This window comes from Eptatretus burgeri, chromosome 2 (genome assembly GCF_056783735.1).
Source record: "Eptatretus burgeri isolate ZD-2024b chromosome 2, Ebu_testis_v1, whole genome shotgun sequence".
NCBI classification, from domain to species: Eukaryota; Metazoa; Chordata; class Myxini; order Myxiniformes; family Myxinidae; genus Eptatretus; species Eptatretus burgeri.
The window spans coordinates 41,098,163-41,161,290 of NC_140962.1; the positions used below are offsets into that span (position 1 = coordinate 41,098,163).

General features: G+C 44.1%; 2 protein-coding genes and 1 long non-coding RNA gene across 5 annotated transcripts; 1 reads left to right on the plus strand and 2 right to left on the minus strand.

The window, feature by feature from the left end:
* Positions 1–6,884: 6,884 nt before the first annotated feature.
* On the minus strand, positions 6,885–9,329 carry LOC147031883 (uncharacterized). The gene is made up of 3 exons (XM_085850159.1): positions 9,292–9,329; positions 8,086–8,722; positions 6,885–8,033 (listed from the first exon to the last, which is right to left on the minus strand). The coding sequence occupies exons 1-3, from the start codon at positions 9,327–9,329 to the stop codon at positions 6,885–6,887; spliced, it is 1,824 nt and encodes a 607-aa protein (XP_085706285.1).
* Positions 9,330–24,483: 15,154 nt separating this feature from the next.
* LOC147031884 (uncharacterized) lies at positions 24,484–36,222 on the minus strand. 2 transcript variants are annotated; one of them, XR_015054778.1, is made up of 4 exons: positions 35,785–36,222; positions 33,582–33,646; positions 31,870–31,949; positions 24,484–25,647 (listed from the first exon to the last, which is right to left on the minus strand). It is a non-coding gene; the product is annotated as an uncharacterized LOC147031884 (long non-coding RNA). The 2 variants fall into 2 exon arrangements; XR_015054776.1 differs by lacking the exon at positions 31,870–31,949.
* On the plus strand, positions 25,465–48,920 carry LOC147031885 (uncharacterized). Of its 2 annotated transcripts, XM_085868589.1 has the most exons (4): positions 25,465–25,636; positions 25,951–26,050; positions 31,854–31,959; positions 46,726–48,920. In XM_085868589.1, the coding sequence occupies exons 1-4, from the start codon at positions 25,465–25,467 to the stop codon at positions 46,798–46,800; spliced, it is 453 nt and encodes a 150-aa protein (XP_085724715.1). In that variant the 3' UTR covers positions 46,801–48,920. The 2 variants fall into 2 exon arrangements, 1 of the variants encoding a protein (XP_085724715.1); XR_015054773.1 differs by lacking the exons at positions 31,854–31,959; positions 46,726–48,920 and adding an exon at positions 27,169–30,684 and having other exon boundaries at positions 25,495–25,636.
* The last annotated feature ends 14,208 nt before the right edge of the window (positions 48,921–63,128 follow it).

Below are 63,128 nucleotides of genomic sequence, written 5' to 3' on the forward strand. Positions count from 1 at the left end.
AGAAAGTTTTGTCCAGCATCAACCTCTCTGCTCGAGCTTCTCTTCTGTGTGCTCTCGTCAGTCTGTCATCCTTTGGCCACCTGCCATCTGCTAAAAGTCACTCCCATTCACAAGAAGGGTGGAAAAACAAACCCTCTCAATGACAGGGCAGCAAGCTTCTTCCCATAATGTGCAAGTGACATCACATTGTCCATCATCTTCACAAACATCAGATCTTTGAAATTTAAAAACAGCCCCATCTCTGATCAACACTTTGGAGAATGCCCCAGCCACTCAACTCTGAACATGCTATTACTTACTTTCAGCAATTGTCGGACACCTTCAACCTCAAGAGATCAGGACCATCTCCCTGAACATATCGGCATTTGACAGTGTGGTATCCTGCTTTGCTTGACAATCTCACTGCCTGTGGCATACAAGGCCGCCTTGATAGCTTTCTAGCTTTCTGACTTCCTCAACTCGCCTTGTCAAGTCATTGCTGTCAATGGAACCCTTTCCTCGGAGTGAAGGTGAGAGTGATCGTTCATTTTAATAATCATTTATAAGGCCTTAATCTCTCAATCCCACTGAGCTGTCACTGTCACTTCCTGAATGCATCACCTGCACAGAGAGCAGAGTGCAATCATGGCGGAGAGATATCAACACCAAACAGCTGTCTCATCAGTCGGTGAAAACCGCTGTAAACTAAAGTTAATCAATGAAAGTTTCCTTTACCACATGGAAAACTCCATTCCGACCGAAAGGAAGAGATGCTGCACATCGCTTCTGAAAGGGGTCCCACAGCATGGTAATACAGGAAGAATCTCTCAATGAACGCCGTGTGTTTCACACTTGTGAACACATTACCACCTCAAAAACATCACATGGTACAAATGCAGATATGATGGATGGGAAACACAGTGACCCTGAAACCCGTCTGCATTCTTAACTTTCGTCCTTGTGATGTTTTTGAGGTGGTTCGGTGTTCACAAGTGTGAAACACAATGTTCACCACAGATTCTTCAGACAATTAACGGTGAAAGCACAGGAATTAGAAAAGAGACTTACCTCATTCATGGCAGCCTGGTGTTGGCGCAGTGGTTCGGGCAGCGGCTTGGGATCCAAGAGGTCCTGAGTTCAAGCCCCGTTGGGCCACTGAATTTATACACCAGGGGGTTGACTCAGCCTGTCATCCTTCCGAGGTCGGCGAAATGAGTACCAGAAAAAACTGGGCCGGTGTATACCCTGGTTAAGATAGGTGTACCATATCCCTGTGTCGTAAGAGGCGACCAGGGTTGCGTCAGGAAGGGCATCCGGCGTAAAACATGTGCCAAATCACTATGCGGATCATACGGATGATCCGCTGTGGCGACCCCTTACGGGAGCAGCCGAAAGAAGAAGAAGAAGAGGGGTTGACTCAGCCTGTCATCCTTCCGAGGTTGGTGAAATGAGCACCAGTTCCAGTGTGTGTACTTGAAGAGGGGCACTGCATCAGCGACACAGTCGCACTTCAAGAAATGATAGCTACCCTGGCAGCGAAGCTGCCATACGACCGCCACCACCACAGCAGTCCCCAAGTTTAGTTATCTCGATAAGTATGTGTTTATAGTTCGGGTCCCCTACCTGTGTCCAATGGGAATTACATGTGTGCACTGCGAAGTTTCTTTGAGAACAAATCTCCTTCACTTCACTTCGCACACCGACGCCATTGCCCAGGTGCGTTCGACCACGTACGTGGGCGGACATTTTCATCGCCTCAGCTCCGACTCCACCCCTTGTCCAATCACGCACAGAAAGCGACTTTCCAACGACAATCCGGCCAATGAGAGTTGAGATGGCCACAGAGGGCGACTTACCCACGACACCCCGGCCAATGAGGGTGGAGACCACCTCAGATGGCGATTTTCTCACCTCGGACAAGAAAGATATAAAGGAACGCCAGGCTGGGGAGGTTGGTCGTCTTGGGGGTCGCGGGTCTTGGTGCTGGCTGGTTCGTCTGGTCCGAGGTCATCGTCGTCTCTGATCTTCTCCTTGGTCTTGGTTCATTGGTGCGTGGCCAGTTGGAGAGCGCTGGTCCTGGTGCTTGGCGCTGTTTGAAAGCTGTGGGTTTGAGTCCCGCCACGTGACCAGATCGTCGTACACCGCACGTGGCGGACAGGTGCAAGCTAGACCCTGGCCTTCGGCTCGCTTTTCTTTCCGAGCTGGAGGCCTCAATAAAGGCCGGCCGGCCCAGTTCTTGTGAGTGTGTGTGTGTGGGTGTGTGTGTGTGTGTGTGTGTGTGTGAGTGTGTGTGTGTGTGTGTGCACGTGTGTGTGTGTGGCGCCAGTCCGTTAAGTACAATTGTTTAAGAATAGAATTGTTAGAATACCTGCATTGCTTTTAGTCGGTTTCACTCTGCTCTCTGTGTCCCCCCTCCCGTATAAATAAACCCCTTTTAAATGTACCAGCTCGTTTTCTGTGCTTTCTTTCATTGGCCTAGCATGGAGCATATCGAGAAGTAGAAAGGCCGTTTGGGCCGGTAATTGTTCATTTGAGTCCGACGGACTCTGGTAATTCCACTCAGTTATACTGGACTGAGGTCGCGAGTGACCCGGTTCGACAGAGCCCGTCAAGGGTGTGGTTTTTCTTGGTACTTGGACGACGTGGGGACTTAGGTAAAATGAAATTTGGCAATTAACTCGACCCCACGCCGTCGAAATATTGGCGACCACGGTCCGCAAAGGGACCCGTGACCTTTCGGACTTATCCGAGAGTCACGACCTAAATTCCGGGTGTTCGGTGGAAACGACTCCACTGCTCCACCTCGTGGTTGTTTATCGCCACCGAACCCCGGCCCACAACAATACTGGGTGGTTTGCCATTGCCTTCTGAACAGTAGTTTGGGCAGGAATTTTTAATTTGTTCAGGCTCGCCCACTCTCGGTGAAGAACACCTTGGGAATATTTAACTTCCATCAACTTATGTCAGAAGACTAGACGCCCTTCACATCCATCAAAGGAACGACTCACACATTGATGATTTACCCAGTCTGTTAAACACCAGGATGACATTTTAGAGGTGGACTGACATTCAAACCCATGTTCGACAGCTTCGATGCGAGTGTGGGTACCTCTTGGCCACCCTGTCAGCCCTGTTTGATGACTCGTGTCAGGGGAAAAACATCTTTGCCAACAAAAGTCTCAGGACTGTTAAATGTCCCCGTTATTCTAAAATAGACTTCTATAAGATTCATATGATGATACAAAATGGCAAATTGTCCAAGGTGGAATGATCCATCAACAAAATATTTTAAATGTTGATGAGGTTGAAAGGTAAATATTGCAAATGCCAGTTTTGTTCCTTCTTGTCATGTGAATGAAGTAACTGCATATCATGTGAAGAAATTTGCCATTCCCCTTCATGGGTTTTCTCTTTCTGCCTTTTGAGGTCATCTCTTCGAGCATGACCTAATAATATGGGTGTAGATGTCCTTCGATCCATCCGTCCGTCCGTCCGTTGCGAAAATGACGATTTTCAAAATCTATCTCCTCCTACATTTCTCAAGCGATCTTGAATTTGATTGTGGCATATGAATCTATGGGACAATGTCTAAATTTGGTCGGGCCGGATTGTCGATATTCGCTTTCGTTTTCGTGTCACGTGACTTCAAAGTTGGCAAAAAATGCGAAAATGACGATTTTCAAAATCTATCTCCTCCCACATTTCTCAAGCGATCGTGAATTTGATTGTGGCATATAAATCTATGCGACAATATCTAAATTTTGTCAGGTCGGATTTTTGATATTCGCTTTCGTTTTCGTGTCACGTGACTTCAAAGTTTGCAAAAACTGCCCTACCTTCAGGAGGCTATATATTTTCTCGCAGAGATGACCGTTTCTCCCGTACGGGGGTAATTTTTTATATTTCCAAATTGTGTTTTTACCGTTGGTCCCCAAAAATGTTATTTCTACTGCTTCTCATAATTCCTGTGGGTGAGGTTCTTGGTTGGTGGTGGAAGGAACATTCTGGAAGGTAAGAGTGGAACGTTGGAGCATGAAGCTACGGCCTGTCGTAATAATTCCTTGTCATGTCACAAACAAGACGTGAAAAGTTGCAATTATAAGAATTGTAGTTCGGTGAACAATGAAACCTTAATAAAAATTATTTACATTTTATTTTCCAGCCATAATAAATCATCACAACAGCACACAAATCAGGTAAACACGTATTCATCAGCTTGGCCGACATGATGGATATTTCTTTTCTTTCACCTGCCTGTGTGCAGTAAACTTAAATTGAATGATTGTTTGCATGTGGAGCCACACATTGATTATGTGACCAGAGGATGGGTGGATGTCTGACCAATGTATACACAGTGCATCGTACGGATATAAAAGACGAAGTATGGTGTTGTGGCGGATGGATGTCACGTAGATATACAAATCATTTTAACTTTAAATCACCCACACTTAAAATCTTTTTTGTCATTTATCCTCAATTTATTTTTCCTATTTTCAACTGTTTCTTGACAACAATTGTCAATTTTCGTTTTTCAGAGGGGCAGGACGTTAAAATGAGCTCCGTCCATCCGATGGACCGAACATCTGTCCATGGACTTTTGAGTACGTGATATTTCTAAAAGTGTTGAACGTTTTGCTTTAATATTGGAGATATCTATTCATCATGACATTAACTCCACCTGATTAGATTTGCTGAATTATGTTGCCATGACAACCATCTCATTTACTTGGCTTGTGTACCCGATAGTTTGAAAACACGTTCAAGATTTAGCTTTCATATCACACAGATATATTCTTCATACCACCCAAAAGATGGAGGACCGAGAGACTGAGAGGGGGCTGAGATGTCCTTGTTGAAACTTAAATTTTGTAACCTCATGACATATTTTTAAATCCCGCAGGTACAACAAGACATAAAATTTGGAGAGTAAGGTAAACGAGGGAGTGGGGAATGCAAGTGTTTTGAGGGTGGACACGGTCGACTCATCAATTTGAATCGGTATGTTTTGGAGATCAAATTAATTGAGAATTAATTATGAGTTGGCAAGAATTACAGGGTGTTCAAGATGAGATTTCACCATTTCTAAGCAGAAAATAATTTCATTTAAAACAGCCATGAATCAGCACTTATTTATTTATATTATTTTACTTATTTATCTTCTCACATGTCATGTAAAGCCAGAAAGGGCCTTTTGTCACATTTCCGGAGAAATGAACAACTTTTTCATGAACACAACCCCCAAGTTATTCAGTTGTGTGAGTATTGTAATCGGCTCTGTCTGTCCGTCCATCATGCTCTATCTTCCTCAAGGGTTGGGCAGAAATTCACCAAACTTGTTTGTTGGGATCATCATTTGGCAAGAAGAGCAGTGTCATTTTGGCCCCACTCCCGAGGGCGGTCAAAAGGTCAAATTCCAAAACATGCAATTTCGGGCACATTTTAACTTTGCTTTTGGTGTGAAGCATGGGGTTTTGCGATGGCGCATCATCGACTTTGCTTGAGGTATTCATTCTAATTATTAAATTCTCTACACTCAGGATCATTGAGTTCTCATCATGATATTCTTGAACAAACGAGTGACAGATTGACAAACATGGGCACAAAAAGGATCCAAGTGATGAAATAAATTCCATCGAGTGTTTATCATACCTTAGTTCTGGAGACTGTTCACTTGAAAAAGCTGGAATCAGCCAACTGTAAGAGCCTGGTGTATATTTTTGCGTTTCTGGAACGCTTACATGGTGGAGTGATGAGAGCGTTGCTGCCAAACATGGCATCTTCCTCTCCAGCGGGTATCATTATGACTTCTTCCTCTGCACACACATCAATAAAAGGAAGTTAAATCCACTCAAGAGCATTGTCATCATTATCTGCATCATTATCCTGCCTTCCAACACAATCCTGGAATGAATATCTATCAGATATTCTTTCCATCAGATATCTCTCTCTATCGCTCTGTGCTTCTCCCTCTTCCTCATTTTCTACATTTCAGTTCATGTTTTATTTCACTTTTCCCTGCAATTTCACATCTTCATTTTCTTCGTCACCAACTACCACTGTGTCACCTCACAAGGGAATTGAAGCAATTTGGTCTCTCATTCAAATGTTTCATACAGAGCCCACAAATCCCCACTAACTGTACAAATTAAAATAACAAAACCTCATCTGATGATGTCGAAGTGAACCATGATGGACTGCTTCTTGGAAGGCAACTCGAGTCACCTGTCGCTGATTGAAAGTGGGATTGTAAAAATTTTATTTTTCAAACAATTAATTTTAATGAACATCCAGGTGTTCACAATGACGTCTTTATGGATACATTACCACTCGTACCAGACTTCCAGCAATTGTAAGATTTGTTTGGTGCTTGTTTGGCTTCGAGTGAAGCAAAATATTAGTTTGTTCTCAACACTTCAGAAGCACACACACAATGGGACACAATGGAGGAGAAGAACATGTAATTTAGACAATGTTTGGAATTTGTTACGTAAGGTAAGATTCTTGGTAACTTACGATCCAACCGGGAGGATGGTTTCCTGTACGAGGGTGGTGGAGGAGGGAACGAGTGTCTCTTCTGAGGGGTCTTTGGAAAAACAATAAAAATATGAAAGAATAAATACATTGATATGTTCATCATTTTGATAACTTGTTCAGGATATGGCACAGAAAGAAATGCACTGACAGAACAGGTAACCAATGGAAAGGTGAATTAGGTGATCTCAGCCATTAAAGGGGAGTTGAAATTCTTGTGATTTAGCCTGTGTGGGGAAGACCATGCCAATAAGTTACCTTTCCCACCAAAAATATAATAACAATTATCGCCACAATTAAGTATATTCTTCTCCATCAATGTAAGTATTCATAGTGATGTCTATAAAAGACGAAGTGCAAAATGCATTTCAACTTCAGGTGTTCATCTTGGGGTTCGCTGTATTTGTACTCAGTATGTTCACCCCAACTTCTCCGAAGTACTGAAGAATGCTTACCTGTTGAAGGTGTTGAATATGGTTTGGGCTGTCACCACCATGCTGCTTCTGCTGCTGTTGCTGTGGCCTGTAATCGCGGCGAGGCTTTTGTTCCTCCTGGAACTCCTCTACAACGCGACGTGTCTGTAACCGCTGTTCCTCACAGCGTGACTTCTGTTGATGATGTGTCAAGCCAACACCACTGGGTTTCCATTCAATTTGCACACCTTTCTTTGCTGCCTGCCTCTGCTTCTTCATTTCTTTTTTGAAGCAGACTTTTTCTTTTTTTTTGAACAGCTCTTCATCTTGCTGCTTCAGCTGTTCCTTCTGTTTCCAACACTGAGACCCCTCATCGCCATTCTCATTCTGTTGTTGCTGTCGACCTAATTTCCAATCACCAATCATTTCCTCGTGCACACCACCACTTGCTTTTGCCTCCTCTTTGGCATCATCAAATTTCTCAATTACTCTCTGCTTTTCCTCTTCAATTAGTCTCTGCTTTTCCTCTTCTATTCGTCTCTGCTTTTCCTCATCTCTTTGTCTCTGCTTTTCCTCTTCTATTCGTCTCTGCTTTTCCTCATCTCTTTGTTTCTGCTTTTCCTCATCTATTCGTCTCTGCTTTTCCTCATCTCTGTGTTTCTGCTTTTCCTCTTCTATTCGTCTCTGCTTTTCCTCATCTCTGTGTTTCTGCTTTTCCTCATCTATTCGTCTCTGCTTTTCCTCTTCTATTCGTCTCTGCTTTTCCTCATCTCTTTGTTTCTGCTTTTCCTCATCTCTTTGTTTCTGCTTTTCCTCTTCTATTCGTCTCTGCTTTTCCTCTTCTATTCGTCTCTGCTTTTCCTCTTCCATTCGCCTCTGTTCCTTTGCCTCACTTTTCGAAACCTCCTTTTCCCGAGTACACACATCGTTTCCCCTTTTCCAAAGCTCTTGCTCCAGTTGATGTGCCTCATTCTCTCTTCCTAAGAACTCCTTGTCTTTTTGTTTCTTTCTCTCTAAAAATTCCTCTTGCTGCTCACGCTCCAATTGTTCTCGTTGGTGCAGCACTCTCTCCATTTTCCCGACATACTTTTCTTGTTCTCTCATCACTTCCTCTTGTTGGTGTGTTTTAAACTCTATATTTTAACCCAAGTTTTTTCATCACCTTCCGTTTTTCGAAGCGTGCCCGCTGTTCCCGCACCATTCCCTCCCTTTTGGAAATCTCTTTCTCCAATTTATCAACCATGTGCTTATTCTTGAGAATCTCTTTCTCTTTTCTTTCGATCTCAAGCCAACGGCGTGTATGGTCCTGATATACTGATTCCCTCCAATGTACAAATTCCGCTCGTTCTCTCTGCTCTTCCTCTTGGATCTCCCTCCACTCATCCTCCATTCTTTTCTTTACCTCTTCATCATGCTTTTTATTCCGCTCCTCCTCAACTGTTTTCCTCATTTCCTCTTCCTTGGTTTTCCTCTGCTGTTGTTCCTCTCTTTCCTTCTGCTTTTCTTTCTCTTTTACCCATTCCTCTTCCTCGTATCTCTGTTGTACATCTTTTTCCTGCACTGCTTGCTCTCTGAGCTGAACTGACCTCTCTCTTTCGTTCAACTCTTTTTCTATTTGGTGCAATTTTTCACCCTTTTCCTGCAATTTCTCTTTCTCCTTCAGCCACAACTTTTCTCGTTCCTTTTCCTTTTGCAACTGTTGTTGAGCTAACTCTGCTTCCAGTTTTTGAGCCTCCTCGAGTAACGGCTGCTCTTTCTTTCCCGTTTTGTTCAGAAAATGTTTCCGGCCACATTTAAAACTGCAAGAAACAAACACAAACCATATCAGCATTGTTAATAACAGTAGACTTTAACCGAAACTCTTTGAACAAAGGTTGTAGTGTTAAACATTGAATTAAATCAGGAGAACAGGCACTCAGTGGAGCGCGTACCTCCGCCGGGCTGAACAGTTTATGTTTTGTATCCCACTGATGGGCCGTATCTGGATTGGGATCTGAACCAACAGCTAATTGGCTTGTTCTTGTTTTTTATGAGTTGTGTTTCATTCTTATTTTTTCTTTCTTTCTTTTTTCCAGAGGAGGGTGCATGGGTTTTGGTAAAAACACATAACATCAACCACATAACACCCCTTGCAAAGAAGCCCACCAACAGCACTCCGGACACATGCACACAATCACCCATCCATGCTGAAGCTTCCTAAAATTCCTGCCAATATCTATACACCCCTCCATCTCCATAACTTCCAGGTACCTATCTAATTCCAATTTAAACTTATCTACTATTTCTGCTGCCACTTCCTTTCCAGAAATACCATTCCACGCATTAACTACTCTCGAAGTAAAAGTCCCCTGCCTTGCTACCGTCTTACCTCTCTTCTTCACTCTCAGGAATGAACCCTGGTCCCATCACTGTCTTGTCTGCTCAACATTCTTCTGCACTTATCATGTTTAAACCCTTCCTTATCTGAAACATCTCGATCATATCTCCTCGAAACCACCTCCTTTTTAGTGTATAATGCCCTGTCTCCTTCAGCTGCTCCTCATCGCTGAGTCTAGGTCGGCCCGGAATCATCTCGTAACCCTGTGCTGAACCCCTTTTTATGACAGCGACGTCATTCCAAAGTTGTGGTGACCAAAACGTCACACAATGTTCTTGTTGTGGCCCTCACTAAATTCTGATGCAATGTTGACACCACCTGTTTTGATTGATAAATGATCCCCCTCTGAATACAACCTAAAACCCTATTTGCTTTACCCACATATAGCTGCCTGGCACTGTGCTGCCTGCTTACCTCCTGTATCTATTACCACCCCGACACCCTTCTCCTGTGTGACACGCTCCAAAATTAGCCCTTGCTTCCTGTAATCTCTATTTTCAATGTTCTTCCCCATCCCCAACATCTTACACTTGCTCAGGTTAAATTCCATCTGCCAATCTTTTGCTCAATGTATGCACGTATCAATACTTTCCTCAATCTGATCACCACCCCCTCTGCTATACACTTTATCCCCAAGCTTTGTGTCATCTGAAAATTTGGAAAGCATACTCTTCATCCCACGATCCGAATGGTGAATATAAACAATGAATAATGATGGTCCAAGTACTGATCCCTGAGATAGCCCACGACTTACATCTTCCCAGCAAGACATCCTCTCACTCACAGCCACTCTTTGTTTTCTATCACGAAGCCAGTTTGTAATCCAATTAGCTACCTGACCAGCCACTCCACAAGCCCTCACTTTGGCTAACAACTTCCAATGTGGAACCTTATCAAATGCCTTCTTAAAAAGTCTAGATATACTGTCCACTGCCTTTCCATCATCCACCCAATCAGACACTGCTACCGCGAACTCTAAAAGATTTGTGAGACAGGAACTATCTTTGGTAAACCCATGCTGACTTCCTTTAATTCTTTTGTTTTTATTAAAACTCGTGCGTGGCCGTAGGTGAGTGCCAGTATGTGCAGCCCTCTCTTGCCCCCTCTCTCTCTCGCCTCCCCCTTTCTTGCCCCCCACTCTCATCCCCCCTCTCTCGCTCCCTCTCTCTAGCCCTCTCTCTACCCCCTCTCTTGCCCCCATCTCTCCCCCCTTGTCTCGCCCTTCCTCTTCCCCCTCCTCTCTCGCCCCTCTCTCTCGCCCCCACTCTCATCCCGCCTCTCCCATCCAAACCCCTCTCTCGCAGTTATTGGTCGACAGATAAATGGTCGTACCTTGGGAACCGCTCGTCTGATTAATATCAAACCTCGAAAAGGCACATCCACGGGTCCCTAGCAATATTCCTGGCAAGTTTCAATCAGATCGGACCGTCAATCGTACAAAAAAAATAATAATAAATAAATAAATAAATAAACATTAATTGTGACGTTATTCGTGATGTCATAGCACTGTGGCTTGTCATTGGTCGACACAAATGGCCATAACTTGGAAACAGCTTATCCAATTAATATCAAACCTTGAAAAGGCGCATCCGCGGGTCCCCAGCAATATTCCTGGCAAGTTTCAATCAGATTGGACCGTCAATCGTGTAAAAAAAACAAAAAAAAAAACATTAATTGTGATGTCATTTCTGATGTCATAGCACCGTGTCTTGTCATTGGTCGACAGATAAATGGCCGTAACATGGCAACTGCTTGTCCGATTAACATCAAACCTCGAAAATGCACATCTGCGGGGCCCCGGCAATATTCCTGGCAAGTTTCAATCAGATCAGACTGGCGGTTGTCAAGAAACGACGGTCACACACACACACACACACACACACACACACACACACACACACACACACACACACACACACACACACACACACACACACACACACACACACACACACACACACATTACTGGAATTATAGATAGATAATTACTCATCTGGTCCCTTATTCCCTGCTGAATGTCTCCAACTCCGGAGTAACACATTGGAAGAAGCATGAGTGTGTGTGTTTGTGTGTGTTTGTGTGTGTTTGTGTGTGTGTGTGTGTGTGTGTGTGTGTGTGTGTGTGTGTGTGTGTCTGTGTGTGTCTGTGTGTGTGTGTATGGAGTGAGGGAGAGAGAGGAAGAGAGGTGAGTGGAGGAGAGAGAGAGAGAGAGAGAGAGAGAGAGAGAGAGAGAGAGAGAGAGAGAGAGAGAGAGAGAGAGAGAGAGAGAGAGAGAGAGAGAGAGAGAGAGAGAGAGAGAGAGAGAGAGCGAGTGGAGACGGGTAGAGAGGTTCGGTGGGGGAGTGGACAGAAGGGGGTTCGTGGGAGAGAGAAGGGAAGAGGGAGGGGAGGTGTACGTGTGGCATCTGTGGGCTGCCATTACGGTATCAGTAATAATTTGTTGGCAGTACATGCACATGTATGCCTGGTGTTGGCTTCATGATTCGGGTGGTGGGCTTGGGATCCTGAGTTCAAATCCCACTTGGCTGTTGAATTAATACCAGGTGGGTTGACTCTGCCTGTCATCCTTCTGAAGTCGTAAAAATGAGTGCCAGCTTTCTGGTATCCTGTGTCGGAGTGGCGACCCATCTAGGATTATGCCCAAGAGCCAAGGAAACTGCTTTCGCAGCACAAATGCTCTGCACAGAGTATGGTCCCAATGGATGGATGGATGTAGACACATGTGAAGCAACCTTTTACACAATGAATAACATAGAAAGAAAATGAGGAACAAATTTACAAATTAACATTTGAACTGTCTCACAAGGATTGCAATGGTGGATGACAAATGCTGTACTGTTTGAAGAGGGTCATGGAGCATCAGGCACTCCTCTGCTCATCCAGCTTTCAAAGTAAGTTGTGAAATATAACTTATTGTGTTCTTAATTTTATTGTTGTAACCTTATCTGTATTATTTTGATCAAAACACATACATACACATATTTGTGCTTGTATACCTTGAGGAGATGGCTTCATAGTACAATTTTTGGTTTCTAATAATTAAGCCGACATTGTTTTGTTGCACATGCAGACTTCTATTGAGTTCACCTGACTGTTATATCACGTGATTACATGAAGGATTGCATTACTTTGTTTTGCACGTGGTATGGTGGCTCTCACACCTTATGTCCACTCGGTGAAAGTGGCCCCTCTCTAAAAAATAGTGAAGATCACTGCTTCAGATCCTTTGTCGTTTCGACTGTCTCTATTCTATAACCTTTCAGACACACCACACAAACACCGATACTCTTCTTGTAAAACATAAACTACACTTTTTCAGCAAGTGATGCACAAGCTCGACCCCCTCCCCCCCAAAGGGTGAGTACACTGCTCGTTATTTGTGAAAACGAAATGTAAATTTGTTTTAAATTCCTGAGCTATCTTGTCCCCTTGGAGAAAGCAATTATATTTTTGATGAAACCGTCACTTGTCTTCCTTACCAGTGAACGGGGTTTTTCTTTCTGTTATTCTTCCTCCTGTTGATCCAGTATGATGGTTTGAATGATGTTACCACCACAAATAAGAAGATAGCAATTGCAATGATCAGGACATCGCAAACTCTGGAAGTGAACTCTGCTTCCTCCAGAGCATCATGCTGGAAAATCTATGGACATGGAAAAGGGCAGGGACAGGAGAAATGTTTTTTACATTTGAAACTAGAAGGGCACTTGGAAGAACGCATACCGCCACCACGCAATGCTTGATCCGTGAGAACATATCAGGCCCAAAATACATTTTTGAATAAGAAAAAGGGCAATCGGAGGTTGCAGACCCTCACCAGGACTTCTTTTCAGTGGTGTATTTTTAAAAAAATAAGTTTTTGGGAAAATATGGCTGCCAACCATGTGACCAATGACATCACATGTGTGAACCTTTTGTTCCTCATGGACAGGTGGTCATACGTGTAAAGTTACACCTCGATTTGTTCAGCCACTTCAGAGAAGAAGATTTTTGAAGGTGATTGTTTTCTCAAACAACATGGCTGCCAAATCACGTGACCGATGATGTAATAATTTTTTTTCTGTGGACAAGACGACCCTCAAAAATGTTCATACTAATCGGATGCGGCATTCTACATTTGCAATTATGACATCATAACGAGGGCACAAACGACCTCATAAAAAAAATCAAACTCATTCCCCATGAGGAGTGCTTGCGATGTGTGGCTTCAATTTTTTTCCTTCATGCGCTTTCAGAGATACAGAGGTCTTAATATAAGTTTTTCAGTTTTTCCAATATGGCTGCCACACTACGTGACTTATGACGTCATACTTATCATTATCATTAAAACATTCCACATGAGTAGTTACACCAATGGTAAAAATTTCGTCCACAATCCGTCCACAATCCGTCCACAACTTTTTGAGATATATCGTGCTATCTCTCCATTATAATACCAAGCTTGCACACTAAAAACTCGGCTCGCCGTCACACGATCCCTATGAAATTGCTGTGGCACTTTGCGGACATGCCGACAATGTTTGGGAAGTCTTGGCGTTCCATAGTACCACTTGCATTTTGCACAATGCGTATTTTTGTCATTCCCCGTGTACGGTCTGTCATCTGCTCCCAGCTATGTTGTACTGCTATCCCGTGCATGTGCACGGGTATCGCTGGTATGTTTGGTTGTTTGGTGAAGATTGTTTGGCCCTATCTCTCAATGGTGAAGAATCACTTAAAAGTTCTAGGAGTTGGATCCGGATCCGGATCCGGATCTTCACCAGAATCTAATCAGTTCGTCCTTGTCACACACCGAACCTGTCCACAACTTTTTGAGATATCCTGCACACAAACAGACAGACAGACAAACAAAGAGACAGAGAAGGGTGAAAAAATCACCTCCTTTACCTTTGGTGGTGGAGGTCATTTAACTAAACAATATTTTTGCAATTATTTTTCAAAATCCAAAACCTCGTGACAAAGAACAACATGTTCGTGAAATTTGTTTTGAGTCCAAACACAATGGGTCATCGAATGTACGAGAATTTATCATTTGTTTAAGACAAGGGTTTAGACTTTAGACCCAACTTTTCAAGGTGCATTTCATCATCATCATCATCATCATCATCATCATCATCATCATCATCATCATCATCATCATCATCACGTTTATAGTCCTCTGCAGGATGAAGGTTTTGTTGAACCCACACTGGGTATATCGGTCTCGTGAGAATGATTTGCCAAACAGTTTTTCTGGAGGGTTTGGGAAGAAATTTGTGATTTGTTCAGAATGCTGGAGATAACTCGCCTCCTCTTTGTGAGAAAGACCGTGGGATCTTTAACGTCCACCAACGAGTAAAGGACCGTGAAGATTCCTCCATCGACACGACCATGAAGTGAACCCGAAACATAAACATCCTCACGGCAATGAGGGATCGCAACCATTTAAAGGATCGAGAAGGAAGATTAAATATGGGATTCAACCTGTGCACCAACACACACCGTCCTACTCCTTTTTCAAGGCTACTCCAGGAATCTCAGATTTCCACAAAAAATCTGGAAGCGAATTGCCTTTGCACGAATTACGATTGCCATTGGACAAGACAGGCAACTTAATTTGGTCTCTGAAAGGATGGGACAGGAAGCGGGCTGTCTAATTATGAGGCACTATCCTGGCTGTGGTATACAAGGATGGCAGTTTTAAGAGTCGGATTCGATTACAGTGGTATCAAACTCAGGTCAGTCAAAATAAAAATGTCCTAAACAGCTTCCTTGTAAAACCACAAAACACATCCGGTTCACCCAACTTGGGAAAAGTACCAACGTGTGCCATTTTGTGTGAACCTTTCCCGAGGGTCTCTTCCAATCCTCACTAACGTACCGGGGTGATCTATAGATTCCACTACCGAGGACCAGCAAGACCACGATGATAACCCACGTCATCTCTGGTCGCTGGCGCGCGCCAAGCATCAAACTGGGGAACTGGTAATTTAACGATTTATTCTTCACGAGAGCGGGCCCGTAGGTGCGTGCCTGTAGGTGCGTGCCTGTCGGTGAGTGCCCGAAGGTGAGTGCCAGTATGCGCAGCCCTCTCTCGTCCCCTCTCTCTCACCCCCTCTCTCGCCCCCCACTCTCATCCCCCCTCTCTCGCCCCCTCTCTCTCGCCCCCCACTCTCATCCCCCTCTCTCGCCCGCCTCTCTCGCCCACCTCTCTCGCCCCCCACTCTCATCCCCCCTCTCGCCCCCTCTCTCTCGCCCCCACTCTCATCCCCCCTCTCTCGCCCCCTCTCTCTCGCCCCCTCTCTCCCCCTCTCTCTCCCCCTCTCTTGTCCCCCATCTCTCCCCCATAGTCTCGCCCTTCCTCTCTACCCCCTCCTCTCTCGCCCCCACTCTCATCCCCCCCTCTCCCGTCCCCCTCTCTCGCAGATATTGATCGACAGATAAATGGCCGTAACTTGGGAACCGCTCGACGTTTAATGTCAAACGTTGAAAAGGCACATCAGCGGGTCCCCAGCAATATTCCTGGCAAGTTTCAATCAGATCGGACCGTCAATCGTGCAAAAAAAAAAAAATTGTGACGTCATTCGTGATGTCATAGCACCGTGTCTTGTCATTGGTCAACAGATAAATGGCTGTCACTTGGGAACCGCTTGTCCGATTAATATCAAACCTTGAAAAGGCACATCCACGGGTCCGCAGCAATATTCCTGGCAAGTTTCAATCAGATCGGACCGTAAATTGTGCAAAATAAATGAATAAATAAGCATTAATTGTGACGTCATTCGTGACGTCATAGCACCGTGTCTTGTCATTGGTCGACAGATAAATGGCCGTAACTTGGGAACTGCTCGTCCGATTGACATCAACCATCGAAAACTCACATCTGCGGGGCTCCGGCAATATTCCTGGCAAGTTTCAATTAGATTGGACCGGCGGTTGCCGAGAAACGGCGGTCGCAGACAAACAGACAGACAGATACACACACACACACACACAAACACACACACACACACACACAGATTGCTGGAATTATAGATAGATTGTTCGACTGTGTCGATTGTCATCATGCACTGTGACCACGCTCCATCATGATGACAGGTTCTTAAATAATTATTAAAATGTTAAGAGTTTATCTCTAAATCCAGGAAAGTGCAAAATAGTTTTAATTTAACAATTAAGGAAATTTACGAAAGAATAAATAAAATTTTCTTTTCCATCACCACCACTCCCACCACCACTCCCACCACCGTTTCCATCACAACAAAAAATATCACCATCAACAACCCCTCCACCACCATTACAACTCCCATTGTCACCCTGAACACCACTTCCATCACGTGGGGTAATCGATGTAAATTATTTCTCCAAACTTGCCCACTCGGTGATAGAAGACGTCATTTGTATTTTCCCTTCTCCATCGGTATCCCGTGTGGAATCCCGTGCGGACACGGACAACTCGCTGTGTTACAAACTCTCAATACAATACCTGTTCGCTTTAACATCAAAGCACAAACAACTACTTGATGAACAACTGATAAACGAACTCCTTTGTTGTTGTGAACCTTCCCGAGTCCGTGATCTCTTACAATCCCCTCTTACCTGCCGTGGAGATCGCCAAGTTCCACCAAGGACGAACAACACGAAGATCACGATGTAGAACAACATCTCTGCTCCACGTCGATCCTCCAACTGACGCTTCAACGACGTCTCTTCCTTACGTATTTCCTGTTGATGGAATTGTCATTGTGACGATGAACACCCACTGTGACGTCACAATGGTTCGGTGTGTGCCGAGTTCGAATTGAACCAGATCTGGATACAGATTGGATTATTTATTTTAATTTTTCGCTGATTCGTCACCATTCAGAGATGGGGTCAATATGATGTATGGCACGATATCACAAAAACTTATGGATGGACTATGACCGGTGACGTCATGCTAAATGTTGAGATTCCAGATCGTGCAACATGTCGACTGTGACGTCATCGACAGATTTTTTTTTTATTCCATGACATCAGATATGAACATGACACTTACCGTTTGAGTTCCAAAATGAGTGATAAATGAGATCCGCACATTTTTTCATTTAAAGAAAACCCTAAATAACACTCACGTCACACTCACCCAACGTCACAATGAAGAATCCCCTTTCAGGATCAGTTTCCCTCAGATAACCGTGTTTGGAGAAAACGACATTTTCACAATGATTGTGGCATGGTGAACTCGGTGATTAACTTCCTCAATTGTTCCAGGGTATTCGAACTGTGTTATAATACAATGTATAATGATTGTATAATGCATGGAGAAACGTCACAGGATGTGATGTCACATGTGAGCGGATCGCGATGACCTTCGATTGAACCGGATGTTATTGTACTTGTACATAAGGACATCACGTGATGTTGTAAAATGTTTATTTTTGTTTTTGTTTTATTTATATTCTCAGTGTGTTCCGTGAAACTCTGTTAATTAACCCGGAAAGTTATTCGTTTGAACCGATGAACGAGTGATGCATTGTGGGTCCATCAATCACGGAGACCACGTGACCGGCTCACGGCGCCATCTTTGAGGTTCGTCGATGTCTGGTTTGAGTTGTTGTGTTTGATGTGCTGTGTCACGTGATTGGGTTTTCGTATATCCTGCCTCGCCCGCTAGGGGTGGGAAGAGTGTGCTTCTGGTCGCGCAATAAAGCGGAGTTGATGGTGGCCCGCCTGCTTCTTGCGTCCCACCGCACCTGGTACACTCTAGTTGGCTGACGAGGATGGTTGAATACAGACTTATGCCCGTTTTCCGACGGGAACGACTTCGAATTGTTTTCGGAGCAATTGGAATGTTATTTCCACGCGAACGATGTGGTCGACGAGATCAAGCAAAAGTCGATCTTGCTCGCTTCGCTTTCGCCGGAGCATTATCGGCTGCTGGGTGATTTAGCGGCACCGAACAGGCCCCGGGATGACGGCCTGGCGTTTCGGGACATTGTGGAGAAAATGAAAGCTCACGTGGCGCCGGAGAAGTCGTTGCAGCTCGCTCGATTCCAGTTCGATCGCCTCTCGAAAGGGGCAGAGGAACGCGTCGCTGAGTTCGTGGCGCGGATTAAGCGTTCTTCCGTGGCCTGCAAGTTCACGGCGGGGGAGCGGCCAGCTCGGCTCAGAGATCGTTTTGTTGCTGGTTTATGAGATGCGAAAATGGTTTCAGCGGTTTTACGGCTGAAGGATGAAGCCATTACATTCGATTCGGCGGTCAGCACGGCTACAGCGGTCGAGCAGACTCGCGGGGATGTTCGAGCCATCACCGGCCACGCGGGGTGGCGAGCACCCCGGGACGCGCGCACGAACTTCGATGCGGGTCGGACGTCGCCACGCGGCCGCGTGCGGAGAGGTGACCCCGCGGACATGCTTGGGATGTGGAGGTCGACACCTGCGCCGTGCATGCCCGTGTAAAGGCAACGTGTGTTTGAATTGTCACAAGGTGGGTCATTTGGCGTGTGTGTGCCGTGGGGCGTCGGCCGCCGTTAAGGTCATGGACGGCGAGGTGCGAGGCGACTCGGGGCGGAACCGGCGGCCGTTGTTGAGCCTCTTTTCAATTGGCCCGGCGGCGGCGCGCCCGATGACGGTGGAAGTCGAAGTGAACGAAACGCCGATCACGTTCCAGGTCGATACGGGAGCAGCGGTGTCGCTCATAGGCGAGCAGACCGCGCGTAGACTCAACGGCTTGAGGCTTATCAGGTCAAACCTCACGCTGTTCACGTACACCCGCGAGAAGATAACGCCAGTCGGGATGGCAGACGTGTCTGTGCGGTACCAAGGCCAGGTCGCCACGCTTCGGGTGTACGTCGTACGGGGGAGGGGGCCGTCTCTCCTCGGCCGAGATTGGATGACCCGCATCAGGCTAGACTGGGCCGCAATTCACCTTGTGCAACCCGTGCCGAGCCAGTGGGAGGATCAGTTGGAGAAGATTCTTCAAAGACATCAAGGGTTGTTTAGCGACGACCTTGGAAAACTCAAGGGCATGGAGGCGAAACTCTTCTTGAAGGAGGGGGTGGTTCCTCGGTTTTGTAAACCGCGTCCGGTGCCGTATGCCCTGCGGGACAAGGTCAAGGGTGAACTGGATAGGCTGGAGGCCTGTGGAGTGATCGAACGGGTGTCGTGCTCGGATTGGGCCACCCCAGTTGTCACGGTGCTGAAACAGAATGGAGACGTCCGATTGTGCGGGGACTTCAAATCCACGGTTAACCCGGGGCTCAGCGTGGAGCAATATCCACTGCCGTCAATCGATGAGATATATACGCGATTGGCGGGGAGTCGATACTTCACGAAGCTAGACCTGCGTGATGCATATTTTCACCTGCCGATGGATCCCGGGAGTAGCGAGCTTTTAACAATCAACACGTGTCAAGGACTCTATCGATATACCCGACTCTGTTTTGGGATTGCTTCGGCCCCAGCTTCGTGGCAGAAAGCCATGGATCAGGCTTGCATTGGCCTGCCCGCTCAGACCTACCTGGACGATGTGCTCATTGCGGGGAAAACGGCGGACGAGCATCTTGCGAACATTGCCCGAGTGCTGACAAAGCCAGAAGCGTGCGGCCTGCGCTTAAACAGGGACAAGTGCGCGTTCTTCAAGCAGCGCTTGGAATACCTCGGGCACATCATCACGCCGGAGGGGCTGTTGAAAGGTCCTCGGAAGGTGGAGGCGATTCAGCGCATGCCACCGCCTCGCGACAAGACGCAGCTGCGCTCGTTCATTGGCATGGCCCAGTATTACCAAAGGTTCGTGCGCGGGCTCAGCTCACAACTTGCGCCGTTAACGCGGTTGCTCAAGAAGTACGAGCGCTGGGCTTGGGGGCCTGCACACTAGGCGTCGTTCGACCGCGTCAAGCGGCTGCTCACAGAGGATACGGTCCTCGTGCACTACGAGCCTGCGCGTCCACTCCTATTGGCATGCGACAGCTCTGCATATGGCATCGGGGCAGTGCTCTCCCACAGGATGGACGATGGTTCCGAGCGGCCTGTTTGTTTTGCATCCCGGACCCTGTCCACAGCAGAGCGCGGATATGCCCAGATTGAGCGTGAGGCTCTCAGCCTCGTCTGGGGTGTGCGGAGGTTTCATCAATATCTGCTGGGGCGGCATTTCACCTTGCAGACGGATCACAAACCGCTTCAATTCATCCTGAGACCCGAACGCGGGGTGCCGGTGGTAGCAGCCGCGCGAATACAGCGGTGGTGTCTGTTTCTGGGTGCTTACGATTATGATATTCAGTTCCGAAGCACTGAGAAGCATGCTAACTGCGACGGGCTCTCACGCTTGCCGTGTGCGGAGGGTCCAGCTGCGTCTGAGTTGGTCGACCGGGTCGATGTGTTCGCGCTGGACCAGGTCCAAAGCGGGCCCGTCACGGCCAGGCAGGTCGCGGTGGAATCGGCTCGTGATCCGGTGCTTGCCCGTGTCGTCCAGGCGATTTCTACGGGGAATTGGAGCGATCTGACTTCGACACCGGCATTTCAACCTTTCATGTCACGCGCAGCGGAGCTGTCGTTGGTCCAACGGTGCGTAATGTGGGGAATGAAGACCGTGATTCCACAGAGGTTCAGGCAGCGGTGTTTGGAAGAACTGCATGTCAGTCACCTTGGCATCGTGAAGACCAAGAATCTTGCTCGTAGCCTGTTGTGGTGGCCGGTGTTGGACAAAGACATTGAGCAGTTGGTTAAGCATTGCGCCACGTGCCAAACAGATGCTGATAACCCGCGTCGAGCTTCGGGTCTCTGGCCTGTGCCAGACCGAGCTTGGCAGAGGGTCCATGTAGATTTTGCGGGACCGGTTAATGGCAAGATGTTTTTGATTGTGATTGATGCATTCTCTAAATGGCCGGAGGTTGTAGTAATGCAGCATACTTCAGCAAACATTACAGTAGAGAAGCTGCGGACGATCTTTGCTAATAAGGGGTTGCCGGAGATCCTGGTCTCTGATAATGGTCCGCAGTTCATCGCGGGTGTATTTGATGAGTTTATGCGCCAGAATGGTATTCGACATCTAAGGTCCGCACCGTATCACCCTGAGACGAATGGCCAAGCTGAGTCGTTTGTCAAGATGTTGAAGCGGGCTTTGCGCAGGGGGGGTGTTGCACCTGTGCAGACGGTGGTCGATGTCTTTTTGCTCCATTACAGGAACGCAGTTCATCCTGTCACGGGTGATTCGCCGGCCATTCGTCTCTATGGACGTGCTTTGCGGTCCAGGCTGGATTTGCTACGACCTGGAGGGTCGGGGAGTGGGGCGATGTCGCGTCCGACGCGGCTGCGCAGCTTCGAGGTGGGGCAGCGGGTAATGGTGCGCGATTATTTCCACGGTTCCAAATGGGTGCCGGCGGTGGTCTCTGTGGTGCTGGGGCCGGCGGATTGCATGGTGCGGACTGATTGTGGGGATTTGTGGAAGCGGCACGTGGACCAGATGCATGATCGCTGTTCAGCGTCACCCCCCCACACCTCCCCGAGCCGAACGATGCGGGACCCCCACCGGTAGTATCGCCGGCACCTGACGTTGTATCGCCGGGGCTGGCTGGGCCGGCGCCAAGGGGGGCTTCGCCTGATGCCGTCCTACCCGGGGACGTCGAGCAGGCTGGGCAGTCGGGGGTAGCTGGTGTTGCGGAAAGTGCGAGTCCGGCGAGGGTGTCACCTCGACCGAGCCGGGAGGCGTCTGAGCCTGGGCTGTCTGGCGGCGCTGCCAGTCCGAGGCGGGTCAGGGTGCGGCCGCGGTACTTGGAGGATTATCAGTGTTGATGGGTTTCCGATGGTCATGTTGTGATTATCCGTTCATAATGTGACGGGTCATTTTACGAGGGGAGGAGTGTGCTGTGTCACATGATTGGGTTTTCGTATATCATGCCTCGCCCGCTAGGGGTGGGAAGAGTGTGCTTCTGGTCGCGCAATAAAGCGGAGTAGATGGTGGCCCGCGTGCTTCTTGCGTCCCACCGCACCTGGTACACTCTAGAAGGAAGAACTGATTTTATTTTGGTGAAAAGATCTGGATTCAAATTATTATTACTGGTGAGAGATCATACATACGATCTTCGTGTGCGTGTGTGTGCGTGTGTGCGTGCGTGCGTGCTTGCGTGCGTGCATGTGCCCGCGCGCGTAATGCCAATCACGCCTAAACAACTGGGCTAATTGCCACCAAACTTGACACATGGGAACAGAGGAAACTTGATTTTATTTTTATATTGACCATTAATAATGATTATATCGCCAAATTAAAATCTAAATTATATTGTGCTGGTTTGGGGATGTGGCCTCGACGTCAACGGCTCTCATTGGTTTAAATGCGCACATTATGTCACACCTTGCATCATTACATCCCATCTAACCCTAACTTCCCAGAAGTTTAATTATTACCCTCGTCGAAGGAGAAGTTATTGCATTTGGGTGCATTTGTTTGCTTGTTTGTTTGTCCGCACAGAACTTTCGTGTTTTTCTTTGCAACTGCTTTTGGATTGAGATGAAATTTTCACCATCGGAGCGACTACTCCTGTATAATATTTCATTGATAATTATGACTTCATCAGTCACGTGGTGTGGCAGCCACGTTGGAAAAATGGAAATACTTTGGACCTCTGTATCTCTGAAACTAAACTGCCCATGGGGCTCCACAGTCCAAAACTGCCCATGGGGCTCCACATGCCAAAACTGCCCATGGGCCTCCACAGTCATAAATCCGGCGATGCTAAAACGGCAACACAAGGTAAGTGGAGCACGAGGGCAAATGCCTCAATGATTAAAACAAAAACAAACATGGTGGGTGCAATGTGTCGCACACCATCGTGTGAACCTTCATCACAGCACACTTCTCATACAGTGTTCACATTTAGGGTGGGTTTGTCCCTTTGACCGTATTACATGTTGGGCAATCTTCCTGGGTCTTTCCAATTTCTTAATTTTCTCTTTTGACATATTTCCAAAATGTCATCCTGGAATGAATTATCTGGAGAATTAATAGATGTTGTGGCGGTAGATGCAGCCATTCTCAGACTAAGCTCATCGGTTACCACCATTGAATGAAACATTATATTATGAACCCCTGTTATATCAACAAAATTAAAAATAATTAACACCACAGTTATTTGATATTTTTTTCACAACTTTATGCACGATTTCTGAGAAGAAAAAAATCACCACCACCACCACCACTCGATGGCGTTATGGTTGGAGTTTCCGCTCTGAGTATGGGAAGTCAGTGATTCGAACCTTGGCCAAGTCAAACCAGAGATTTAAAAATGATGCATGCTGTTTCCTTGATTGACCCTCAGTATTTAAAAGGATAGAGAAGGGAAAACCAACTCTGGGTTGGGAATGTGCAGGCTTCCATAGGCCTAATGGTTATGGTTTCCTTCTGCGTTGAAGTTCCTCGTAATGGAACTTGTATTATAATAACAACAGCTCACTGAAGGTATTTATTTGAATCTCGAAATTCTGTACAAGGCGTCACATCATAAATTATACACAAAGCTTCGACCATTGGAATCTCCCACGATGAGGCTGAGTCTGTTGCCTGTTGGCCGATCACTTTGGTCTGCCAGCAGGTCTGTGGTCTCTCTCCTTTCTGGTCTTCCACCCTCTACTCTGTCCTATCTGTGCTTTGTTTACCCCAAGTATCCACAGGGCACACGTGGTCCACCAACAACCCTCTTGTACTTCGAGTAAAACTCCCAAGACCCAGAACCACTGCTCACCTCCACTCATTCCTTCCTCTTTTTTTCCCCCACTTTTGGAACAAACTTCCACATTCTCTTCAATCTCGTTCTTCCTTCCAGATCTTCAAGAAAGCTGTTCACGAGCATCTAAAATCTGAAATCACCCCCCATCCAAAATCATGATCATTTTTACATCCGTTAAAAAACCCCCCACCATTCTCCCAAACTTTGCTTCTGTATCCATATTGACCATCCCTTGCGTTCTGCCCTTTCCCTCATCGTTACCCGCATACCTTGTTGTCCGCCTCCATCTATTTTCTCCCTCTGCCATGCTGTTCCTCCCCCACCCATCCTCCCAACTATTCTCTCTCTCTCCACTGATCCCTTTGTTATGGTGTGTCCTGATCCGATCCGTGTTCTTGCTCTTCCATGAGCCTTGACTGTGTATTTCTATATATATATATGTAAAAAAACATCACATCATAACATTATTGATAATTAAAAATCGATATGATCATACACTTGATGACTTTATTCGAAGATAAATTTATTGATGTTACATGATTCAAGGAATAATCATTATCACTTCACCCTGGAACAAACTCCAGGAAAGATATACAGTGTTATTTGTTTGAATTGTTAGAATATAAGACATCAGATGAATTCGGGAATTAAATTGTAAAATATGTGATTTTAGCCAACATCGCATATCAGTTATGAAAGTAGAACACAAGCTGGACATGTTTTACATGGAAACAAACACAATTGTACTGTTTGGATCCTTATTTCCTATCATGAAGTGAACACCTTAACGTGACCCGGGGATCGTGTTCTTCCGAACAATGGCCAGAAGGTATAGAAGAGGAATGGCTGCGAGCAAGTGAGCGATCGAGAGGAGGATCCGCTGGACCACAATGAGCAGGCACGACGTCTTGGAAACTTCTGGACTGGGCGTGGCTCTCTCCAACTGCACTTTTGTGCTTGTGTTCAGAAACCTGGTTGGGCTTTCCATCGTCGTGACTTCGAAAGGATTGTTAGACATGATGGTGGTTTTGATGGGATTGTTAGATGTGATGGTGGTTGTGAAGGGATTGTTGGACATGATGGTGGTTTTGAGGTTAGTTCTGGATGAACAGCCAGAGATGGAGTTCTCATTTATTTCTCTGACAATTTTACCTGAACCTGCACACTTCACACTGTCTGGATCTGCGATATTTGGTGTCCTTTTATGAAACGTGTCCCCTTGTTCAAAACACCATCCATATCACATGGATACCTCTCCCCACGTCCCTCTCCTTATCTCTCCCACAACCTCCCTGTGCTCAGACCATGAAACGCCGTGTGGTGGATGCTGCTCAGCTTGTTGTTATATAACTGAAGTATGATTGTGCCTGCAGGCAATTTGCGCGGAACATTCGTCAAACCTAAACTCCGGCAGTCCACGTCATCATTTCGACAGCTACATTGACTCGGACAGGCATTAGAGCTTGGAGCCTGAGAGATAAGAATGATGATCAAGATGAGCGGAGACACCACTGTCAGAATGTTCGTTGGAGCACCACCTTGTGACGTCATTTTTGCCTTGGCCCCAAACGGTTATGGCATATGTCGGTTCGTTTCCCGGTTTCCTCCTCTGCAAAGTTTCTTCACAATCACGTGCTTCCTCGTAGGGATTTCAGGTACGTTGGCTCTGGAGTGAAATAACGAGAAATGGGAAAATAAGATTTCAATACATTAATCATTGGACATTATAAAGTGGTAAACATGATAAAGTTGTAAAAATAACTATATGATGATTATTATTATTATTATATTAATATGCGAAGCCATATTTTGTGGACGTATCTTCTCCGAGACTGCTGAACGGATTGTAGCCATTTTCGGCATGCGGGTGCTCTGTGGTCTAATGTACAGCATGGGCTATGTGAGATCACGCCAGACGGATAGGTTTGGGAATTTTTGGCGATTTTCTAATTTTTACATTCGTTTGCAGGGCAACGTGTGACGTCACCGCTGAGAGGCGTAATGCCGCTCCGAGAAAACAGCGTCTGCAATGTAAAACCCTCTTCTGCACATGCTGACTACCTCAGAAGGTGCATTTGACACAAAACATGTAACAAGAAACATTGTGTATAAAGAAATTCTATAAATCACATTGTGAACACTGGATATATTGACCTCCTAACGAACCTTCACTTTAGAAACTTCGCGCTCCGCGTGGGTTTGGCTGGTTGTTATTATTTTGCCATATTTCTCGTGGGACCTCGTATCATATAGTAATACATACACTGTGAGCACACGTCCGTCCTATCGTGCCCGAAACAAACGCTGACAGCCGACAGAACTCGGTACGTTTCTACAATGAAGGTTATGGAGGATTTCCATGATCACAACTAAGAACTTCCACTTTAAATATTTCCACATGAAGGGCCTGTGTGAAGTAATCAGCCCGAAAAAAAGTAATTATGAATTCAAATAAAAGGGATTGTTCGTTTTTAAAGCGAAAAGGTTTTTTTTTTTTTAACCTTTTTATTCAATTCTAAATTAAATTAAAACAAAAAGAAAACAGAAAATGAAACTATTTTGTTATCTCCGGAAATTCACTCTCACTCCTCATTCCATCAAAGCATGTCCATAAGAACCAAGTATTGTTGAGACACATTTGGGTCAAATGGTCTCGAGATCACAAAATGGTGAAAAACAACAACAGAACAAACAAGTCAAGATTACATCTGAGAGGAACTTGGAACTCTGAGTTTACTTTAAACCACAAACGAACTAAAACACACAAAGGGTCACGTGATCTGGAATTTACACAAATCATGAATGTGTTTCAATCTTGGACTGCACAATTCACTAAAGGGATTAAATTGGTTACATGTACTGAGTGTAATTAGTGTAACTCTCTTTAAACACAATTATAGTTTTAATAATATTTCAACCGATATGGAAGGATGAAAAATTATTCTGATGAATCAATATTAATGAGATATTGGTGATGATAAAAGTGTTTTAATGCATTCATGTTATTTTATTGGAAAGCCATTTTTAAACGTTTGTTTTTCTTTATTGAATAAGATTATCGAAGAGGTTTCTTGTGAAATATGTTTGATCAAACAAGAGGAGGTAATGAACTGTCAGGGAATGAGATGTGATGTGCTGATGTATTTATATATAGCCTGTTTCATTTTCTGGGGTGGTGCTGTGTCAGTGATGCAGTGCCCCTGGTTATAAACACAATGGTACTCATTTTGCCAACCTTGGAAGGATGACAGGCTGAGTGAACCCGACTTGGTGTTAATTCAATGCTCACCAGGCTTGAACTCAAGACCTGCAGATCTCAAACAAAGCACCTCAACCGTCCAGCCAACACCAGGTCTGTGCTGATCGAGATCTCCATTTAATTTCATTCATATCAGGAAACCCCATCCCAAGTGATACAATGTGTGAAGGTATTTGCCAAGGGTTGTGTGAAAACCACTTTGTTTGAGGAATAAATCCATGACCTTGAACCGTTTACTGTATTCAAAGTTACAAAGGGGTGGTGCACCCTGGTAACGGCACAGTCGGCAAACGGGCTGTCATTTTGGGATGCCATCAGCAATAAGAAGAAGAAGAGGAAGAAGAAGAAGAAGAAGAAACCTACAAATATTGTGAACACCCTCAGAATTTTAGATTGTTTCACAATGTGATGTCGGAATGTCAGATCTGAACATAGAAGAACATTTTCCATTTCGGGTTACTCATGTTCCAGCTGAATCAAAATGTGAAACCCCAAAAACTTGCTCAAATTTTTGTTTAAAATGAAGTCATTCAAAGTCACCAAACAAGCCAAGCTAATATGAACCATTTACAACAAACAAGAACATCCTTTACAAACAAAACTATTATTTATACAAGACTGAAGTTATGGAATTCACTTTAAATTGAGCCTGAGGGAAACTATCAGTGTTAAAAGCTTGGAGCACAATCTCAAAAGTTTATTATGAGAGAAGTGGAAAACAAACTGATGTAGTGATCACTGGTAATCAATGAGTATTGAGTGGTATTGTGATGATAATGTAAATTACTGTATTACATACCAGCTGATTCAACCTCTTATACCCCTGCTCCCATTTGCCTTTCTTTGTTTGTTTAGCTCGATGTGTCCATCTCCTCATTATTCTAACTAGAATCACCCACGATGACGGACAGACGGACGAATGCAGGCACACCAAGACAGAGCTCCTTTTTAGGTCATCTCTACCGAGATGACCTAATTAAGCCGGACCAAGTGTCCGTTCGTCCGTCCGTCCATCAACAATTTTTCTTTCCGATCTTGATGAAACTTAGTATGTGGGTAGAGGTCGATGAGTGTTGCACAACGATATAACTTTTGTCCGGGTTCCAGGTCAGGGTCAAGGTCACGAGGTCACGTAAGTTATAAAATCGCCATTTTCAAAACCTATCTGGTCTGCCATTCTACAAGATATTCGACAACTGTTTGTTGATTATGATAGTAAAAAATATTATCTTGTATCTAACTGGACAGATTTTTGAATTTCCATCCCGTTTGGCCGCCACGTAACCTAGAAGATGGTCAAAAACACCTCCCCGTACAAAGAAAACTTTTTACTTCCTATCTTGATGAAATTTGGTATGTGGTTAGAGGTCGATGAGTGATACCCAACGACATATTTTTCCCAGATTTGAGGTCAGGGTCAAGGTCACGAGGTCACGAAAGTTGTGAAAGTCGCCATTTTCAAAACCTATCCAGTCTGTCATTTTAGTTGATATCTGGCAACGGTTCATCGATTATGACAGTAAAACACATTATAGAGATGACCGTCACCCCCACACGGAGGTAATTTTTTATATTTGATTATTTGAAGGTATCTTAATAAGCACAATTTTTTTTTTATTTCTGCCTCTTCATGTTTCTAATCACAATCGATTGTCATAGGGACCTGAAATTTTCCAAGCATGACTCTGTATGATGTTCCTCCACTGTTCTCATAATTCAGGTTCCTCCACTGTTCTTATCATATGATGTCTGTTTCTCATGCGTTGTGTTTGATTGATAGAAGAGTATAAAAGAGAACGGCACGAGGTAGAGCACATACCTCTGCCAGGCTGAACAGTTTATGTTTTGTATCCCACCGATAAATATCCATCAAATTTTGTCATAATCCCTGTACAACCTTTTGAAATATGCTGTGTATCGTTTTTTGGTCCTATCTCTCAATGGTTTCGAATCACTTGAAAAATTAAAAAAATTCTCTGATCTGAATACCATTGCAGATCTTCACCAAAACTGAATCAATTCGTCCTAGTCACATACCCAAACCTGACCACCAGGTTTCAACCGAACTTTTTGAGATATCCTGATATGTATCTGTCTGCTCACAGAACAAACAGACAGGGGTGAAAACACCAGCACATTTTATAAATTGAACTGAACTGCACTGAACTGAACAAATGGGTGAAACCCTCAAATTATGGAGGATGTTGTAATGAGTTATGGTAATGTATAAGTAAATGTTTTTATGATAAGCACATATGATTTGACAACAGGATCTTGACATATGTGTCCTGTATGTACATTATGCATCGAGTTATCGGAACATTTTATCATCATTCGTGTTGTGTCAAAAGGGTGGAAACATCTGTTAAATGTCACGACTTAAGGTTTCTAGATCGGTTTATCGACGTATCCACCAGCCCAAACGCATGGGTTATACACAAGGAGTGATGAGTGTACAATGCTATGACCTGGTGTTAAACAATTAACAAAAACGAATGTCTTAAAAGTTTGAAAAAATATATAATAAAAAAGTTTTAAATAAACTTCTGACATCATTTTAAAAGGAATCAAGTTTTTTGTTCTGCATCTTAATTAGGCCGCAAAGTTTTTCATCAACCTGTCTTGAAGTGTGTGTGTGTGTGTGTGTGTGTGTGTGTGTGTGTGTGTGTGTGTGTGTGTGTGTGTGTGTGTGTGTGTGTGTGTGTGTGTGTGTGTGTGTGTGTGATGTCCAAAATAGTTTACCTGTATGAATAAAATTACTTTCTATCTATGGTTTGGATTTCTGTCAGAACCTTAATGCACGTGCGTGCATGAGGGTTTGAGCTCCTCTTTGCTGCAAAGTCAAAAAATGTTAACAAATTAGAAGTTTACATTGAAGGTCATGGTTGAAGAAAAACACTGCAGGTGGTTTGTCCCAACAAGGTAAGTGTATACCATTGCTCACATAACAAGTAAATCCCACTGTCCATCCCATCTACGGTCATCACAACACACAAAAACTCAATTTGTATCATTCGAAAGAGGAAATATTTGTTTTCTGTCCATTGTACTTCAATACCATGTACATTTTAAATATTATCTGCGGAAACAACAAAATAGGACATGATTCATGTGATAAATAGAACATTCGTTAAATTAAATAAATACATGACAATCGGTACAGCAGACAGGTGTGATGCATGCACCTGTTTCTCTCTCCACCATATCCTTGCATATGTATTGTTTGCATATCTATTGTTTCTGGATCTTTTGTGTATTTATCTCAACTAATAAAAATGCATCAGAATGCAAACATTAATGATGTCGTGTCAATTTCAAGTACAATCGAGTAGATTGATTGATGTTTCTGTGAAAACAGTGGACGTTTCTGAGAGAAAGATAAAGACTTCAAATTTGTGTTTTTAAAAGTTTGCAAAAACCACAGCACATTGGTTCACATTTATCCCCGAAAATACACACACCAACTTTACCATGGATCAGGTTAACAACTTTGATTGAAGGTAATTAAATTATTAATAAAACAACTTTTTAGGTTAATCCGTGATTTGATCAAGAGTTTTGGGGGATTCTATTTTAAACCCAAAATGATTAACATGCAGGATCAGAAGGATCACCTGGTGTGATTAATTGGTGAAAAAAACTATTTATTTGATGGTTTTACTGTATTTCCAAAGTAACAGGTGTATGATGAACAAGGTGTGGATTCCGTAGGGATTATTATTCACAAGAAACAAGGATTCGTTAAATCTGCCGAAGGTACCTGCAAGCAGAGCAATCCAATAAGGTCCGAGTTACTTTGGGTTTTCATTGAATATTACAGGTACACGAGGATCTTCAGTAAGTTGATAGCCACACACAGGAATATAAAAACAATCAAAGGTGAATGATCGGTTCAAAGTTCAAACTTGTATTGAAAAGCATGAACAATATCGTTAACGCTGTTCACTGGTTATCTGTATCAAGCCAAACAGTCGTCATGTTATCACCACCATTTGAGATTTAAAACTATCAGTGTATCCAATATCACTCATTCCTCCAAAAATACTCTTGTGGATTAAATCGATCTAACCATCACAATCAAGAGATTTAGTTGTGAACATTAAAACTTTAAAGTGTTGTGTTTGTTCAAAACCAAGGTTTTCTATTTTTGTAGATTTGCTAAATGGAATGAAATGTCACACCGGTTCAAAGTGAAGCCAAGAGATATTTAATTTAAATTAAATATATTAATCATATTCTCCATCCCAAACATTCGCTCCTCAAAGTCCCCATCAACACCCCCACCCCCTTCCATCACCAAACTTCTTCCCCTAATCCCCCATAGCCAAAGTCTATCCCTGATTTGTTCCCTCTTCTTGACAATTTCTCAAAGTAATATGTTAGAGGAATCTCAATCGATGCAACCATCATATCTTTGTTTTTGTTGTAAAATCCAGGTCAACTGTTTGTCAGTGCACCCCTCCCCGAGTGTTGAGTGTTGATTACGCTCTCCTTTATCTTACTTCTCTGAGCCTTAAACTTCGTAATGAGCAATGTTCTCCATTTGTCCTTGCTTTTCTCAATCCTGTACATCATGCTTACCAAGAAACTGTCTTGCCTATGCTTCGTCCCAGCTACCTTATCCGTTACCTTTTTCCCTCCACCGTGGAGATCTTCAGATCACCAACTGCTTGTACCGCAACTCAAGCATGGAACCACGCACTTATCCACTGCCGCAAGGTGCGCACACACACACACACACACACACACACACACACACACACACACACACACACACACACACACACACACACACACACACACACACACACACATACACACACACACACTCCATTTAGTCAGCTGAAGCTCCACCCACAGGAATTTACACTCCACCCATTAGCAACGGGGTTCACCATGAACTCCTCACCCTCTCTACCAACAATGTTTTCAATTCCAACACAAACGGGACATGAGTGGAGGAACTCAAACGACACTCGTTAGAGCACATACCTCTGACAGGCTGAACAATTTACATTTTGTATCCCACTGAACACGAATTGAGACATGAATAGGAAGACGACTCTTTCATTTTAACACATTTCGCTCAGAATTCGTCCTGATCATACATGCGCAGAGAATGGGAAGATAATATTTTTACTCTGTCCGCCTGGACTAGCGGTCAGCCAAAATTGAAAATCATTCCAAACAGAAACTTCCTGTTTTTAATGATGTCATAATGGACACATACAATAGGCACGAATAACTTATGTAATGTGTTGGATAGGTGATGTATCAGATGCTGTGGAAAATGGTGGTAAAACCCAGAATTAATTAATTTATTTTACTTTTACAATCTTATTTTATTGAAATTGAGTTATAAACTTGAAGACTGTAAACCACAAATCACCTACTTTATATTTCCAAAAACCTCCAGTTTTGTAATACTTCAATGTAAATAAAGGTTTTATGGGGTGGAGTTTAAGGTGGTGTTCAGGATAGCTTATGCTGCTTCTGGACTACTTCAATGTCACGAAACTTTCGGATTTTTTTTAATGATCGTTAAAATCATTATTATTTTCTTTAAATTTAAGTGAAATTTAAGTAAACTGCACGGGTTATCGTGTGCTATGAACTCGAATATTGTACACACAAATGTGTTTATATTTGCCACATATGATTTGGAAACAGGATCTTGACATATGTGTCTTGTATTTACATTATGCGTCGAGTTATTGGAACATTTTATCAACATTCGTGTTGTGTCAAAAGAGTAGAAACATCTGTTTAATGTCACGACTTAGGGTTTCTGTATCAGGTCAATCATCGAATCCTTGACCACCCCAAACATGTGGGCTTCTGCTGATTGTGTTTATTAAACTTACAGAAATAATGTTATGCATCAGGGGTGATGAGTATACAATGCTATGGTCTGATGTTAAACAATTAACAAAAATGAATCTCTTCAGACAGATTTTTGAAAACTTTTTTAAAAAACAGTTAAAAATATATTTTGATGTCATTTTAAAAGGGATCACATTTTTTGTTCTGCATCATTATTAGACCAGAGGAGTCTTGCATCAACTTGCCTTGAACTGTGTGTGTGTGTGTGTGTGTGTGTGTGTGTGTGTGTGTGTGTGTGTGTGTGTGTGTGTGTGTGTGTGTGTGTGTGTGTGTGTGTGTGTGTGTGTGTGTGTGTGTGTGTGTGTGTGTGTGTGTGTGTGTGTGTGTGACATGTACACAATAGTTTACTTTTAGAAGTAAAATTCCTTCGCATTTGTATTGATTGCATGTGCTACACATCATCGGTTTCATCGTCGATAACATTGAGGGATAAATGGAAGAACAAGAAGAGAATATACCATCTATGGTGCGGCTTTCTGCCGGAACGTTGATGCACATGCATGAGGGTTTGAGTTCCTCTTTGCTGCAAAGTCAGAAAATATTTATAACTTTTAAGTTAACAAGAAAGGTCAGTGTTGAAGAAAAACACTGCAAGTGGTTTGTCCCAGTAAGGTAAATGTATATTGTTGCACACATACGTCGTGGCCAAAAGTATTGGCACCCTTACCACTTTTTTCAAAGAATGCACCATTTCTTTCAGAAAATTGTTGAAATTATAAAAAATATTTTGGTGTCCACAAATGTATTTATTTGCTTTGCAGTGGAGGAAAACAAACAAAGCTCAAATATTACTAAATCTGAGTTTATTCCACACAGAAAGCCTAAAATGGCATGAACAATATTATTGGCACCTTTTATAAGTTGTTAGAAATAATTAGATTTCAAGCAGGTGATTCTCCTTTATGTTGGAATTGAACTCACCTGTGGTGAGTTTCAGGTGCCTGCAATATAAAAATCACTCATTCAACCAGTTTGCATTGAGAAGAGGAGCCATTCTGCTGTTTTGTGTCACTGTGTGTACTGCAATGAGCATGGAGAAAAGAAAGAAAACCAGAGAATTGTCTGAGGAGGGCAGACACAAGATTGTAGCCAAGCATGGACAATCTCAACGCGACAAGTCCATATCTAGAGACATTGATATGATGTTCCTGTGTCCACCATACGCAATGTTATCAGGAAGTTTAAGGCCCACTGCACTGAAGCCAACCTCCCCGGACGTTGACCGCAAGAGAAAACTTGATCGAAGATTGCAGCAAAGATTTGTTCGAATGGTGGAGAAAGCACCTCATTCAACTGCCAAACAGATTCACGTTGACCTTCAGACACAAGGTATGACAGTTTCAACTCGCACCATCCATCGCCAACTCAATGAAAGGGAGTTCTATGGAATGAGACCCAGGAAGACCCCACTGCTGAGAGAGAGAGAGAGAGAGAGAGAGAGAGAGAGACAGACAGACAGACAGACAGACAGACAGACAGACAGACAGACAGACAGACAGACAGACAGACAGACAGACAGACAGACAGACAGACAGACAGAGACATACATAAGAAAGCCTGACTGGAGTTTGCCAAAACACACCTGAACAAGCCAAAATCCTTCTGGGAGAACGTCCTGTGGACAGATGATACCAAATTAGAGCTTTTTGGTAAAGCACATCATCTCTATGTTTACAGAAAACAAAATGAAACCTTCAAAGAATAGAACACCTTCCCTACAGTCAAACGTGGAGGAGGTTCAGTGATGTTTTGGGGTTGTTGTGCTGTCTCGAGCACTGGGTGCCTTGAATGTGTGCATGGCATCATGAAATCAGGAGATCTGAAAACAGCAGTTGGGAGAAGGCACCCTTCAAATCTGGGAGAACTGCAGTAGTTTGCACAAGAAGAGTGGTCCAAACTGCCAGTAAAGAGGTGTAGGAAGCTCATTCATGGCTACAGGAAGTGCTTGACTGCAGTTAAGTCTAAAGGCTGTGCTCCCAAATATATTGTCAAGGGTGTCAATAATTTTGTCAATGCCATTTCTTTTTATTTTCTGATTTAAAAGGATATATGAAGTTCAGAATCAAAAACAAAGGTTCTGTAATATTAACAGTGAATTAAAGAATTGAGACCAAATATTTTTTGTCAATTTCAACTAATTTTTAGAGAAAATTGTGAGTTCTTTAAAAAAAAAAGTGGAAGGGTGCCAATATTTTTGGCCACAACTCACAAGTAAATCCCACTATCTATACAATTTGCAGTCATCACAACACACAAATACTCCATTTGTATCATTCACAAGAGGAAATATTTGTTTTCTGTCCATAGTACTTCAATACAATGTGAATTTTAAATATTGGCTGTGGAAACAACAAAATAGAACATGATTCATGTGATAAATAGAACATTCGTTAAGTTTACAAACGTTAAATTTAGTCTAAATACATCATACCATCACAATCAAGAGTTTTAGTTGTGAACATTAAAACTTTAAAGTGATGTGTTTGTTCCACACCAAGGTTTCTATTCTAGTAGATTCAATAAATAGAATGAAATTTTGCACCGGTTCAAAGTGAAGCCAAGAGATATTTAATTTAAATTAAATAAATTAATCATATTCTCAATCCTATACATTCACTCCTCAAAGTCCCCATAAACACCCCAAACCCCTCCATCACCCACCTTCTTCCCCGAATCCCCCAGAGCCCAAGCTGTTAGTTGCCGAGTTGTTCCCCATTCATGATCATTTCTCAATGTAAGACGTGAGAGGAATCTCGATCGATGTAACCATCATATCTTTGTTTGTGTTGTAAAACGCAGGTCAACTGCTTGTCAGTGCACCCCGACCCGAGTACTCATCACTCTCCCTTTATCTTACTTCTCTGAGACTTAAACTTCGGAAGGAACAATGTTCTCTATCTGTTCTTGCTTTTCTCAATCCTGCACATCATGTTTACCAGGAAACTGTCTCGCCTACGCCTCGTCCCAGCTTCCTTATCCGTTACCTTTTTCCCTCCACCGTGGAGATCTTAAGATCCACCAACTGCTTGTACAGCAACACAAGCAGTGAACCACATGCTTATCCACTGCCACAAGCTCTCCACAAACAATGTTTATAATTTCGACACCAACAGGAGTTGTGAAAATGACAGATACCAAGAAAATTTCACAAGTATCGCTGATTGGAAGAACAGGGTCAGTGTATATACATATACAGTACATATATATATATATATATATATATATATATATATATATATATATATATATATATATATATATATATATATATATATATATATATATATATATATATATATATTATATACACATACATGTTGAAGATAATAAAATAGGTGCAATACCCCTGGGCGCTCACCTGGTCGAATAATGATACTGAGGAAGAAAGTCAACATGTGACGGAATCAGCGAAATGTATCAATGAACCACCGTTATGGCCCCCATTTTTTATTAGCTCGCCTGTTCGAAGAACAGAGAGCGATGGCGATACCCCCGGCGTTAGCATGAGCGTGAAAATGTTAAAGTTTTTGGTGCAAGTTATTTCCTTTCTAATGTTTTTATCTACCACACTATTTTTTACTGATTACAATATACAAATACATATATTGCTTTAAAATTATTTGGATCAGACTTCACTGCAATGCTTTATAAAAAATATTATTAGACTAGTCTTTTAAAAACGATAAATGTAGAAACAGGCGAGCATTGGGTGGCTTTGACACCAACTCTTTTTTTTTTGCCGTGAACAAACTTTGGTGCATCATGGGTGATGAAGGTTGTGTCACTTCAACAGAATTGTGTATTTAGTTTCTGAGAAGAAAGAAAATACCTATTTTGGGGGGCAACCCACCCACCCTTGCCCCGAGAGACCTCCTTGGACCTCTTTTTTTTGTATACCTTGTCGAGGCTCGTATGAAAGCTAACACACAACGCATAGCAAGGGAGGCATGAGACAAGAGGGGCGGGAGTGGGAAGGACAAAACAGTGGGGAACAGAGACATTAGGAGATCTGTGGAAGGGAGAGGGATAGGGTGGGGAATGGGTATACAAGATGGACATTGCAGGGACTTTCAGGGAGGAAAGCAGGGAATTTGAAGGTGCGTTTGGGGTGGATTAATGGGGGTAGAAAACATCGAGGATTTGGATGGGGGACGATAAGAGGTGGTGGTGACCAGCTGTTTTGAAGTCCTGGAGGGAACAATGAGATTGAATAGAGTGAGGGAGTTTATTCCAAAGGTGGGGAAAAAAAGAGGAATGAAAGAGTAAAGGTGAGCAGTGATTCGTGATTTTGGTAGTTTTACCAGAAGGGGGTTGTTGGTGGACCTTGAGCGCCCTGCGGAAATATGGTGGGGACAAATCGCAGACATAGCAGGGGAGCGAGACCGGAGAGGAGACAGTTGAAGACAGAAAGACCACCGACCTGCCTGCGGTGAGAAAGTGAGGCCCAAAGACTCAGCTTCATCACGGGAGATGCCAATGATCCGAAATGCCTTGGTTTCCACAGCGTGAAGCCGAGAAAGGTGGGAGGCAGGAGCACCAGCCCAGAGGGGAGAGCAGTACTCCATCAGGCTGTGGACGAAAACTTTGTATGTGGTCAGGAGCTCATGTGGGCCGAGGAAGGACTTTGCATGACGGAGGATTCCCAGTCGGCGACTGGCTTTGGAGACCAGGTTGGAAATGTGGCTTTCCCAGGAACGATCATGGCAGATAGTGAGACGCAGAAGCTTGAAAGAAAGGACTTCTTCCAGAGGATTGTTGAGAAAGTTGATTGTTGAGATAGGAGTGTTTTCCAAACAGTCCTTTTGGAGAGACACAGTGAGAGTGTGAGATTTGTCCGGATTGAAAGACATGTTCCATGTGTTGGACCAGTTCATGATTTTACCTTGATCTGCAGTGAGCCTGGAAGCTGCTGGTTGCCGGTCTGAGGGATGACAGATGGTACGGCTGAGGGTGCAGTCATCAGCAAAGAGATAAAGAGGATTTTCCAGAGAGTCGGAGAGATCAATGATGAAAACCAGAAAATAACAGGGCCCAGAACGCTGCCTTGAGGAACTCCAGCCTGAACAGGAAGAGGGGATGAAAGAACTCTATTTAGGGCCACACGTTGGCTGCGACAGGAGAGGAAATCTGCGAGCCAAGAGTGGAGATGGCCTTGGATACCATATGATGAGAGTTTGGTGAGCAGGGCAGGGTGCCAGACCGTGTCAAAAGCACACGATCTGTCTAGGCATATGGCTCTGATTTCATGTCCGGCATTGAGGACCTCCATCCATCGTTGGGAGAGCAGAAGCAGCATATCCAAGGTAGAGTGACCTGGTTTGTATCCAAATTGATGATCAGAAATCAGGCCATTGGAGAAGAGGAAGGATTTAATGTCTGAAGCGATGATGGATTTCATAACCTTGCTGATGATTGGGAGAAGGCTGATTGGTCTGTAGTTGCAAGGATCTGTTTTTGCACCTTTTTATGCAGTGCAGTAATGTTTGCTGATTTCCAAGCAGATGACATGACCTTGAGCAAATGAGAGGGTGAATAGAACAGGAAAAGGGTGAGCAAGAGCAGAGGAGCAGGTTTTGAGGACATGTGGGCTGATGCCATCTGGACCGGTTGCAGAATGTGAGTTGAGGTTTGACAGCAAGCTCTCCACCTTGTCAGGAGAAAAGGACACAGAGTCCAGGGGCAGTTGTGTGCGACTGGGTAAGGTGGGTACAGAAAGCGATGGGTTTTGGACACAAGATTTCGATGCAAACACCGAGTTTAGGCATCCAGCCTTTTCACGTGCGGGATCAGCAGTGCGGCCATTTGAGGTAAGGGAGGGGATGGAGGGGACAAACACCAGAAACAGATTTGATCAGGTGCCCCCAGGATTTGGAGGAGGGAGAGATGTTTGAGAGTTCAGACTTGAGCTGAGAAAGATGTTGTTTTCTGGCTCTCCTAAGGGTAGATACACACTTCTTCCGAGCTATGTGGAAGGAACTGATATTACCTTCAGTAGGGTTTGCTTTCCATGAGGCAAAGGCAAGTTTCTTTTCAGGACAACTGCCTCGCCACAAGCTTCAGTGAACCATGGGTGGGAGGAAGGGTAGGACAACTGAAGACGAGAGGGGATAAATCTGTGCATGAGGGAGAGCAAGTTTCTTTAAAAGAATTCCCAGGATGAGTTGATGTTGGAGAAAGTGGTGATGGGAGACCAGTCTCGAAGTTTGATGGCTGCTTGGAGACCCCGCCAGTCGGCTTGAGTGAAATGCCAGACTCGACGGTGCTGAGGTGGTTCTTTGATAACAGCCAGAGAGATGTCCACTTTGACAAGCATGTGGTCAGACGAACCGATTGGAGCAGAGGAAGAACAGCAGATATTTTCAGGGAAATTTGTCAAAATCAGATCCAGAAGAGATGGAGTACCATTGGTTGAGATCCGGGTCGGGAAATTGACTGATTGAGTCAGTCCCAATGAGTCGCAGAAAGCTTTTGCTGAAGTGCCATGACAGGTTAGAGAGGTACCCACACCTAGCCAACTGGCATGATGACAATTGAAGTCACCACATATGAGGAAGAGAGAGTTTGGATGAGAAGATAGAAGTTGGTCCATGTTTTCGGATAGTGAGGTGTAAATGGAGTCATCACTGTTTCGTGGACGGTACAATACACATATAAACATGAGGTGGGAGTGGAGGGGAAGCCATAGCCAGAGGTATTCCTGGGGGTGTTTGGGAGTGAGGGCAGTGCATGGAGAGTGAGGAATGGAGTCTTTGATGAAGAGAGCAACTCCTCTGCCAGGACAAGGCTCAGGTCTGTCATACCAGAGGAGGGAATAACCAGGGAGAGATACTTGGGAGTTTGAGACGTCTTGAGGGAGGAAAGTTTCTGTTTGGCAGATTATGTCTGGTTTGTCAGTGGCAACCTGTATGGAAAGATCTGTAAGGTTTGAGCAAAGGCCCTGGATATTTGATATTAACAGTGTGGACGAAGATGGAGGGGAGGAGGCTTTGTGCGCAGGGGATGGGAGAGGAGGGTTGGACAAGGTAGTAGGGGGGAGGTAAGGAGAGTTGTTGAAAGAGTGTGGGGGATTGTAGAATAGCGAGGGGAGGGGGCCGGATGAGGAGGAGAAAAGGCTCTGTGGTGCTGGGGGAGAGGGGGGGCAAGAGAGGGCAGAAGGCAGTTGAGGATTTGAGTTGGTGGAGTGATGATATGGAGGTAAGAGGGCAGGGGAAGGAGGCAAATTTGTGGATGAGAGGGGGGGCAACTTTGAGAATGGTGAGTGAGGGGTGTGAATGTTGGGAGAAGTTGAGTGGGGAGAGGTGAGGGGGAGTTTTTGAGAAAGGTGAGAGGGAAGCTTGGAGGGAGAAGAGTGTGATGGTTCCTTTGAGAGGGAGGGGTGAGTTGGCACTAAAGTTAGAAAAAAAGAATGGTTGATGGAAAGTGAACACTCATAGCAAACTGGGGGGGGGGGGTTATTTTTAGGTCAGAGATGCGATTAAAGACATTTATTGATGGATGCAATAAAGGCGAATTCAGAGAATGGAGAGGAGAAACGCTGTAACAGTTGGATTTTTTTTGGCAAGGTATGAATGAAAGGTCGAATTGAGAGCAGTCTGTTGAAATAGAAGAGGAATAGTGCATTATGATACAGTGAAGAGTACCACACACATGAAAGAGGAAGATTAAGCATTATAAGAGATCGTTTTTATTATTATTATTATTGTTTCAGAGAATTTTCATAAGATTAGGTAATGGAAATGTAGAAAAAAATCGTGAGGTGAATTTGGATTGCTAAACGCAGGGGGTGGAAACAGATCACGTGGTTACGTGAGGAGCATGTGGCTGTGGGAGGTGTATTGTCAAAAGTGAATTTATTTATTTTAAATAAGGATTGCGTAACATTCGGAAAGGGAAGGTTGAAGTTAAATTGTGGAGGTGTATGGTGAATTTGGAACTGTAAACGCAGAGTGAAGCTGCTGGGTCGATGAAACGTATCAGGAAGGGGGTGGAGAGAGACACGTGGTTCCAGGAGGTGTTTCAATCGTAAGGATACAATGAAGATTATTAATTTTTTGATGTATTTTTGAAGAATAGGTAAGATTTGGGAATGGAAGGTAAAAGGAAGAAATCGTGAAGGTAATGGTGACAGTGGGTCAGCTCAAGTAGAATAAAGATGGTGTGCCAGCAGGAGGAAGAAGAAAAAGAAGAAGAAGGTTCGGGACTCGTGAATATGCAAGGAGAAAGGTAGTGTTTTTTGTTGTTTTTTGTTTTGGATTTAAAACAAGAAACAGAGTGTTTAGTTGGGAGGGATGGGGGACATTGGAGAAGTGGGGAACATAGGAATTGAAGGTAACAGGGAGAGAATATAAATAAGGATGATCGTACACCAAGAGGGGAAGGATGGGTCGGCCTCAAGGAACCTGGTAAGACAAGGTCGACGAAAACTCACAAAATAGCACGATGTTTGAAACAAAACCGAACCAGGAACACACAGTAACATGTAGGTGAGAAAATAAACACTTAAAACGGCACAGATAACGACAGGAGCCCTGAGAAACTCTGCCGTCGCTCCAAACTTAAAACCGGAAGTCCTACTTAAATTCTTCAGGATTAGAGACTGTTTTTTTAAGTAGCAAGAACAAACTTTAGTACATCACTGGTGATGAAAGTTGTGGTCAAGTTTCATCAGAAATGAGTGTGTAGTTTCTGAGAAGAAAGCAAATTTTATTTTGGGGAGCAATCCCTCTGTGGAACCCTGAGGCCACAATTTTTTTCATGGTGTGAACAAACTTTGGCACATCATGGGTGGTGAAGGTTGTGGTCAAGTTTCATCAAAATTGTGTGTGTTGTTTTGGAGAAGTTGCAAGTGTTTATGGATGGACAGACGGACGAACGGCGTGCGATCCCATAAGCTCCCTGGAACTACATTCCAGGTGAGCTAAGAAATTTTGATTTCAAGTTAAATTAATCGTGATAAATTCTTAAAGATTAGACTATGCAATTGAACCAAACAAAAATAAAATAAAAACCAATGTCACCCTGTCTTGCCAAAAGGTGACCATGTGTGACTTCTTTAAGGTCACACTGAGGTGAACAGAGCTGCTATCCACCAGGAGCGACTCCTTGAGGAATATTTGCCTACGAGAGATTCCGATGAGAATCGTTCTACAGAGTAACCATGAAAAATATGCGTTTGCCTCATAACGTCACCAAATGACGTCATAATGTCTCAAGCTTGACATATCTAGAAAGCACTCATCAAGGGTTTTCATATGAGGTATTATATTACACGATATGGTACCTAAGATTTCAAAATTTGACCTTGGGGTCAAAATATTTCGACCTTAGGTGCTAACCATGAAGGTCGAGGCCAATCGCCACCAAAAACTAATCAGCTGAGCGCCAGACCATATACTACATTCCCATAAAGTTTGGAGATGATTCGATTAAAATTACTCAAAAAAATAATGGTTTCGGCGACCTCCATGATTTACCGCAAAGTGACCTTGACCTTTGACCTTGACCTTAACCTTTATGTGTGCTGAAGGGTATTGTAATAATACTACGATATGTGTACCCACAAGAGTTTCCGATGAGAATTGTGCTCTACAGAGTGATATAAAGGTGAAAAATCCAATGATTACAGACAAACAAACAAAAAATCTAAACAAGTAACAGATCTTGCAAAAACGAAGTTTTGCAAGATAATCATGGAAATATGCAAAGTACTCAAGGGGGATTGAGAGTGGTTAAAGGAGAATAAAATAACAAAAGGAAATCAGGCCCAATATGCAAAGTTTCAGAGGGGAAGAACACTGGCAGCGAGAGTCTGTAAATGTCGAGGAAAAGTTTAATTTGTGCAGCCAAAGCTTCCTGGAAAACAGTTGGGGTGATAACATTCCAAAGGCATAGACACTGGAAGAAAAGCTCTGAGGGCAAAGACTGTGCAAAGTGGTTTCATGGATTCAGGTTGTAGAGCCCTGAGGGCAATAAATGCAAGAAGGAAGAAAAAAAAAGCAGGCAGTGGTAATGTGGGTTGGTTTTTACAGGCAGGAGAGTCTGAGAATGTCAGCAGTGTGTAAAACCTTGGTTGATGGTTTGGGAAGCCTTGTGGATGTCGGCAGCATGTCAAACAGTGTAGTCGAATTTCAAGCTCACGAAGAGAGACAGAAACATTGAAAAACACAGAAACAAGAGAGCTCACGAATCAGTGCCCCAGGCCAGATACTCTTCTTGTCTTGGGGGATTTCAATGCATCGACTGCAACTGATAGGAATGGTTATGAGACATGTGTTGGTCCCCATTGGGCTGCAACTGTGAAACAGAATAGCACTAAGTTCCTTGACTTTGCAAGAAGTCATGGACTTAGGGTGGCTGGTTCATGGTTTCAACGCCCACAGGCTCATCACTGGACTTGATATTCGAACGCTGGCGGTGCGGCAAAGGAGATTGGCCATGTGCTCGTTGATGGTCGCTGGAGGATGATCCAGAACTGTAGGGTGTACTGGAGTGCCCAGTTCCTCAATACTGACCACAGGCTTGTTGTAGCAACTCTGAAGTTGCAGCTTAAATCCAGGAGAATGGTACCATCGCAGCTTAGGCTGGATGTTGGCAAGCTTAAGGATGAGAGGGTAGCTGAGGAGTTTACAAACAGGCTGAGTGGAGATTTGGGGAGTCTGGGTGCTTTGGGGGATCCTGAAGAGTTGTGGAGTGCCTTCAAGACTATAGTCTTTGATGTTGCCGGTAGGTGTCTTGAACTCACTGTCGAGCGAAGAAGAATTTTGTCTCCCAACGGATACTGGAACCTGGATACCATTGACCAGTCGCAGGGCCAGGCTAAATGGTAGAGCTGAGCGCTTCACGGAACTGAAGCGTAAAACTGCACGTGCACTAAGGGTGGACAAGGAGGTCTATGTGCGAGAAATCTCTGAGGGGGTAGAGCATCACCTATGGTCCAGTGATTATCGTCCTGCTTACAGGGGAATTCGTGCCCGTCCCGTCCCTCGGTGTACTGCAGTGAGAGCAAAGGGTGGTGGGCTCTTGATGGAGGAGTCTGAAGTGAAGCCCCGCTGGGCCAGTTACTTTGAGCAGCTGTACCAGGCTGATCCACCAGCTGTCGAGTTGGATGTCAGGGGTGATACTATCCCTATTGCGGACCCTCTAATCAACTGTGGTCCACCTTTGTTTGTGGAAACAGGATGTGGTGAACCGGTTGAAATGGGGTAAAGCTCCTGGGATCTGTGGCATCCTTGTTGAACTTTTCAAGGCTGGTGGAAATGCTCTACTTGTGTTGTTGCATGCAGTTCTGTGCTCTGCCTTCTCTGCTCCAAACTGACTGGAAGAGGTGCCTTGTTGCCCCTCTTTGGAAAGGGAAGGGTGGTCGCCAAGACTGCCACAACGACTGAGGGGTGACTCTGTTCTCAGTGTCGGGCAAGGTCTTTGCTCGGATAATTCTTGAGAGGGTTCGCCACCATCTGCTTGAGCACCAGCATCCAGAGTAGTCAGGCTTTACACCAAAGAGGTCAATGATTGACTGTATCCTTGCTCTTCAGGTCCTCATAGTCTGGGATCCAAGGTCCAAAAAGAGCCTTAAAAATGAAGTTACCTGTCACGGAAAGATATACTTTGCAGGCCACTTTTTTTTGCAAGTTCAGACCCTTAGGGAACAGAATCCAGAGGCCTGCTCTGCCCGAGGAATTGCAAAATTGGAAAAAAATTGCATTTTTTACTACTACTACCCTCAAATCGAAACTCGCCTCTCCTGAAAAAATGAAAAATGCAGAATGATAAAGTTAGGGTAATTTTAATGGAAATAGTACTAAACTTGGCACATTAATAGAACATAACATCCTGAAAATTGCCACTATACTTCTGACATAAAATTCCCAAGATGGCCACCATTTTTTTCAAGATGGCCACCATTTTTTTGCAAGATAGGACAATATGTTTGATCATGGATATCAATCTTCCATTATACATTGAGTATTATTCAAATTGTTTCATTGCTTTGTGTTTGTTATAAAACCATTGCATGGTTTACACTATTAGGGAGTGCAATACAATGTATTGGGGCTTGTTTCTAGTGTCAAATCTGTTATCCTCCCAATGTTGACCCGAACGATTTTGCACATATATTAAAATGGTATTGAGAAGTTTTGAGTTTCTCATATGTCTGTGACCCTCAGATAAATAATTTGGAAATATACATAAATACGGCCCTTCTAAAATACTTATTTTTTCTCAATAAAAATACCCATAGTTAAAAGAAAATTCATAGAATATTTGACATGTCAAATGATTAAATTATTTTATTTTATTTAAAAATAATGTACACAACTAATATCAGGCTGGATATTTGAGATAACATTTTCATTGTCTTGTTTAAATAAAGTAATAAAAATATTACAAAATGCATTTTGAAACAATGAATACTCCCTCTCTTCCAAATTGGCATACTAGCAGACGAGAACATTGAAGCAGATCTCCACAGCAAAAGGTACGTATGTTGTTATAGTATGCATGAAACCGCATTGGAATGTTGCATAATATATGTGCAAGTGACCATTTTATCAATTAAACAAAACATACCCATAATAGTAGGGCGGCTAAGGCAGTGGTATGTGCATTTTGTGTTAAAAGCATGAAACTTGGCACACTTACACATTGACCCACACCTTAAAAAAATAGATATAGAACCCACTTGCCACGGACCAATTAGAGGCCTGGTTACATGTAAAAGTTTTAGGCGGAATAGCATTTATACAGTAAATAATAAGATTAATTAATTTAATATAAAATACTTCTGTCTAAAATATTATGTCAGCTAATTAACTATTCTGAATGCAATATTTAAATAATGCCAAAAACATTAGGATTTTTGGTTACCATGGCAACAGAATTACAAGCATTTTAATACTCTACTTACCGTCCTTATACAAATATAACCCTCCCATTATTTTTCCTCAGATGCATATTAATAACATGTGAAAATGAAATTTTTGTTTTAGTCCGTTTGATGATGCTACTAATAATTATTTGTTGACATGCAAGTAGCACAGGAAGTGCACCTGCTCTGGTGGTAAATAACCAGAAGGTCATCACTGTAGCCACCTTTAAATGACTGTTTGGCAATCAATTTTCAGAAGAAGGTGAGTAATGTTACATTCATAGCCCAGATTATATACTTCTGCACTCATAATGATAAAAAATACAATCAAAACATGTAAAGAAACGATATAATGGCAAATGAAACCTATCATCAATTTGGAAATCCCCCCACTCAAACTTTTGACCAATGTACTACTTTCTACATGACATGTTATACATGTTTTATATATTGTGAACCTGAGATGAACTATGCCCCAAATCTTAATTTATTTAAATACATATCAAGTCAATGAGATTAATAAAACAAATGGTAAATCTCAACATTCATCTAGTTCTCAAGAATGTCAGGTCACTTAGTGCAAGGGAGCAGTCCTTATTTAGATGTGCATACTTGTTCTTGCTTTAGAAGAAATTGTCTTATTACAAGTGGCTGTACATGTAATGTTTTTGAGATACAAAGATATTCTTGTATTATTCTAGACTGCAACCTATAGTACATATTTGTTTCTTCCACAGATTATCTGGCATGGTGGAGTAGACCGAATAAATCATGGAACCAGAACACACAAGGGAGAAAAGATCCCGATCTGACAGATTATTCCAGATATCTAATTTGTCAGCATGCATCAGAAACTGTGCCACTCCAACAATAAACGCCACTGGGTTATCCAGCACTTCTTATCGCTGTCACTAAAAGAATGGATGAAGTAGCTTTTAGATTGGAACGAGACATCATAGATGAACATAACTTTATGCGACATGAACCAAAAATGCATGCAAAATGTCGTAACAGTTATACAAACCGAAAGACAGTTGAACAGAAAATACGAAATGTTCAGACTACTGTGAACAATTGTGACGAATCAAGCTCTAGTTCCAACACAGCGCATATGGGAACAAGGTCAAGTTCTGAGCAACCTATCTGATACAAGCACCAGTGTTTCATTTGTTGCAAAGAGCGAGATAAAAGGGCAAATGGAAGCTCTTGCTCATCACAGATCGAGAAGGGCATAAACCAATTCAACAGAAAGCAAGAAGCCTTCATGATGAAGTCATGCTGAAGAGATTACATATGTTTGATAGTGGTAGCATTGACATAGTTGCAGCAGATTTTCGCTATCACCACTCTTGCATGACAACTTACATGAACAAGAGGATCACTGGCACAAAACAGCAAACTGAGAATGATCCATATAATGATGCATTTGAAAAACTGATTTCCGAGATAGAAGTGCTCGTATTTCTTGAGAATAAGGTATTCTATATTACAACCCGACGAAATCAGTACAGGACTAAATATGTTCTGTTATCCTCAGTGCCTACATCTTGAGTGGCTGTGATACAGTGAGCTATCCATTCCAAAGAGGAAAGAAGCGGGCTTTCAAATGTGCTGTAGACAATCCAGAAAAGCTTCTTCCACTCGCTCAGTATGGCAAACCTGGCGAGAACTTTATCCTTGATGGATCGACTGATGTCATTGAAGCTGCTAGATTCTTCTTTCTGGCCCTCTATATACAATCTGATTTCCTGGGTAGTCTGGATGTCCTGCGTGCACACATTTTTGCTACCAAAAATGTGACCTCAGATGCCTGCCTCCTACAGAGGATGCATTTTACCTTCACTTGCTATGAAGTCTTCACCAAATGACTGTGTGTAAGAGTGCTCACACATTTCGAAACAAGTACACCCAAGAGCAACTGCATTCGGCAGAGAAATCAGGAATGGCAAACTGGTGCCAATAATGATGACAAAGGATCCAAAGCCAAGAGCTGTACAGGAAAAGTTCTGTAAATGCAAGAAGAGCAACCGTCTTCGGAGCTGCCTGTGCGCTCGAGCCAACTCGAAATGTGTTTTTGCTTGCCTTTGCATGGGCGACCCACTGAAATGTGGACGCGTTGAAGCAAACCTCTTGATTCCTGATGAGAACTAAATAATGAACTAGTCAGTGGAATATTCATTTTCATTGATGAGTGCAACATGATACATGTCAAATTTTGCAAGACTTTGTAAAAAGATGTAATTTTACTAAGTGTCATCATGTGAAACTATTTGTATTTATTATATTAGAGATGGTCACAACATAAAAGACACAAAAAGAACTCATGTTGTGCATTTATATCGAATCTGTGGTGAGAACAGACATTGAATTAGAAATTGACAGCCATTTTGAAAAAAATGGTAGCCATATTGAATTTTTCATTAAATTTAATAGTGTGTTTTCTTGTCCAACTTTCAAAAGTCGAATCGTACATATATCAAGCAAGTAACACAATTCTGAAAATGTTTCTTTACGGACCAAATTATTGTCAGTCATGCAAAATGGCAGCCATCTTCGAAAGATACAGCCACAATACATTGGGTTTTTTTACGCCAAAAAAGAGTAAACTAAGCAATGGTTTCGTAACAAACACAAAACACTTGAATAATTGTAATAATACTCAGAATATAATGAACATAGATATCAACGGGAAAATATGGCATCCATCTTGGAAAATGGCGGCCATTTTGAAATGGGTAACATATGGGCAACATCCCTGGGTCAGATTGCGGGAGAGTGTGTCGGAGTGGTGCTGAGGTGTCGTCCACCAGACGGCGGTCTCCTTGGGTTAACCTGAGGCGGTCCCTTCGGGTGGGTGCCTGGAATGTCCTATCCCTAAGAGAGGATGATCACCTGTCTCTGTTATCATCTGCGCTCAAGCGTTTGGACATCGGGATTGCAGCTCTCTCTGAGGTTCGGAGACCGGATTGCGGCGAGATAATGGTGGGTGGTTACACCTACTATTGGTCTGGTCGCTCTGATGGTTACCATACCCAAGGAGTTGCTGTAGCTGTGTCCAATAAGCTGACCCCAATGATAATTGAGGTAACACCGGTCAACGAGCGTATTATGAGATTAAGGATTCGTCACTCCTTAGGTGTCATTTCCCTGGTCTCTGTTTATGCTCCGACTGAGGCGAGTGATCTCACCGTGAAGGATGCATTCTACGCCACACTCGAGTCTGTGGTTGATCAGTGCCCCAGACGAGATACACTTCTAGTCTTGGGGGATTTCAATGCATCGACTGGAACTGATAGGGATGGTTATGAGGTGTGTGTTGGTCCCCATGGGTCAGGAACTATGAACCAGAATAGCACTAAGTTCCTTGACTTTGCAAGAAGTCATGGACTTAGGGTGGCTGGTTCATGGTTTCAGCGCCCACAAGCTCATCGCTGGACTTGGTATTCCAACGCTGGCGGTGTGGCAAAGGAGATTGACCATGTCCTCATTGACGGTCGTTGGAGGATGATCCAGAACTGCAGGGTCGACCGGAGTGCTCAGTTCCTCAATACTGACTACAGGCTTGTTGTAGCAACTCTAAAGCTGCACCTTAAATCCTGGAGAATGGTACCATCCCAGCCTAGGCTGGATGTTGGCAAGCTCAGGGATGAGAGAGTAGCTGAGGAGTTTGCGAACAGGCTGAGTGGACACTTGGGGGGTCTGGGTGCTTTGGGGGGTCCTGAAGAGTTGTGGAGCGCCTTCAAGACCACCGTCCTTGATGTTGCCGGTGGATGTCTTGGAGCTCACCGCAGGGCAAAGAAGAATTTTGTCTCTCAAGGGACACTGGATACCATTGACCAGAGTCACAGGGCCAGGCTGAATGGCAGAGCTGAGCTGTTCAGGGAGCTGAGGCGTAAAACTGTACATGCACTGAGGGTGGACAAGGAGGCCTATGTGCGAGGAATCTGTGAGGGGGTAGAGCATCACCTGTGGACAGGTGATTCTCGTCCCGCTTACAGGGGAATTCGCGCATTACGTTCATCCAAGCCCATCCCTCGGAGCACTGCAGTTCGAGCAGAGAGTGGTAGGCTCTTGACAGAGGAGTCTGAAGTGAAGGCCCGCTGGGCCGGTTACTTTGAGCGGTTGTACCAGGCTGATCCCCCAGCTGTCAAGTTGGACGTCAAGGGTGTTACAATCCCTGTTGCTGACCCTCGAATCAACTGTGGTCCACCTTCGCTTGTGGAAACACGGGCTGCGGTGAACCAGTTGAAACCGGGCAAAGCTCCAGGGATCTGTGGCATCCATGCCGAACTTCTCAAGGCTGGTGGAAATGCTGCACTCGTGTCGTTGCATGCAGTTTTGTGCTCTGCCTGGAACACAGGCATCATCCCAACTGATTGGAAGAGGGGCCTTGTTGTCCCACTCTGGAAAGGGAAGGGTGATCGCCAAGACTGCAACAACTACCGAGGGGTGACGCTGCTCTCAGTGCCCGGAAAGGTCTTTGCTCGGATAATTCTTGACAGGGTTCGCCACCATCTGCTTGAGCACCAGCGTCCAGAGCAGTCAGGCTTTACACCAAAGAGGTCAACGATTGACCGTATCTTGCCCTTCGTGTCCTCACCGAACGCAGACGAGAGTTTCGGCAGGGGCTGCTTGCAGCCTATGTTGATCTCTGTAAAGCATTCGATTCAGTGAATCGGGATGTCCTCTGGAGGATTCTTGGTCTTTGTTGGGTGCCACCAAAACTGATCGATCTGATGTCTGAACTCTACTCTGGTACTGAGAGTGCTGTGAAGTGTGGTGGTACCATCTCTGACTTATTTCCAGTTGTTACTGGAGTTCGTCAGGGATGTGTACTTGCCCCCACACTTTTCAGCACTTGTATGGACTGGATTTTAGGGAGGATGTCGGAGAGATCAAGTTGCGGTGCATCGTTTGGGAATGTCAAGATCTCGGACCTTGATTTTGCAGATGATGCAGTCATCTTTGCGGAGACTTTAGACGTCCTTTTGGGGGCCCTCGAGGTGCTGAATGAGGAGTCGGAGCCACTGGGATTACGGGTTTCTTGGGTCAAAACTAAGATCCAGGCTTTCGGTGACATCTTGGATGCTGCTGTCCTGTCTGTGTCTGTTTGTGGTGAGGATGTTGAGGTCGTGGAGAGATTCACTTACCTTGGCAGTGATACTCATGTCTCTGCTCGCTGCGAGTCAGAGGTCAATAGATGTCTGGGTCGGGCCTGGGGAGTCATGGATTCACTGGATCATTGTGGCGCTGCCGGTACCTGTGCGGGAGGACGAAAGTCCGAGTCTTCAGGTCCTTGGTACTTCCAGTCTTGCTCTATGGGTGCGAGACTTGGACTCTGACCAAGGATCTGAGACGGAGACTTAATTCCTTTGTTACCAGGTGTCTTCGGAGAATCCTTGGCTATCGCTGGTCGGATTTTGTGTCCAACGAGCGGTTGCTGAGAGAGACTCGGATGAGATTTGTTACCTGCATAGTCCGTGAGCGTCAGTTGCGGCTGTATGGACATGTGGCTCGTTTTCCTGACGCTGATCCTGCTCACCAGATTCTCTCAGCGAGGGAGCTCATGAGTGGAGGAGGCCAGTGGGCCGACCACGTGCCTCATGGTTGCAGCAGGTTGACCATCATCTCAAGGAGATGGGGATGGGCCTGGCATCTGCCTGGGGGATGGCCAGACGGAGGCCCCTGGAGTACCGGCGGAAAGTGGACGCAGCGACGCGCTGTTCTGGCACATGCTCCCATACCTGACCTGACATGATTTTGAAAACCTTTAGTCAAATTTATAGTCTATACTTTAAAGGATGTTATGTTCTACTAATGTGCCAAGTTTAGTACTATTTTAATTAAAATTACCCAAACTTTATCCTTCTGCATTTTTCAATTTTTCACGGGAGACGATTTTTTATTTGAGGGTAGTAGTGGTAAAAAAAATTCATTTTTTTTTCAATTTTGCAATTCCTCCGGCAGAGTCGGCTTCTGGATTCTGTTTCCTATTGGTCTGAACTTACAAAAAAAAAGTGGCCTGCAAAGTATATCTTTCCGTGACGGGTCATCTCAAATTTTGTTGCCCTGGATCCAAGACTATCACCGGACGCAGACGAGAGTTTTGGCAGGGGCTGCTTGCAGCCTATGTTGATCTCTGTAACGTGTTTGATGCAGTGAATCGTGATGCCCTCTGGAGGATTCTTGGTCTTTGTGGGGTGCCACCAAAACTGATCAATCTGACGTCTGAACTATACTCTGGTACTGAGATGACTGTGAGATGTGGAAATATATAAACGATGAGAGCAGATGAGATATGAGATGAGAGCAGATACAGATGAGAGCCTCGCCCTGGTGGAGGAGTTGCTCTTTTCATCAAAGACTATATTCCTCACTCTCCATGTACTGCCCTTACTCCCCCACACCCCCAGGAATACCTCTGGCTACGGCTTCCCTCCACTCCCACCTCATGTTTATATGTGTACTGTACCGTCCACCTAACAGTGATGACTCCATCTACACCTCACTATCTGAAAACATTGACCAACTTCTATCTTCTCATCCAAACTCTCTCTTCCTCATGCAGTATGTGGCGACTTCAATTGTCATCATGCCAGTTGGCTAGGTGTGGGTACCTCTCTCACCTGTCATGGCACCTCAGCAAAAGCTTTCTGCGACTCATTGGGACCGACTCAATTGGTCAACTTCCCGACCCACATCTCAACCAATGGTACTCCATCTCTTCTGGATCTGATTTTGACAAATTTCCCTGAAAATATCTGCTGCACTTCCTCTGCTCCAATCGGTTCTTCTGACCACGTCCTTGTCAAAGTGGACATCTCTCTGGCTATTATCAGAGAAGCACCTCACCGCCGTCGAGTCTGGCATTTCACTCAAGCCGACTGGCAGGGTCTCCAAGCGGCCCTCAAACTTAGACTGGTCTCCTATCGCTACTTTCTCCAACATCAACTCATCCTGGGGATTCTTTCAAAGAAACTTGCTCTCCCTCATGCACAGAGTTATCCCCTCTCGTCTTCAGTTGTCCTACCCTTCCTCCCACCCATGGTTCACTGAAGCTTGTGGCGAGGCAGTTGTCCTGAAAAGAAACTTGCCTTTGCCTCATGGAAAGCAAAACCAACAGGGCAATCTCAGTTCCTCCCATAAAGCTCGGAACAAGTGTGTATCTACCCTCAAGAGAGCCAGAAAATAACATCTTTCTCATCTCAAGTCTGAACTCTCAAACCTCTCTCCCTCCTTAAAATCCTGGTGGCAACTAATCAAATCTGTTTCTGGTGTATGTTCCCCCACCATCCCTCCCTTACCTCAAATGGCAGCACTGCTGATACCGCACGTGAAAAAGCTGAATGCCTAAACTCAGTGTTTGCAGCTAAATCATGTGTCCAAAACCCATCACTTTCTCTACCCACCTTACCCAGTCGCACCCAACTATCCCAGCACTCTGTGTCCTTTTCTCCTGACAAGGTGGAGAGCTTGCTGTCAAACCTCAACTCAGATTCTGCAACCGGTCCAGACGGCATCAGCCCACGTGTCCTCAAAGCTTGCTCTTCTGCTCTTGCTCACCCTCTCTCTGTTCTATTCACCCTCTCATTTGCTCAAGGCCATCTGCCATCTGCTTAGAAATCAGCAAACATTACTGCCCTGCACAAAAAAGGTGCAAAAACAGATTCCTGCAACTACAGACCAATCAGCCTTCTCCCAATCATCAGCAAAGTTATGGAATCCATCATCGCTTCAGACATCAAATCCTTCCTCTTCTCCAATGGCTTGATTTCCAATCATCAATTTGGTTGTGACTGGAGTTTGTCAGGGGTGTGCACTGACCCCCACACTTTTTAACACTTGTATGGACTGGATTCTGGGGAGGATGTCAGACAGATCAAGCTGCGGTGCATCATTTGGGAATGCCAAGATCTCTGACTTTGATTTCGCAGATAATGCAGTCATCTTTGTGGAGACTCCAGATATCCTTTTGGAGGCCCTCTGGTTGCTGAATGAGTCTGGGCTGCTGGGATTACAGGTTTCCTGGGTCAAAACTAAGATCCAGGCATTCAATGACATCTTGCATGCTGATATCCAGTCTGTTCCTGTTTATGGAAAGGATGTTTCGGTCACAGAGAGATTCATTTACCTTGGCAGTGATATTCTTGTGTCTGCTGGCTGAACCAGAGGTCAACAGACCTCTGGGTCGGGCCTGGGGAGTCATGGATTCACTGGATCATGGGGTGTGGCGCTGCCGATACCTGTGTGGGAGGATGAAAGTCTGAGTCTTCAGATCCTTGGTGCTTCCAGTCTTGCTCTATGGATGTGAGAGTTGGACTCTAACCAAGGATCTGAGACGGAGACTTCGTTCCTTCGGTGCCAGGTGCCTTTGGAGAAGCATTGGCTATCGCTGGTCGGACTTTATGTCCAATGAGTGGTTGCTGAGAGAGACTCAAATGAGATTTGTTACCTGCATGGTCCGAGAGCATCATCTGTGGCTGTGTGGACATGTGGCTCGTTTTCCTGACGCTGATCCTGCTCACCAGATTCTCTCAGCGAGGGAGCCTCATGAACGGAGGAGGCCAATGGGCCGACCATTTGCCTCATTGTTGCAACAGGTTGATCTGCATCTCAAGGAGATGGGGATGGGCCAGGCATCTGCCTGGGGGATGGCCAGACAGAGGCCCCTGGAGTATCGGCGGAAAGTAAATGCAGCAATGTGCTGCTCCGGCACATGCTCCCATACCTGACCTGTCCGAACCCCTTCTCTGTTGATCGCTGGAAGCCAAGCTGCTCGTTTCCTTGGATATATTTAATTGCGCTTAGAATTCGAAAAAAATCACACTTTCCACTGTTTTAGTCGAACACCCCATCTGCTGGTCAACCCGTGCGCAAACAACGAGAACTATAAAAGTAGAACCACCTATACTGAAGCTCACCTGGATCAGGAGCAACAATCACTCAAACCCCCCGCAGACTCCCTTCGATCCTGAATTTTTTAATGCCATGAACAAACTTTGGTACATCAAGGCCAGGGTGATGAAGGTTGTGGTCAAGTTTCATTGAAATTCTGTGTGCAGTTCGGAGAAGAGAGCAAATACCTATTTTGTGGGAGTCAAAACTCCCAACCCCAGTAGACCCCTTTGATGAGCGCCGATTTTTATGCAGACGATAAGCTTTGGTGCATCACAGTTGATGAAGGTCGTGGTCAAGTTTCATCGAAATCGTGTGTGCAGTTTTAGAGAAGAGAGCAAATACCTATTTGTTTTTGTTGGGTGGGGGGGGGGGGGTCAAAAGACCCCTGGTAGACCCCTTTCCTAAGTGCAGATTTTGATGCGGCCAATACACCTTCGTGAGTCATCAGATATGAAGCTTGTGGCCAAGTTTCATCAAAATCGTGTGTTTAGTTCAAGCGATGACTGAAGTGTTTACAGACTCACTGACTCACTGACTGATTCTCTCACTCACTCACTTATTCCTCTTCTTCTACCTCTTCCTTTCCTCTCCCTCCTCTTCTTCTTCCTCTTCCTTCTCTTCTTCCTCTTCCTTCTCTTCTTGCTCCTCTTCTTCTTCCTCTTTCCTTCCATAATTGATCTGCAACTGAGTGAGCTGTTAGTGTATCGTTTTTAGGTCAGCGAGCTGACCTAATAAAACCATTCGATGTCCTCAGGTCCGTCCATCTGTCTGTCTATCTGTCCGTCCGTCTGTCAACAATTTTTATTTTTCTATCTCCTCCTAGACGTTTCGGCCGATTGAGTTCTAACCTGACACGATGATAATACTAGTTGCTCTCTCAAGATCATCTGAGCCCTTTTTCACATTTTCGCCTCGGGGTCAAGGTTACAGGGTCATCAAGTGCAAAATGACCGATTTGTCGAATGGCCGAAAAGGAAGCATCGGACAGCTGTGATGCATAATGGGTTTCATAGGGATTATTCAGAAGATTTAATTCGACCAACTAGTTTCTCGTTACCTGTGTCGTTTGGCCCTGTTTTTGGGGCAACACGAGGTCCGTTGACTTCAACACGGCTTCGCGCGGTTATTTTAAGTTTAATTAACCTCCGCCATCGAAGATGGACGGAGGTTACTGTTTTCACCCCTGTCTGTTTGTTTGTTTGTTTGTTTTTGTTGTGAACAGTATTATGGAAAAACTCCTGGACGGATTTCAACGAAACTTGGTGGGGGGATTAGGTATGGTCCAATGATCATGCCATTAGATTTTGGACTTGGTCCAAAGTCCAATATGGCCGCTATGGCGGCCATTTTGAAAAAATATTTGAATTTTTGTTTTTGCATTTCTACATGTTTGAAGTGATTTCCAATCAAAAAAAATAAATTTGTTCGAGAAAAAAACAAACATTTTGCAACTTTTTTTCAAAAAAATTTCGATTTTATTTGAAAATATTTGAATTTTTTTTTTTGCATTACTACATATTTTAAGTGATTTCCAACCCCCAAAAAATTGTTAGAGAAAAAAAAAATTGCACCTTTTTTTCAAAAAAAAATCGATTTCTTTGGGCATTTCTACATGCGCGTCGATCTAGTTTAGTTTATTCAATCGTGGTTCAGTAGAGTCTGATCCGTTTTGACCTACAATGAATAGGATATCAGGTTCACTTAAGTGACCCAGCAGTGTTGGTGGCGGAGGTTTTGCACTCTACCGAATGCTCCCCCTCTATTTTAAATTCTGTTTTCACTTTTCAGTACAAATGATTTGCGTAGCACCTACCATCAGATTCCTATTACAGAAGAAGACAAACCCTATACAGCATTTGAGGAGGGTCAGAGACTTTATCAGTTCCGCTGAATTCCGTTTGGAGTTACTAATGGGATAGGAAGTTTCCAACAAATTATTATATAGACAACATCATTTCGGAGGAAAATATAAAGGACACCAATGCTTACGTGGATAATGTCACGGTGTGCAGAAAGAATCAGGTAGAGCATGATACAAATTTGGACAAGTTCCTAAATATCGCCAGAAAGTATAACCTGACATTCAACTTTGACAAATGCGTGTTCTTTGCCAAGACTATTGACTTACTCAGCTCTACGATAGCCAACGGCACGATCAAGCCCGATCCTGAACGCCTGTGCCCCCTTCGCGAACAACAACCTCCTCATGAAATGCCATCATTGCGTTGTGTAATGGGTATGTTTGCACACTATTTGCAATGGATTACCCGATATTCTGAGAAAATTCGTCCTCTCGTGCAATGTCGAAGCTTCCCACTACCAACGGCTGCTGTAGAGGCTTTCAAAAGTCTCCAGGTCGATATCGCCAACTCTGTGGTGATGGCGATTGACAGCACCGTACCGTATGTTGTGGAAACTGATGCCTCAGATCACGCAATCGCCGCAACGCTGAATCAGTCTGGACGACCCATTGCTTTTTTCTTGAGAACTCTCCCTGGTGGTGAATGGCGACATTCAACAGTAGAGAAGGAGGCGTATGCCATTGTCGAGGCACTACGTAGATGGAGACATTATTTCCTGGTCAATCACTTTAAACTCGTTACTGACCAAACATCTGTTGCGTTTATGTTTGATGGTAAAAACGCTGGGAAAATTAAGAACACAAAATAATGAGATGGTGCATTGAATTGTCTTGCTCGAGCTATGACATTGTTTATCGACCTGGAAAAGACAATGCTGCAGCAGACACCTTTTCACGGATCCATTGTTCAGCAATTACTGACAACACCCTCCGAGACCTCCACAATTCATTATGCCATCCAGGAGTAACAAAGATGACTCACTTTGTGCGCTGTCACAATCTGCCCTTTTCCATCGAGGATGTTAAAAGAATGTTAGCTTCTTGTTCAGTTTGTGCTGAACTCAAACACAGATTCCATACAGCTGTTCCATACATTGATCAAAGCTACTTTGTTCTTCGAGAGACTAAAAATTGACTTCAAAGGGCCTCTGCCTTCAGAGACAAACGACCGTGACATGCTGACAATTGTTGACGAATTCTCAAGGTTCCCGTTTGCGTTGACATGACTTCAGCAACGGTCATTAAATATATCTCTCTCAATTATTCGCCATCATTGGTATATCTTCCTATATACATTCAGACCAAGGTTCATGCTATATGTCAGATGAACTCAAACAATTTCTACATGTACGCGGCATTGCCACTAGCCGAACTACCAGCTACAACCCTCGAGGTAATGGACGAATGGAATGATATAATGGCATCATCTGGAAAGCTGTGACTTTAGCTCTGAAGTCAAGAGGACTAATGATTGGACAGTGGGAGGCTGTCCTTCCTGACGCTTTGCATTCCATACGCTCGTTGCTTTGCACGTCCACTAATACCATTCCACACGAACGACTGTTTGCCTACCAGCACCGATGCACCAGCGATCACTCTGTGCCTACCTGGTTGGCTTATCTTTGTAATGTGCTCATGAAGCGCCCCGTACGTCAGAGTAAGTATGAACCAATGGTGGATGAAGTGGACCTTATTGATGCCAATCCTGAGTATGCTCATTCTCGACTCCCTGGCGGCCGGGAGACCACTGTGTCAGTTTGCCATTTGGCGCCTCCTGGAGATAGTACCTCTGTGCACATGAGGGAGGATATCATGCCCATGGGGCAACAGTATGCTGGGCTTGAGACAGGTGAGGAAACCCCAATTTCTCCGTCGATAGCAAACAAGCGAGTGAGCACGCAGACGGGAGGCTCAGCGGGTCTCCACCATCTCCTCTCTTGAATCAATGCATTTCCTCTCTTGAATGAGGGAGTTTCGTACCACGTGGCTCTTCGTGGCAGTGTGACCACTCCTCATTTTCATAAATGCCAAGGTGAGCCAATGAAAAAAAGCCAAGAATTCACAAGGTTTCCGAAAAGCGATGATGATAGAAAACCTATACGCCAAGAAAACCTATGGAAAACCAAGACGCCAAGGTGAACAACGAATAGCCAAGATCTTGTGAAAAAAGCCAAGGAGTGGTCACACTGGTTTGTGGCCCTTTCCTCCAGCAGTACTTTGCTCGATGCACCCGATGATGTGTACCACATGCGTCTCACAGCTTTATCTTCATTGGGACTCATCTCCTTTCAACTGTGGAACGACGATCATCGAACCCCTTTTAGTAAGCAGCTTATTTCCATGGGCATTGAACATTCCTGACACCCAAGTCACCAAGAGCATCATATTATTTCGTGGACATGACACTGAATTGGCCCACTGGTGATACGCCATTTCTTGCTTCTCATTAGCCCGTCCCCCGCTCAGTGAGAGACGGGGTTTTCAAATTACGTGTGTGTGTGTCCGTCCAAGCTGTAACTTTTTTTTCTGTTTTGATTTTGTCATCAAATTTTTAACAAAGCTTTATTGTGAGAATATGGAGAAGACAAATTTACAATTTTGTTGAAAGGTCAAAGGTCAGCATCACCTAAAATCATCAATTTTCATTATTATTATTATTATTATTATTATTATTATTATTATTATTCTTCAACCCTTTTTTGATGTATTATTTTTAATTTTTTTTTTCTCATCAACCACTTGTCCGATTCTCAGCAACCAGCAACCACTTATGGGTAGGAGCGACTGACCGCTCATGGAGAATATTTTAAAGATAATTGCAACGTCAGAGGTCACGTGGTATGGCAAGCATCTTGGATTAAACGCAAAAAATTAAAGCATTATTTCTCTGAAACCGCTGATCAGAAAAATTTGAAACTTGCCACATCTCATTCCACTCTCAATGTGGAATAGTGGATTGTGAGGATGACGTCATCGGTGAAGTGGTAGACCAGTCATAAATGTTTTAATTAAAATCCTTGTTTCCCATTGAGATTCAGTGTATGTCCAGGCTGTAACATTTTTACCAATTGAGCTTTTGTCATCAAATCTTCAACAAACCTTTAATCTGAGATTGTGGAAAACAAATAAATAAAATGTGCAATTTTTAAAACTGTCATTTTCGTCAAGTTTATTTTGTGTATAAAGTAGATGTGGACGGGCTTTGCATATTCAGATGCTTTCTTGTTGAACTTGTCACTGTATTCACACGCACTCAATCGTAGCAGCTTATGAGACATCACCCAGACTGGACGAAGTCATCAACCTTGAGCGGTGAGTAGAAGTCAATAACTCGATTTTAAATCATGCCAAAATAGAAAATTATTGTTGTTCAAGGTCATCAGATAAGTGAGAAGATGTCAACAGCAGCAATTTATTTCCCAGGGTGATAAATTATGTCACAGCAAGAGCATGATATGCACCACCTCATAATCTTCTCGTTCTTGATTTTCCCAGCTGGCTTGTCATCGATCATGAATGCAACGGATCTTTGGTCGGGAACAAACTGAAAGTGATTTCCCATCAGATAATGTCTCCATTTAGGTAGTGCTTCCGCAATCGCATACGCTTCCTTCTCTACTACCGAGTACCTTTGTTCACCACCAGAAAGAGTTCTCGAGAAGAACGCAATAGGCCTTCCAGACTAAGTGTTGCGGCAATGACGTGATCGAAAGCGTCGGTTTCACCAATGAAAGAAAGTGTCGTCTCCAGCCATTACAATGGAGTTGGTGATGTCCTTCTTGAAACTTTCAAAAGTTTCAACAGCAGCTGATAATAGTGGGAAGCTTTGACGCTGTACGAGGGGATGAATCTTAACAGAAAACTTTGTTATCCATTCTGAACTAGAAGGGCACTCGGTAGAGCACATACCTCTGCCACGTAATGCCTGATCCACGAGAACATATCAGGCCCATTACATTTTTGAGATATCATGCCATACAGTACTATGTCGTTTTTGAGGCCAAATCTCTCAATGGTGAAGAATCATTTTAAGAATTCTCGTCGTCGGATCCGGATTGGGATCTTCACCAAAATCGATTCAATTTGTCGTGGTCACACACCCAACCTGTCCACCAAGTTTCGTCCAAATCCGTCCACAACTTTTTCAGATATCGTGCTCTATATCGGTTTCATACGATCTCTCAATAACGAAGAATCACTTTAAAACATTTTCAGATCTGGATCCGGATCGGGATCCTCACCAGAATTGAAACAATTGTTCTATGTCACACACCCAACATTTCCAGCAAGTTTCGTCCAAATCCGTCCACAACTTTTTTAAGATATCCTGCTATACTATATATCGTTTTTAGCCCCATCTCTCAGTGGTGAAGAATCACTTTTAAAATTCTAGTAGTTGGAACCGGATCTTCACCAAAATCTCATCAGTTCGTCCTTGTCACACACCGAATGTGTCCACAAAATTTAATGCAGATTCGTCCACAACTTTTTGAGATATCCTGCACAGACAGACAGACAGAAAGGGGTGAAAACATAACCTCCTTCACCTTCGGTGGTGTAGGTTAAAATGAATTCACAAATAGCTCGTTAAAGGTGGTTGTGCGGTATGATGGACCACAACAATCTCAGAAGCCGTACATGGTGGACACGAAGGAAACTACTGCATGTTTAAAAAGTCATTAATATATCAATATATAATATATAAATACTTCACCCACCCCAAAAGTTCAATTTGATCCTGGGCTTCCAGGGAGGTGGGGGCCGGGCTGCCACCCCCGCCAGCTCCATCTCGTGCTCTAGTTCTATCTCGTGCTCTCGTTCTATCTCATGTTCTAGTTCTATCTCGTGCTCTAGTTCTATCTCGTGCTCTAGTTCTATCTCGTGCTCTAGTTCTATCTCGTGCTCTAGTTCTATCTCGTGCTCTAGTTCTATCTCGTGCTCTAGTTCTGTCTTGTGCTCTAGTTCTGTCTCGTGTTCTCGTTCTTTCTCGTGCTCTAGTTCTATCTCGTGTTTATCTCGTGCTTTAGTTCTATCTTCTGTCCATCTCGTGCTCTAGCTCTATCTCGTGCTCTACCTCGTGTTCCAGCTCTATCTGTGCTCGAGCTTTATCTCGTGCTCTACCTCGTGCTCAAACTCTATCTCGTGCTCTAGCTTTATCTTGTGCTCTAGTTCTATCTCGTGCTCTAGTTCTATCTCGTACTCTAGCTCTATCTCATGCTCTACCTCGTACTCTTGCTCCATCTCGTGTTCCAGCTCAATCTCGTGCTCTAGTTCTATCTCTAGTTCCAGCTCTATCTCGTGCTCTAGTTCTATCTCGTATTCTAGTTCTATCTCGTGCTCTCATTCTATCTCGTGCTCCAGCTCTACCTCGTGCTCTCGCTCTATCTCGTGCTCTAGCTCTATCTCATGCTCTACCTCGTGCTCTAGCTCTATCTCGTGCTCCAGCTTTATCTCGTGCTCTATCTCGTGCTCTAGCTTTATCTTGTGCTCTCGTTCTATCTCGTGCTCGAGCTCTATCTCGTGCTCTAGCTCGTGCTCCAGTTCTATCTCTTGCTCTCGTTCTATCTCGTGCTCTCGTTTATCTCGTGCTCTCGTTCTATCTTGTGCTCGAGCTCTATCTCGTGCTCTACCTCGTGCTCTAGCTCTATCTCGTGCTCTACCTCGTGCTCTTGCTCTATCTCGTGCTCTTGCTCTATCTCATGCTCTCGCTCTATCTCGTGCTCCACCTCGTGCTCTAGCTCGTGCTCTAGTTCTATCTCGTGCTCTCGTTCTATCTCCTGCTCTCGTTCTACCTCGTGCTCGAGCTCTATCTCGTGCTCTACCTCATGCTCTTGCTCTATCTCGTGCTCTCGCTCTATCTCGTGCTCCACCTCGTGCTCTAGCTCGTGCTCTAGTTCTATCTCGTGCTCTCGTTCTATCTTGTGCTCGAGCTCGATCCCGTGCTCTACCTCGTGCTCTAGCTCTATCTCGTGCTCTTCCTCGTGCTCTTGCTCTATCCCGTACTCTTGCTCTATCTCGTGCTCTACCTCGTGCTCTAGCTCTATCTCGTGCTCTATCCCGTGCTCTTGCTCTATCCCGTACTCTTGCTCTATCTCGTGCTCTCGCTCTATCTCGTGCTCCACCTCGTGCTCTAGCTCGTGCTCTAGTTCTATCTCGTGCTCTATCTCGTGCTCTACCTTTATCTAATGCTCTACCTCGTGCTCAAGCTCTATCTCGTGCTCTAGCTTTATCTTGTGCTCTCGTTCTATCTTGTGCTCCACCTTGTGCTCTCGCTCTATCTCGTGCTCGAGCTTTATCTTGTGCTCTATCTCGTGCTCTACCTCGTGCTCTTGCTTTATCTTGTGCTCTCGTTCTATCTCATGCTCCACCTCGTGCTCTAGT

What these genes read in the sequence shown, in the direction of transcription:
- LOC147031883 (XM_085850159.1), bottom strand. Translation starts at nt 9,329, where the DNA reads ATGGGACCAGGGTTCATTCCTGAGAGTGAAGAAGAGAG. An exon ending in CCTGAGAGTGAAGAAGAGAG is followed by an intron (nt 8,723 to 9,291) that starts GTAAGACGGTAG and finishes TGTTTCTTGCAG; the next exon opens with TTTTAAATGTGGCCGGAAAC. An exon ending in CACGCTTCGAAAAACGGAAG is followed by an intron (nt 8,034 to 8,085) that starts GTGATGAAAAAA and finishes CACCAACAAGAG; the next exon opens with GAAGTGATGAGAGAACAAGA.
- LOC147031885 (XM_085868589.1), top strand. Translation starts at nt 25,465, where the DNA reads ATGATGATCAAGATGAGCGGAGACACCACTGTCAGAATGTTCGTTGGA. An exon ending in CATGCTGACTACCTCAGAAG is followed by an intron (nt 26,051 to 31,853) that starts GTGCATTTGACA and finishes GCTTCGTCCCAG; the next exon opens with CTACCTTATCCGTTACCTTT. An exon ending in CACTTATCCACTGCCGCAAG is followed by an intron (nt 31,960 to 46,725) that starts GTGCGCACACAC and finishes TTTCTTCCACAG; the next exon opens with ATTATCTGGCATGGTGGAGT.